The 56,686-nt window shown below is 34.5% G+C and overlaps 2 protein-coding genes and 1 pseudogene across 2 annotated transcripts; all 3 read left to right on the top strand.

Annotated features, from left to right (window-relative positions):
- Positions 1-1,340: 1,340 nt before the first annotated feature.
- On the top strand, positions 1,341-27,453 carry LOC142644467 (wall-associated receptor kinase-like 3). Its single transcript, XM_075819073.1, has 6 exons — positions 1,341-1,430; positions 1,559-1,633; positions 12,341-12,726; positions 22,209-23,077; positions 25,230-25,370; positions 26,174-27,453. The coding sequence occupies exons 1-6, from the start codon at positions 1,341-1,343 to the stop codon at positions 27,376-27,378; spliced, it is 2,766 nt and encodes a 921-aa protein (XP_075675188.1). The 3' UTR covers positions 27,379-27,453.
- A 5,914-nt stretch (positions 27,454-33,367) lies between these two features.
- On the top strand, positions 33,368-34,039 carry LOC142644466 (uncharacterized). Its single transcript, XM_075819072.1, has one exon. The coding sequence runs from the start codon at positions 33,368-33,370 to the stop codon at positions 34,037-34,039; it is 672 nt and encodes a 223-aa protein (XP_075675187.1).
- Positions 34,040-43,669: 9,630 nt separating this feature from the next.
- LOC142642155 (wall-associated receptor kinase-like 10) lies at positions 43,670-55,174 on the top strand (annotated as a pseudogene).
- The last annotated feature ends 1,512 nt before the right edge of the window (positions 55,175-56,686 follow it).

Raw genomic sequence — 56,686 nt, 5'->3', positions numbered from 1 at the left:
TCATAAAAACATCAACAGTCGTAAAAACTAAAAATAAATACGTTAAAAAAATTGTGCCCCTAATATTACTCTTACGGATATGTTGGATATTGACAACTGAGGCATCTGACTTGCGGGACTTGAGAAGTCATATAATTAGACAAAAAAAATGCTTCATAGATAAAACTTTCCAACTTTTTACAACATAATTTTCATAAGAATGGTTTTAGTATATTACATTGCATGGATCCCCACTCCTGGGATTGTCTGTTTGGTAGGAGATGGTATCTCAAGCTTCATAAAATAGGAGTCATAGGCTTAGGTAGTGTATCCCATAGGTTAGCTCCATCGAGTCGGTGTGTCTTCAAGATGTGCAAACTGCAATAAAATCAGGAGGAACCTTAGTGTGCATATAATATGCCACCTAGAACACCAGTAGAGCCAAGAACACCATGTTCAGATATTATACCAAGTGATTTAGATACAAGTTGTATGTGATTTTGAAGCCGATAATCAATCTATCAGTGTAAAGGACTCAATTTGGTACCAGAGCTAGGTTGTTCTCTGTCACTCTGACAAGGCATGATAACATAAGTAAGAAAAAAATCAAGAAAACCAATGAGAAGACTAAAGGGATCTTTATAGATAAAAATCCTCTCAAACCTAACTATAAATTAAGAAATTATTAAGAAAATGTAAAAACAACAACAAAAGATATAGTTGTAAAATGTTGAAATATCTCACCCAGGTTTACCACATTGCAACCTGCCTCAACGCTAGTCCAATCAATTAACTCTGATAACTTCAGCAATATAAAAATCTTATGGAATGACTCCAAACAAAAGATGCTTATAACCTGATGAAGATTAGCTTCATTTATGTTGTAATGCAGATTCTCAATATACAGCCTTCTGGCCCCTCCTGAATAGGTGCCTATAAGCCCACCTGATGCACTAGCGACTGCTGTAGTAGACTGGAATAGGGTTTTTTTATTTTTATTTTCCTGCTTCTGATGGCTTTACCATAACTGGTTGACCAAGAAGGGGAAAGACCAGTGAGTGATATTGCCAAAGGACTGACATTTTAAAAACTAGTTTAGACTCAAAAGGAATCAATAGTATAATCATAAGAAAAATACACATAAATTACATCATAAATTGACCTTGACTTTCATTAGAGCTATTCTACATTCCGTATACAATTACCACAAGAAACCATGAAGCTCATGCAGATGATGGGGGCTAAAAAAAAAAAAAAAAAAATCAATTGCAAATTACACCGGGAAACTATCTTTGGAAATAAATTAACTTTGTGGATTGCTTTGGGTGAGCCGTGAGGAGATTGAGTCTCTTAATAAAAACATGTCGAAGAATCAACTTAGTGATGAATTTGAGATGAAAGATTTGAGTGTTGCTCAGAAGATTTTGGGAATGGAGATTCACAGAGATCTGGCAAGTTATTTTTTTTATCACCAATGAATTATGTTGAGAAGGTACTTGAGGACTTCAGAATGCAGCGGTCTAAACCAGTGAGTACTCCATTAGTGACACATTTTAAAAACTTCCAAAAACTTTGTCAGCATAGTTTGAGGAAGAAAAGGAGCACGTCTCATGTTCCTTGTTCTAGTGTAGTTGGTAGCATGATGTATGCTATGGTTTGCACTCATTCAAATATTTCACGCGCGGTTAGTGTGGTTAATGAATACATGATTAATCTTGGTAAAGAACATTGGCAAGCTGTGAAATGGATTCTTTAATATTTGAGAGGTACTACAGACGTTGGCTTGGTATATGGGAAGGTTTCTACAAATAGTAGTATTGTTGTTAGATTTGTGGATGATCAATCCTGCGGAAATGTTGATCGACCAAGTCGATTCCTTTGCATAAGTTCAAGCATTCCTTAGACTTTATTGGTGTTTGTAGTTTATGATAGCCTTTAGGGGCTCTAGTAGAGGCACTGGAGGAGTTTCATTTGCGGGGTTTGACCAAATTAAAGCCAAGCTGGAGATTTGTTGAGCTGGTGGCTTTTAATTTGGTCACTTTAGTAGTCAGTATCTTATCAATACTAATCGCAGACATACGCAATGCGCGGAAATAAATAATTTCTATATTATAATATAATAGATAATTTTTTTCTCTAAATTTTTTTGTAAATAATTTGTTTTTCCTAAAAATTAAATAGTTTCTATCGGTCCAATTAGGTCTACTTTGGTGCAATTTGGTCCACTCGTTCAATTTCAATTTCCTTTAGTCCATTTTAAACTGATTGCGCCTTAAGTTGTTTCTTTTTGTAGATTTCCTTTGTTTAGCTCAAAAATTCATTTTTTTTCTTCTTAATTTTTGGGTTGAAAAGTATGAAATTTTATTATATTTGGGATAACCTCTTTAGTTTTGACTTAAAAAACATAAAGAAAATAGACATTAGAAATTAGAAATATGAGCCCTAAAAATGTAATAAAAATGATAAATATTCAAAGGTCTTATTCAGTCCACATTGGTTCCATCCGGTCTATTCGGTCCTATTTAGTCCATTCTATCCACTAAAGTTTTATTTGGTCCACGTTCGTCCATTCGGTCTTATTCAGTCCACTTCAGTCCTATTTGGTTCATTTGGTCCACATTGGTCCTATTCTGTCCACTTCGATTCTATTCGGTCAATATCGGTCCTATTCTGTCCATTCTGTCCACTTTGGATCTAATTTGGTCCTATTCGGTCCACTTTGGTCCTATTCGGACAATTTTGTCTACTCTGGTCTTATTTAGTCCATTTTGTCCACTTTAGTTTTATTCTGTCAATTCAGTCCACTTCGGTCCTATTCAGGTCATTTAGTCCATTTCCATCCTATTCAGTCCACTTTGGTCATATTCAGTCCATTTTGTCCACTTCGGTTCTATTAGGTCCTTTCTGTCCACTTTGGTTCTATTGGGTCCATTCTATCCATCTCGGTCCTATTTAGTCAATATTGGTCCTATTCGGTCCACTCTTCCCACTTCGATCCTATTTGGTCCAATTTGGTCTGTTTGATCTATTCTATCCACTTTGGTCCTAAGTTGTCCATTCATTCTTATTTGGTCCACTTTGCTCCAATTTGTTCCCATCCGGTCCACTTCGACAATATTTGGTCCATTCGATCCTATTGAATCCATTTGGTCCACTGTGTTCCATTTGCTATATATGTAAATTATTACTCATTAACAATTAATTTTGCTTCCGTTTATTACCAATGGGACTCCTGTAAATTGAATTGTAACGTGTTCTAAATCCATGACCTTTATATGTAAAACAAATTACTCAAACTTTAGGACCCTTTGCTAAATGTAAATATTCTTATGAATATGACATATTTAAAAAATTCCAACTGTATCAATCACAACCAAACGCATATTTCATATCCAAAATATTTTCAAATCTCACTAAAGCCATCAAATACAAGAATAATGAGATTCACAACAACTGAAAATTAATCTTCCTTTTTTAGTTGTTATTTAATTTGGTTCAAATGTTAGAAATTCTATTTAGTAATAGAATTCAACCATTTGATAATATCTATTATACATGCTAGGATGAGTCTAAATTTGGTAAGGATGGGTGTAAAACCCATGTTTTACACCATCCAACACCATCTAATAAGAGATTGTCATATCAATATTTTACTTAAAATTCAATACATCCTACCACACCTGATAATATCTTAATAAATTCCAAATTTGGTTGGATTTATATATGGGCATTAAAATTGATTAGGCTTGGTTGTGCTTATTGTGAGAGACCGCAAAAGTGCCTCTAAAAGAAAAAAGAGATTTTTGTAGTGCTTTTTAGGGCACCTTTCTTTTTCGGTAAGTGGTGTGGAGTCGCCACTTTTTTTTTAAAACAAAAAATAAGAAAAACTAAATATAAAGAGAATACATGACTGAATTGTTTCCTTTCATTGATTGAATAAAAAAATACATATTTGAAAAATTGAAAATTACATGGCTTTGGGTCCTAGTTACAAACTACCAAATAATTACATAACTTTTTGTCCTAGTTACAATCTACCCAAAATAAAACAAAGATAAGACTAGGTCTACCAATCCCAAAGAACTAAATTTGGAGGCTAGGTTACGGAATGGGAAGGTGTTAGACACCCATTTCGCTCAGATAGAGTATAGTCTTCTAGACTCTTGTGACCAATGTACCCCTTTTATGTATGCTATGAATGATATGTTATACATGTGAAATAAACTGAATCACACAAATTTATTTATGGATGCATCCTCTTCTTTGTTAAAAAAATTCAGATCTGTTGCTGTGAATAAAAAAAAATCATTTTGGTTTATAAAAAAAATCAGATCTGTTTTTATTGTGTAAAAAAAGGTGGTTTTCGGAGAGAAAATTTAGATCTGGGTTTATTAAATAAAACAAAGTCTTTTGGTTTTAAATAATATCAAATCTGTTTTTGTGAACTTAAAAAATGGTTTTGGTTTATAAAAGATCATATCTATTTTTTTAAGAACTAAAAAAATTATTTTTTTTTTATGACAAAAAAGTTCAAATATGTTTTTATATGCAAAAAAAATATGAAAAAGATTGCTTGAGAAGAGGATTCTATTCATGAAATAAATTTATGCTACATAAATTACATAAAACAAACACAACAAACACAACCATTGATGCGACCAGATCTGTATCTAAGGAAGATACAAATCAGTTTTTGTTTTAAGAAAAATTTAGATTTGCATTTAAGGAAGATGCAAATCCATTTCTTTTATTTGAGAAAAATTCAGATCTACATCTAATAAAAATACAGATCTGTTTTTATTTTGAGAAAAATTCAGATCTACATCTAAGGAAGATGCAAATCCATTTTATTTTAAAAAAAATTCAGATCTACATCTAAGGAAGATGCAGATCCATTTTTATTTCGAGAAAAAGAATTGATTACATGCAGATCTTTGAAATTAAGGAAGAGATCACAACAATTATAAAAGAATCAAGAACATGCTTTAACTAAAACAATAATTCATGTTATGGATACTTGAAACAACTAAACTAAAAAAAAAAAAAAAACATGCATCATCATCATAACAAGAGAAGCATAAAGAAAAGAAAAGGGTAATCGGAAACAACCTCTTGCATGGAGCACTTCTTCTTCTTGAGAGGATGTTTTAGGGTTCAAAGAAATTTATGCAATTATCTTTGAAACCTAAAAACCCTAGTTTAAGAGAGAATACCAAAAAGAGGGTGAGAAATTTGAGTGTGAAAAGGTGTCTCTTCTAGAGCGTAAAAGAATGTGCCTCTCAGAGCGTAAAAAATGTCCTGAATTTCGAGATCCAGTCTCTATTTATAGAGGCTAGAATGCTTAAAAAATAGCCAACAAAGGGTAGAATGCGAATTGGGACGCGTCTTTCTGCGAAAAAGTCAAAAAGGATGTGCCTTATCGGCACCCGAAGTGAGTTGGGCCAAAAACCAAAGAGTGCAATTCGGCACTTTGAAAGTGCCAAATGGTACTTTGGGTGCTGATTGCACTTTCGTGTTTGGGTGTGTTTTGAACTCATTTTTTAGGTTTTCTTGAGTTGAGTCTTGAACTTGGACATGTTTTCAATCCGTATTCTAAGATTTTTATCTCTTTTCTAGATAATTTAGGTCTTTTCAGGAACAATTATCTTGTAGATAAATACTCTAAAATATATCTTGATAAAGTTCAGATTATCCACAATTTTATTTGTTGGGAAATTTAGAACCCGGTTGATAGAATTAACAAGTTTTAAACTCAAGTTGTTAATTAGATTTATTATGCATAAAACTTGTTAAAACAAACAAACATCAATATCATGTCAAAACTAAGTGCAGCAAAAAAATAAATAAGACAAGATATGATGACCCAGGAAAACCAATGAAACCAACCAGTTTCACAGTAAAAAATTTGGGGGGAAACCTTCCCGTAAAGCAATCCACTATAGTAAAGAGAAGTTTCAGATCTAGTATAAAACATTTGTCCCTAGACTCTACAATCCTCGTAAATGAACTCACAGCAGAAACCTTCTACCGCTTCAGAACCTCTGAACTCTTCAATATATGAACGCCACCCTTTAATGCACGGATCCTAGTACGTGACTCACTCCTTTGCACGAATCCCAGTACGTGACTCACTCACCAACTTGAGGAAGAAGAATGTTGGCTGCAAAGTTCTTCACTTCATCAACAATGAAGATCAAGAAGCACTTGGTTACAAAACCCTAAGGCGCAATGATGCAGTAGCTTCTTTTTGAGAGAATAAGGCTTAGGTTACCTTTTTCATATGTCCTCCTTGTATTCTCTTATGTGGCAGCCTCTAAAATAAGCCTTATATATGCCTAGGGTTGTGAGAAAAGAAACCCTACACAAATACAAAAGCTTGGCCCAAAAATCAGATCTGAAAATTTTGATTTCCGTAACCTTGATAGATAGCCTCGATAGATAGGATCTGTCGAGACTCATTAAACCTCAATAGATAGCATCTCACCAGGTATCCAGCAGCTATCCGCAAGTGTCTAGCTTTAGTAAACACATTTTCTTCACCTGTTTCTTGGTCCAATCTTCATGGCTTTAATACTAGACTTGAAAAACATGTTCTTTGAAGTATTAAACACATCCTAGATCAACCCAAATACAAGTAAAGTGCGTTTTGACAAAGGATTAGCCAATTACATAAATAATGGATGACATATGTTCTTAACAAGTAAAACACATATGTCCTAGCAATCTCCCCCTTTGGCAATCCGTGACAAAACCACAACCAACAAATGAACATATGAGAGAAGTCATAAATCACTCAACTCATATACACTTGTTAAATACAATAGGATCTACCCTAACACAAACTCTTGAAAATTTTTGCAAGAAGAGAGTTCATGGCATGGAAGACTTTGACAACCTGTATTTTTGAAACACTTTAAACAAAACTCATCAAGGCATCTTAGTGTGAGACAGAAATAATAGATTGCATACAAATAAAGAAACATGTGTATAAAAAAAGAAAAGAAACAACACATGTAGAGGTAGGTGAAGAAAACATACAGCATCACATATACCACTTGATAAGCATCATGTATGTAAGAATGGTCAGAAGACCTAAGGTACAAGAAGAAGAAGCTAAAAGTAGCTCCTACAGCAACAAGGAGGTAAGCACTCCCCCTAACAAAATGAAACACATCTCCCCCTTACAAGGTCATGTATTTCTCCCCCTAACTTGTAGAATCTTAAAGAAAGAAACCACAAATTCTCCAATTTCTCCTCCTTTTTGTCACGATTGACAGAGGGTACAGGAAGTTATAAAGCTTTACCTGAGAAACATAAAGATGATTAAGGATGATCAAGGGGATACAAAGAATCCATAAAAATGCATGAATGGAATGAAACAATATGCTATGGATGACAAGATAAAATAAACATGCAAAACATGAAAAAAAAAATGCATGTAGAGGATCTTGATAGATCGAGAGGTATCGAGGAGCTATCGAGTAGCTATCGAGCATACCTTGATGGATCGAACAGCTATCGAGAAGCTATCGAGGAGACAGAAACTTTCTCGATCGATCCACCTAGCTATCGAGAGGTGTCAAGATTACGATAAGATGCAACTGAAGAGCTCGACAGATAAGCCAGGTATCGAAAGGTGTCGAGAAGGTGTCAAGATGGCTTAAAAATAGTTTTTCAAAGAGGAGAAAAACATAGATATGAATGCAATCAAACATGCAACTCAATAAAAAAAAAGTTAAACATTTAGCTCCCAAAAACTCACACCTACACTAAACAAGTCTAACCAATTTTATATTTTAAAAACAAGTTAAGACAGTTTAGTGAGCATATATTAGCACATGTAAACCTTGTGATGACCAAATCATATTGTATCTGCACATATATCAAGTATAGCAAAGAATATTGCATGTTGTGTGTGAAAACATCGCAAGATTGCACAAGTGTCTCAAAGTTATGACGATTCGAGGTATGAGAAAATCACTTTAACTCACACACAATCATAACTGTTTGATGGGGACTATCACCTTTGAGGTACATCCTATAACTCCCATATCTCCTAGAAAACACGCTTGCAATCATATTTAAAGCATTTTTTGATATTTTTGCTTTTATTTTCTTTGCATATTTTCTTTTTATTAAGCAAACCATGCATGGGTATACAAAGGAGAGAAAAGAAATACCCAGTTATGTTAAGCTTTTGACATTGCACTTTTGCTATGTTAAGACATACAGATGTCATTGATATTGCACTTTTGCTATGCCGAAGCATATGGATGTCATATCATGATTGGTGAGTAACAGTGGTGAGATGGTTATTTATGCCTTTCTCTTAGAATTTTCTAGTCCTACCCGTCAAAAAGAGTGATACGAGTGTTAAGTATAAGAGATCACTTAACCTTACTCATCACAAACAAAGAGCCACAAAGCTCACTTGCTTAGTTGTGCATAAGAATGCTCATCTAAGCTACAAGTGATACAAAGTTTAGAAAAATCTGTTTCAATGAGCATTTTAAGGTTCACAAGAACCGATGTACACATATACACACTGTTTTTCTATTTTTCTAATTTTTCTCAATTTTTGTTTTGAAAACAAACAAAATAAAAACTAAACAACCAAACAAAAGACAGACAAACAATCATGAAAGCATGAAAGAAAGATGCATATGCATGAAGGCAAGATAGAAAAAAAATACAAATGCATGAAAGCATGATTCCAAAAGTAGAAAAGAAATCAAGCAAAGAGAGTCCTACTTTAGATAGAAAGAATTAAAGCAGAAGACAAACAGAAAAGACAATCAAGTCTTAGGCTCCTTTCTCACCCACATAACACGAGTCTTTGGCCATGAAGATGAAAATACACGTGTCCTAGTATGACTACTAAAGGACATAGAAGAATTAAGATTCTCCTGAAATTGAGTTAAAAAACTCAAGACTTTTAATAACTTCTCCAAACAAAGGTATAGGTCTTTGAAAGGAAACCTGTGACCGTTTAGACACTTACTTTTGAGGATACAACTTAAAGCAATTAGGACGAATGTGTCCAGAAACACCACAATGGTGACAAACATGAGATCTAACAAGGATTTAGAATTAGACAAAAAAGTTGTGGATTTCATACCTTTATTACCTTTCTCAGATTGAGGCACAATGACAGTCCTTGATCTAGAAGCTGTGGAAGAGGAGGGGCCGGAGGAGATAACATATCCTAAGCCAGTCTTATCAGATCTAGGCTTTTGAGCAATTAAGACCTCTTCAAGCTTTGCACTAAACATCCTCTCTATTTGAGTTCTAGCTTGACTAAACTCAACCTCGAGATTCTTGACATTCTCTTTTAATGAGGTGTTCTCCACAATGAGAGTCCCAACTAACTTTGTAGTCTCATCTAGTTTGACTAACAATTCAGCTTTTTCAATTTTTACCTCATTAAACTCTTTTCTACAAAGATGAGAAGTCTTTTCAGATTTTATGAATTCAGTGCATAGCTTATCATAGGCTTCTGGAAGGGTCATCTTCTTGGACACTTCATCATTAGAAGAATCATCATTGTCACTAGCACTCTTCACAACCACCTTATCAGTTGAGGCAGCAAAGGCCATAACGTGCCTACATTTATCCACATACTCATCAGAAGAGTCATTCTCGATGTCACTCCAAGTAGCAACCAACCCTTTGTCTTCTGACTTATTGGCCTTTTCCCTCATAAGGTAGTTTGGGCACTTTATCCTCATATGACCAAAACCCTTGCACTCATGGCATTGGATGAGGGGTTTCTCATTCTTACCCTTCCTAGAGGATTTGCCCTTATCCTTTTTCCTAAATTGAAGAAGCTTGATAATCTCATCAGTTATGAAGGTTAGATCCTCATCCTCATCATCATCTTCATCTTTATCTTCAAAGTCCTCAATCTCTTCCTCTATACCCTTAAAAGACAAGTTTTTACTCTTTCCACCTTTTCCCATTGAGCCTAATCCCATCTCATAGGTTTGGAGGTTCCCTACAAGCTTAGTCAAAGGAATTTGATCAATGTCCTTTACTTCTTCAATGGTAGTGATCTTGGCATGGAATCTTTCAAGTAAGGACCTAAGGATTTTCCTAACAATTTTGGATTCTGCTATAGACTCTCCAAGGTTGAAAGTAGAATTCACAATATCCTTGAGTTTAGCATAAAACTCATCAAAGGTCTCATCCTCCTCCATCCTTATTTCTTCAAAACTACTAGTGAGTCTTTGAAACTTCACAGTCTTTACAGCCATGGTACCTTCATAGGCGGTCTCAAGAATGGTCCATGCTTCCTTAGCAACTTCCGTGGATGATATTTTCTTGAATTCCTCATTGGTCACCCCACAAAACAAAGCATTCAAAGCCTTACTATTGAAATTTTCCTTTATGATTGTTGCTTCATCCCAATCCACTGGCGCTTTCTTTGGCTTAATCCAACTAACTTCAACAGCTTGACATACCTGTTCACCTAGAGCCTGCAAAAACACTTTCATACGAACTTTTCAGTACGCATAGTTAGTGCCATCAAATAAAGGAGAAATCAAAAGAGATTGTCCATGATCCATGACAACAGGGGTCAAGGATCACACTTAGGAAATTAAACCAATCAGAGTGTACTCGCTTTGATACCACTTGTTGAGAAATTTAGACCCCGGTTGATAGAATTAACAAGTTTTAAATTCAAGTTGATAATTAGATTTATTATGCATAAAACTTGTTAAAACAAACAAACATCAATATCATGTCAAAACTAAGTGCAGCGGAAAAATAAATAAGACAAGATATGATGACCCAGGAAAACCAATGAAACCAACCAGTTTCAAAGTAAAAAATCTGGGGGGAAACCTTCCCGTAAAGAAATCTACTATAGTAAAGAGAAGTTTCAGATCTAGTACAAAACTTTTATCCCTAGACTCTACAATTCCTGTAGATGAACTCACAGTAGAAACCTTCTACCGCTTCAGAACCTCTGAACTCTTCAATTTATGAAAACCACCCTTTAATGCACGGATCCTAGTACATGACTCACTCCTTTGCACGAATCCCAGTACGTGACTCACTCACCAACTTAAGGAAGAAGAATGTTAGCTGCAAAGTTCTTTACTTCATTAACAATGATGATCAAGAAGTACTTGGTTACAAAACCCTAAGGTGCAAAGACGCAGTAGCTTCTTTTTGAGAGAATAAGGCTTAGGTTACCTTTTTCATATGTTCTCCTTGTATTCTCTTATGTGACGGCCTCCAAAATAAGTCTTATATATGCCTAGGGTTGTGAGAAAAGAAACCCTACACAAATACAAAAGCCTGGCCCAAAAATCAGATCTGAAAATTCTGATTTCCGTAACCTCGATAGATAGCCTCGATAGATAGCATCTGTCGAGACTCATTAAACCTCGATAGATAGTATTTGTCGAGTAGCTGTCAACTAGGTATCTAGCAGCTATCCGCAGGTGTCCAGCAGGTGTCCAGCTTTAGTAAACACCTTTTCTTCACTTGTTTCTTGGTCCAATCTTCATGGCTTTAATACTAGACTTGAACAACATATTCTTTGAAGTATTAAACACATCCTAGATTAACCCAAATACAAGTAAAGTGTGTTTTGACTAAGGATTAGTCAATTACATAAATGATGAATGACATATGTTCTAAACAAGTGAAACACATATGTCCTAACATTATTATTATCCAATTATTTCCTTTATTCTTATGCAAGCAATCCTATTTTAAACACTAATTATCAACCAATCACAAAATTATTTAATTAATTTTAATTTTTTAACCAATCAGAATTAATTTAAATTAATCGTGCGTGGTCGACTATACCTAGACACAATGTATGCTGACCGTGCAAACTTGATCATGCGATATCTTTCGATCCGACAGTCCGATTTGAAAACCGAACGTACCGTCGCAATCGTTAGAATCTCAAGATTATTTTTATGATATGCAATGAATGAATTAATGCATGTAATGCAATCATGATTTTTGGGGTACATGGATAGTCATTCCAGTCAATCTCCTTGATTAAATCATGGGTGCAAAATCGAGTGTCTATAGAATGCCCCTCATTGACAGAGCTTGGAAAGTGAATGTCAATGTAAAACAAAGACTAATTTTAGCAACCACGATTTAATTGTGGTTGAATTTTCAAAGATTACCTAGCCCTCGAACCTAAAACCTTGGAACATGGAGCTAGTGCCTTACCTTTTGATAAAAATGAAAATGCTTGACCTAACTAATAACTGATGAACTTTGGAAGTGATTCTTGACAATTGATGCGACCAAGAGGTTTTTCAATCCTGATCTTGAGAATGGAGTTGTCTACGACCAAGGGGCTTTTCAACCTTGATCTTGACGATAGGTAATTGTCTGCGACCTCGATCTTGACAAAGGAAATGTCTGCGACCTCGATTTGGACAAAGGAAATGTTTGCGACCTCGATCTGGATGAAGGAAATGTTTGCGACCTCGATCTGGATGAAGGAAATGTTTGCGACCTCGATCTGGATGAAGGAAATGTTTGCGACCTCAATCTGGACAAAGAAACTATCTGCAACCTCGATCTTGACAAAGGAAATGCCTGCGACCTCGATTTGGACAAAGGAAATGTCTACGACCTCGATCTGGACGAAGGCAATGTTTGCGACCTCAATGTGGATAAAGGAGATGTCTACAACCAAAGGATCTTGATCTGGACTAAGGGTAATCAAGGGCTTCTCATCCTTGAAAATGAGTTGCTGCCTGCAAAGTCAAAATTTGAAATTAGTCTTTAATTGATGAGTGTTTTGTTATTCCTTTGTTTTTTGAGATGTGTGATTTTCATTTTTTTTCATTTGCAACTTGAAATCTAGAAATTTTGAATTCAAGAATTGGGCATCTAAAATGTGGAATTTTAAACTTGGGAATGAAAATTTTGAATTGAAAATTCGGAATTTGGGACTTGATAAAAAACTGGAAATTTGAGCTTGAAATTTTATCCTTAATCGGTTCCAAAAGATTTTTCTTCCCCCCTTTTTTTTAGAAATTTTGATTTTTGATTTTTCTCTTTTCATGATGTGATTGATTGATTTAAAAAAAAAAAAGAGTGCAAAAGAAAAGGAAATAAAAAGAAAAGGAAAAAAAACTTTTTTGTTATTATTTTTCTAGGAGTTGACTGAGTCAACTCAGACTGAGTTGACTCAGCCTCTTCCATGCAATTTCCATAGAAATATGGAGATTTGTTTTTTTGGCTTATCATAAGAAGTCAGGTCTTGGCCTTGCTACTCATTGGCTGCTAGATTTTTGCTTGCTTTTCAGTTTTCGTCACTCTATATCTCATCTTAAATTCAAGTGTTTAAAAAAAAAAAATTATTAACTAAAATGAACCCCTAAATCCAGCCTACAGACACCCTTAACCACATCATGCATGGTAGAGAAAGTCCAAACTAAAAGCTATTGACAGTTGTAGGTCATGGGATCAATTTCCAAATTAAAACCCACACTCGTCTCTATTGGCTTCTAGATTTTTCCTAACTTCCATGTTAACTTTGGTCTTCTATGCAATTTCCATAGAAATATCCAGATTTTTTTTTTGGCTTATCATAAGAAGTCAGGGCTTGGCCTTGCTGTTTTACACAGAGATTCATCATCATTCTCATAGAGAGAGAGAGAGAGAGGGATGGGTAAGAGGAAGAGAGATATGGGAATGACGGTGGGAATGTTGTTTTTAAGATTTATTTTTTAAAATTTTATAAAAAGTAAATATTAAAGGAAAAAAAAAGGCGTTAAAACTTCACGCTTAAGGTAAATACCATCTGAAAAGTTAACTTTTACCATTTTTCTATACAAGTGAGGCCCACCAGCTAGCTTGTTAACATGTGCTGCCTGGCTCTTGTTATGAATTTAATAAAATAAAATTATTGTACATTGTAAAATAACTGTATATAATCTTTCATTGAACATTCTAACTTATCTTCCTCCCTTTTTTTTCTTTGAGGTGGGTTTGATAATGGTAAAGTGAAAGAAAATGAGTTTAATATTATTGGTAAAGTAAAAGGAGATGAAGAGTAAAATATTGATAAAATCAAACTAAACAGAAAATAAAAAGTAAAATAAAGAAAAATGTGTTAAAATGACATTTTTGTCATATAATTATAACAAAACCAAACTTTACGGCTTCCTAACAAAACCAAACTTGGGAATAAAAATTTTGAATTGAAAATTCAGAATTTGGGACTTGAAAAAAAACTGGAAATTTGAGCTTGAAATTTTGTCCTTAATCAGTTCCAAAAGATTTTTCTTCCCCCTTTTTTTTTGAAATTTTGATTTTTGATTTTTCTCTTTTCATGATGTGATTGATTGATTTTTTTTTAAAAAAAAGAGCGGAAAAGAAAAGGAAATAAAAAGAAAAGAAAAAAAATATTTTTATTTTTTTTTTCTTGGAGTTGACTGAGTCAACTCAGATTGAGTTGACTCAGCCTCTTCCATGCAATTTCCATAGAAATATGGAGATTATTTTTTTTGGCTTATCATAAGAAGTAAGGTCTTGGCCTTGCTACTCATTGGCTGCTAGATTTTTGCTTACTTTTCATTTTTCGTTACTCTATATCTCATATCAAATTCAAGTGTTTAAAAAAAAAAAAAAATATATATATATATATATATATATATATATATATTAACTAAAACGAACCTGCCAAATCTAGCCTACAGACACCCTTAACCAAAACATGCATGGTAGAGAAAGTCCAAACTAAAAGCTATCGACAGTTGTAGATCATGGGATCAATTAACAAATCAAAAGCCACATTCGTCTCTATCGGCTGCTAGATTTTTTCTAACTTCCAGGTTAACTTTGGTCTTCTATGCAATTTCCATAAAAATATCCAGATTTTTTTTTAGGCTTATCATAAGAAGTCAGGGCTTGGCCTTGCTGTTTTACACAGAGAATCATCATCATTGTCAGAGAGAGAGAGAGAGAGAGCGAGAGAGAGAGAGCGAGAGAGAGGAAGAGAGATATGGGAATGACGGTGGGAATGTTGTTTTCAAGATTTATTTTTTAAAATTTTATGAAAAGTAAATATTAAAGGAAAATAAAGGCATTAAAACTTCACGCTTAAAGTAAATACCATCTAAAAAGTTAACTTTTACCATTTTTCTATACAAGTGAGGCCCACCAACTAGCTTGTTAACATGTGCTGCCGAGCTCTTGTTACGAATTTAATAAAATAAAATTATTATACATTGTAAAATAACTGTATATAATCTTTCATTGAACATTCCAACTTATCTTCCTCCCTTTTTTTTCTTTGAGGTGGGTTTGATAATGGTAAAGTGAAAGAAAATGAGTTTAATATTATTGGTAAAGTAAAAGGAGATGAAGAGTAAGATATTGATAAAATCAAACTAAACAGAAAATAAAAAGTGAAATAAAGAAAAATATGTTAAAATGACATTTTTGTCATATAATTATAACAAAACCAAACTTTACGGCTTCCTAACAAAACCAAACTTGGCAATGAAAATTTTGAATTGAAAATTCAGAATTTGGGACCTGAAAAAAAAACTTGAAATTTGAGCTTGAAATTTTGTCCTTAATCGGTTCCAAAAGATTTTTCTTCCCCCTTTTTTTTTGAAAATTTGATTTTTGATTTTTCTCTTTTCATGATGTGATTGATTGATTTTTTTTTAAAAAAAAAAGAGGGGAAAAGAAAAGGAAATAAAAAGAACAGAAAAAAAAAATCTTTTTTGTTATTTTTTTTTCTTGGAGTTGACTGAGTCAACTCAGACTGAGTTGACTCAACCTCTTCCATGCAATTTCCCTAGAATATATGGAGATTTTTTTTTTGGCTTATCATAAGAAGTAAGGTCTTGGCCTTGCTACTCATTGGCTGCTAGCTTTTTGCTTACTTTTCATTTTTCGTTACTCTATATCTCATATCAAATTCAAGTGTTTAAAAAAAAAAAATTATTAACTAAAAGGAACCCGCCAAATCTAGCCTACAGACACCCTTAACCAAAACATGCATGGTAGAGAAAGTCCAAAATAAAAGCTATCGACAGTTGTAGGTCATGGGATCAATTTCCAAATTAAAAGCCGCATTTGTCTCTATCGGCTGCTAGATTTTTGTTGACTTCCAGGTTAACTTTGGTCTTCTATGCAATTTCCATAAAAATATCTAGATTTTTTTTTAGGCTTATCATAAGAAGTCAGGGCTTGGTCTTGCTGTTTTACACAGAGAATCATCATCATCGTCATAGAGAGAGAGAGAGAGAGAGAGAGAGAGAGAGAGATGGGTAAGAGGAATAGAGATATGGGAATGATGGTGGGAATGTTGTTTTCAAGATTTATTTTTTAAAATTATATGAAAAGTAAATATTAAAGGATAAAAAAGGCATTAAAACTTCACGCTTAAACCAAATACCATCTAAAAAGTTAACTTTTACCATTTTTCTATACAAGTGAGGCCCACCAGCTAGCTTGTTAACATGTGCTGCCTAGCTCTTGTTATGAATTTAATAAAATAAAATTATTATACATTGCAAACTAATTGTATATAATCTTTCATTGAACATTCTAACTTATCTTCCTTCCTTTTTTTTCTTTGAGGTGGGTCTGATGAGGGTAAAGTGAAAGGAAATGAGTTTAATATTATTGGTAAAGTAAAAGGAGATGAAGAGTAAAATATTGATAAAATTAAACTAAACAGAAAATAAAAAGTAACATAAAGAAAAATGTGTTAGAATGACATTTTTGTCATATAATTATAACAAAACCAAACTTTACGGCTTCCTAACAAAACCAAACTTGGGAATGAAAATTTTTAATTGAAAATTCGGAATTTGGGACTTGAAAAAAAACTGGAAATTTGAGCTTGAAATTTTGTCCTTAATCGGCTCCAAAAGATTTTTCTTCCCCCTTTTTTTTTTGAAAATTTGATTTTTTATTTTTCTGTTTTCATGATGTGATTGATTGATTTTTTTTTTATAACAAGAGTGGAAAAGAAAAGGAAATAAAAAGAAAAGAAAAAAAAAACTTTTTTGTTATATTTTTTCTTGGAGTTGATTGAGTCAACTCAGATTGAGTTGACGCAGCCTCTTCCACGCAATTTCCATAGAAATATGGAGATTTCTTTTTTTGGCTTATCATAAGAAGTAAGGTCTTGGCCTTGCTACTCATTGGCTGCTAGATTTTTGCTTACTTTTCATTTTTCGTTACTCTATATCTCATATCAAATTCAAGTGTTTAGAAAAAAAATTATTAACTAAAGCGAACCCGCCAAATCCAGCCTACAGACACCCTTAACCACAGCATGCATGGTAGAGAAAGTCCAAACTAAAAGCTATCGACAGTTGTAGGTCATGGGATCAATTTCCAAATTAAAAGCCACACTTGTCTCTATTGGCTGCTAGATTTTTGTTGAGTTCCATATTAACTTTGGTCTTCTATGCAATTTCCATAGAAATATCCAGATTTTTTTTTTGGCTTATCATAAGAAGTTAGGGCTTGGCCTTGCTGTTTTACACAGAGAATCATCATCATCGTCATAGAGAGAGAGAGAGAGAGAGAGAGAGATGGGTAAGAGGAAGAGAGATATGGGAATGACGGTGGGAATGTTGTTTTTAAGATTTATTTTTTTAAAATTTTAAGAAAAGTAAATATTAAAGGAAAAAAAAGGCATTAAAACTTCACGGTTAAAGTAAATACCATCTGAAAAGTTAACTTTTACCATTTTTCTAGACAAGTGAGGCTGACCAGCTAGCTTGTTAACATGTGCTGCCTGGCTCTTGTTATGAATTTAATAAAATAAAATTATTGTACATTGTAAAATAACTGTATATAATCTTTCATTGAACATTCTAACTTATCTTCCTCCCCTTTTTTTCTTTGAGGTGGGTTTGATAATGGTAAAGTGAAAGAAAATGAGTTTAATATTATTGGTAAAGTAAAAGGAGATGAAGAGTAAAATATTCATAAAATCAAACTAAACATAAAATAAAAAGTAAAATAAAGAAAAATGTGTTAAAATGACATTTTTGTCATATAATTATAACAAAACCAAACTTTACAGCTTCCTAACAAAACCAAACTTGGGAATGAAAATTTTGAATTGAAAATTCGGAATTTGGGACTTGAAAAAAAATTGGAAATTTGAGCTTGAAATTTTATCCTTAATCGGTTCCAAAAGATTTTTCTTCCCCCTTTTTTTTTGAAAATTTGATTTTTGATTTTTCTCTTTTCGTGATGTGATTGATTGATTTTTTTATTAAAAAAAGAGTGGAAAAGAAAAGGAAATAAAAAGAAAAGAAAAAAAAAACTTTTTTGTTATTTTTTTTCTTGGAGTTGACTGAGTCAACTCAGACTGAGTGGACTCAGCCTCTTCCATGCAATTTCCATAGAAATATGGAGATTATTTTTTTTGGCTTATCATAAGAAGTAAGGTCTTGGCCTTGCTACTCATTGGCTGCTAGATTTTTGCTTACTTTTCATTTTTCGTTACTCTATATCTCATATCAAATTCAAGTGTTTAAAAAAAAAAATTATTAACTAAAACGAACCCGCCAAATCCAGCCTACAGACACCCTTAACCACAACATGCATGGTAGAGCAAGTCCAAACTAAAAGCTATCGACAGTTGTAGGTCCTGGGATCAATTTCCAAATCAAAAGCCACATTCGTCTCTATCGGCTGGTAGATTTTTGTTGACTTCCATGTTAACTTTGGTCTTCTATGCAATTTCCATTGAAATATCCAGATTTTTATTTTTTGGCTTATCATAAGAAGTCAGGGCTTGGCCTTGCTGTTTTACACAGAGAATCATCATCATCATCATAGAGAGAGAGAGAGAGAGAGAGAGAGAGAGAGAGAGAGAGAGAGAGAGAGAGAGAGAGAGGGAGATGGGTAAGAGGAAGAGAGATATGGGAATGATGGTGGGAATGTTGTTTTTAAGATTCATTTTTTAAAATTTTATGAAAAGTAAATATTAAAGGAAAAAAAAGGCATTAAAACTTCACGCTTAAAGTAAATACCATCTAAAAAGTTAACTTTTACCATTTTTCTATACAAGTGAGGCCCACCAGCTAGCTTGTTAACATGTGCTGCCTAGCTCTTGTTATGAATTTAATAAAATAAAATTATTATACATTGTAAAATAACTGTATATAATCTTTCATTGAACATTCCAACTTATCTTCCTCCCCTTTTTTTCTTTGAGGTGGGTTTGATAATGGTAAAGTGAAAGAAAATGAGTTTAATATTATTGGCAAAGTAAAAGGAGATGAAGAGTAAAATATTGATAAAATCAAACTAAACAGAAAATAAAAAGTAACATAAAGAAAAATGTGTTAAAATGACATTTTTGTCATATAATTATAACAAAACCAAACTTTACAACTTCCTAACAAAACTAAACTTGGGAATGAAAATTTTGAATTGAAAATTCGGAATTTGGGACTTGAAAAAAAACTGGAAATTTGAGCTTGAAATTTTGTCCTTAATCGGTTCCAAAAGATTTTTCTTCCCCCTTTTTTTTCTGAAAATTTGATTTTTCTATTTTCATGATGTGATTGATTGATTTTTTTATAAAAAGAGTGGAAAAGAAAAGGAAATAAAAAGAAAAAAAAAACTTTTTATTTTTATTTTTTTTTCTTGGAGTTGATTGAGTCAACTCAGACTGAGTTGACTCAGCCTCGTTCATACAATTTCCATAGAAATGTGGAGATATTTTTTTTTGGCTTATCATAAGAAGTTAGGTCTTGGCCTTGCTACTCATTGGCTGCTAGATTTTTGCTTAGTTTTCATTTTTCGTTACTCTATATCTCATATCAAATTCAAGTGTTTAAAAAAAAAAATAACTAAAACGAACCCGCCAAATCTAGCCTACAGACACCCTTAACCACAACATGCATGGTAGAGAAAGTCCAAACTAAAAGCTATCGACAGTTGTAGGTCATGGGATCAATTTCCAAATTAAAAGCCACACTCATCTCTATCTGCTGCTAGATTTTTGTTGACTTCCATGTTAACTTTGGTCTTCTATGCAATTTCCATAGAAATATCCAGATTTTTTTTTTGGGCTTATCATAAGAAGTCAGGGCTTGGCCTTGCTGCTTTACACAAAGATTCAAAGATTCATCATCATCGTTAGAGAGAGAGAGAGAGAGAGAGAGAGAGAGAGAGAGAGAGAGAGAGATGGGTAAGAGGAAGAGAGATATGGGAATGACGGTGGGAATGTTGTTTTTAAGATTCATTTTTTAAAATTTTATGAAAAGTAAATATTAAAGGGAAAAAAAGGCATTAAAACTTCACGCTTAAAGTAAATACCATCTAAAAAGTTAGCTTTTACCATTTTTCTATACAAGTGAGGCCCACCAGCTAGCTTGTTAACATGTGCTGCCTAGCTCTTGTTATGAATTTAATAAAATAAAATTATTATACATTGTAAAATAACTGTATATAATCTTTCATTGAACATTGTAACTTATCTTCCTCCCTTTTTTTCTTTGAGGTGGGTTTGATAATGGTAAAGTGAAAGAAAATGAGTTTAATATTATTGGCAAAGTAAAAGGAGATGAAGAGTAAAATATTGATAAAATCAAACTAAACAGAAAATAAAAAGTAAAATAAAGAAAAATGTGTTAAAATGACATTTTTGTCATATAATTATAACAAAACCAAACTTTACGGCTTCCTAACAAAACCAAACTTGGGAATGAAAATTTTGAATTGAAAATTCGGAATTTGGGACTTGGAAAAAAACTGGAAATTTGAGCTTGAAATTTTATCTTTAATCGGATCCAAAAGATTTTTCTTCCCCCTTTTTTTTTTGAAAGTTTGATTTTTGATTTTTCTCTTTTTATGATGTGATTGATTGATTTTTAAAAAAAAGAAAGAGTGGAAAAGAAAAGGAAATAAGAAGAAATGAAAAAAAAAAATTTGTTATTTTTTTTCTTGGAGTTGATTGAGTCAACTCAGACTAAGTTGACACAACCTCTTCCATGCAATTTCCATAGAAATATGGAGATTTTTTTTTTTGGCTTATCATAAGAAGTCAGGTCTTGGCCTTGCTACTCATTGGCTGCTAGATTTTTGCTGACTTTTCATTTTTCGTTACTCTATATCTCATATCAAATTCAAGTGTTTAAAAAAAAAAAGAATTATTAACTAAAGCGAACCCGCCAAATCCAGCCTACAGACACCCTTAACCACAACATGCATGGTAGAGAAAGTCCAAACTAAAAGCTATCGACAGTTGTAGGTCATGGGATCAATTTCCAAATTAAAAGCCACACTCGTCTCTATCGGCTGCTAGATTTTTGTTGATTTCCATGTTAACTTTGGTCTTCTATGCAATTTCCATAGAAATATCCAAAATTTTTTTTTTTGGGCTTATCATAAGAAGTCAGGGCTTGGCCTTGCTGTTTTACACAGAGATTCATCATCATCGTCATAGAGAGAGATGGGTAAGAGGAAGAGAGATATGGAAATGATGGTGGGAATGTTGTTTTTAAGATTTATTTTTTAAAATTTTATAAAAAGTAAATATTAAAGGAAAAAAAAAAGGTATTAAAACTTCACGCTTAAAGTAAATACCATCTGAAAAGTTAACTTTTACCATTTTTCTAGACAAGCGAGGCCCACAGCTTGTTAACATGTGCTGCCTAGCTCTTTTTATGAATTTAATAAAATAAAATTATTGTACATTGTAAAATAACCGTATATAATCTTTCATTGAACATTCTAACTTATCTTCCTCCCTTTTTTTTTTTCTTTGAGGTGGGTTTGATAATGGTAAAGTGAAAGAAAATGAATTTAATATTATTGGTAAAGTAAAAGGAGAGGAAGAGTAAAATATTGATAAAATCAAACTAAACAGAACATAAAAAGTAAAGTAAAGAAAAATGTGTTAAAATAACATTTTTGTCGTATAATTATAACAAAACCAAACTTTACGGCTTCTATACAAGGGGGCCAGCAATTGGCTCGTCAACACGTACTGCCCAGCACTTGTTATAAATTTAATACTAAAGTGACCAAATTAAAAGCCACGCGTCAATATGGCCTGCTAGATTTTTGCTGACTTTGATGTTGACTCAGGTCTTCTATGCAATTTCCACTGAAACATCTAGTTTGTTTTGTTTGTTTGTTTGTTTGTTTTTTTTTTTTTTTTTTTTTTTTGTGGGCTTATTATAACAAGTTAGAGCTTGGCCTTGCTGTTTAATTCACACTGAGACTCATTATCATCATCACAGAGATATAGGTATGGCGGTGGGAATGGTGTTTCTATTGTGGTCAATGAATGTATTTACAAAAGCAGTGGGTTTAGGAAACAGTTCATGTAGTGGAGCAGCAGCAGTTTGTGGGAACGTTTCAATTCCATTCCCTTTTGGAATTGAACCTGGTTGCTACATTAACGATTCGTTTGCGATAGATTGCAAAACCACTCTTGGCTCTCCCAAGCCTTTCTTGAGAAGATTAGATCTGGAGGTGCTGGACATTTCATTAGAAGGCACACTTCGCGTTAACTATCCTATGTCATGGTGGTGTCCTAAGTCTGGGACTAAGAATGTGAATTGGAGCGCAGCAAATGTGAGCTTAGCATCAAGTCCCTTTTTTTTCTCAAAATCGAGAAACATATTCATTGCCATGGGTTGTGGCAACTGGGCTTTTCTTCAATCCGGAGATAGCACAGTTGGTGGGTGCGTGTCCGTTTGTGCGAAAGACACAAAAAAGACGTACGGCAGCAGCTGCAACGGCATCGACTGTTGCAAAAGCACAATCGCTTCAGATCTGGATGTGTTTACCGCAGTTATATCGGGAAAGTTGCTCGGTTTTTCAAATGCCAGTGATTGCAATTATGGCTCCTTAGTAGATCAGATGTGGTTCGAGGAAAACTTAACAAACCACTTTGAAGTAAAAAAAAAGTCTCCAGTTCCTGTGGTATTAAATTGGGAAATAAATGAATCCTTATCTTCTCTTGTAATGGAAAGTAATTCATCTCACTCAACCTGTCAGTTCGCAAATAGTTCTTCTTCGTTATTGGGTAATATGAGTATGACTTTTACATGTACTTGCGACTCCGGCTTTGAAGGAAATCCCTATCTTCTTGATGGATGTCAAGGTAAACTTCTCGCACTCTATTGATTCTATTTGTTAATAAAATAATTAAATGTGTTTCATTTTCATAGACCAATAAAAATGATTAAATTAATTAATTTTGATGTTGTCACAAAATTTCATTTTAGGCATAACAAGGTCTGTATATATATTTGTGTCACAATTATGACATGTGTGACAAATATTGTGTTCCAAAAAAAATTTATTTTGGTACATTATTTGTCAAAAATTATGTTTGATAATCTTAGGGGAAAAAAAAAAAGGAGTTTGACAAAGTTTATTTATTTCTTATACTTCTCTTCCTTTTTTAAGCTTATCAGGCATCTTCAATAATAATAATAATAATAATATGGAAAGTGGAATACTGACATAAGTAAAAGAACATGCTTTATATCCTCTCAAGTCTTAGCCCTTTTTTCCCTCTTAATTTTCTCTTGAACTTTCTACTTAAGGAAGCCTTCTCGTGAGCAACCTTATTACCTTCTTTCTTAACATGAAAGTACTATCATTGATCAGGACTACTATTAAAGTTTGCAGTACTATTTTTCATAGGAAGTCAAATATTCATGAAATATAGGATGGATTAATTTGAGGCTTAGGGGCTATTTGGATTTAGTGTTTTCCATCACTCATCACTCTATTTTCATCACCCATAACTCAAAACTGGTGGGTTCCACGGCTGTTTGGTTTGTTTGGATTTGTTTTCAGTTTTTGTTTCCATCACTCAATTCTTTGATTTTTGAGTAATGAGTTATGGAAACTGAAAACAACTTTTAGGTGTTTTTGAGTTATGGAAACATAGTTATGATGACATTTTGGTAAATACGCACATATTTAAAGGGACCCACAGTCAGAGAGTAGTCAAACCTGGTCTGGTCTTCTTCTTCTTTTTTTTTTTTTTTTCATTCCTATTCACTGGGTTCGGTGAGTTTGGGTATTGGGGGTTGAAGGAAAAAAAGAAAGAAAAAAGAAATAAGAAGTAAAAGCTGAACCAAGTCAATCCATGGGTCCCACAAAAATTAAAATTTTTTGAGTTATCAACATTTAAACAAGTGCCAAATATGCCACCTTAGGAAGTTGTGGTATTTTTAGTGATAAGTGATGAGTTATAGAATGATGAGTGATGAGTGATGAAAATTGAGTGAAGAGTGATGAGTGATGATTTTTTAAGACCCAAATAGCCCCTTAGCATCCCAAATTGAGCATGATAAGAAGTATCTGGCTATATATAGATGGTACATTAGCATGTGGAAGTCCTTAATGACCCTCCATTTTGTTTGGCAAACATTACTAGATTCAAGGCATTAAGGTTTTTGAAACCTATGCCTCTCTCTTTCTTATCCTAACATAGTCTATATAGCTTTAGCAAGTGTATACTATGATCCTTGCCATAGTATAATTAATTTCATCACATGTTGCTTTAAAAAATTTAAAATAGTTCATAATATGGGTGGGTATGAATTTTGCTACTTTCTTTATTAAGATTTCTCATCCAGCTTTCAAAAACAACAGTTCTTTCCTACCTTGTACTTTCCTTACTATCCTGTCCTTAAGGCCTCGAAGGTTTCTACCTTTGAAATCCCCTCATTGTTGGTAATAGGGGTGGAGGGAGGGGTGGGGGGGCTAGTTTGACTCTTCAAAAATCCTCCCACCCTCTTGTATTTTTGGTTAAAAAAAAAAAATTGCACATAAATTTAAATAATGCTCCTCCTAGATTTTTACTAAAAACATGTAATACATTTATATAGTTGATTTTTTTTTTCTTATACTTTTGTGTCATACATAGCTCATTAAATTAAAGTGTAAATCCCCTATAAAGTCTCCTATATTTAAACTCCCTATTAGAACTTGTCATATCATATTTTTTTTTTAAAATGGTAGAATAAATAATTGTATATATTAATACAATCATATATAATAAATTTTTAATAATAATCAATAAATTTCATATTTATAAAAATAATAACATAAAAAGAAAAAGAAAAAAAACATATTTTGTTGAATATTTTTTGGACGTTAGACTGTACTGACTAGTTGTGTTATACAGAGAAATGACTTTTCTGATGAATGTCAATGTTGTATTCTCTTGTTTTATTGTTGATAATTTTGAACATCTATTCTGATGTTGTGTTTGTTATTACATGCCACTATTTCAGATATTGACGAATGCTTAGATCCCAGATCATGTAGCTTTTCATATCTTCGATATGGATATCACGTTCCTGGGAAATACTACTGTGTTTCAGTTTCAGCTTTTGTTTCTGATCGCAAGTCTCGCAACAAAATTATCGTAATAGGTATGTCCTTTTACCCTCTGAGATCTACAATAATTGAAAAAAGATTTACCTGAAACATGAATTAAGGTGATTTTGGAACTCCAAATTGTAAAGGCATAGGGATAACATTGAATGAAGAATAATAACCCAATTGTTGCTTACTATTTCCTTTTGCCTCTTAATCTTTTTAAATCTTTAATACTTCTTTAGGGTGACTCCCTTGAATCAAGTCAATTTTTAAACATTTCCTATTCATTTCATCCGCGAACCAGTTGGTTAGTCGCAAATGGTATCATTATGAAGATGTCCACAAGTTGTTTTTATTTACTCCCAAAAAGAAAAAGAAAAAAGAAGATGACCCAAAAGCAAACTCGAAAGAATTTATGCGAATTTTCCAAGAATTTTAGAGTATCATTCTCTTTGATTACTACTTATCATGTAAGTAAACATACCTTTGTCAAAGAATAGTTTGTCTAGCCTTTTGGCGTTCAAAGAAGTTGTCTCTATTTTATTCAAAACTATTATAAGCTTTCGATTGGTCTTGGCTCTTGAGATATGTTGGACTCTTTAGAACTTAATGCTTGTTCTTTTCTATTATCATTTTTTTTTGCTAAACTTCTTTTTTGTTTTCTTTTATCCTCCATCTACGACCCACTTTTAGTGTATCATTCTCTTTGATTACTACTTGTCAATGTAAGTAAACATACTTTGTTACGGGATAGTTTGTCTAGCCTTTTGGCGCTCGAAGAAGTTGTCTCTATTTTATTCAAAACTATTATAAGCTTTATTGGGAGTATTCTTTCTCATTTTATTATATTAAGCAGGTATTAGCACAGGCATCACTGGGCTATTATTTCTGTTCATTGGTGGATGGTGGTCATACAAAGTGATAAAAAAAAGGAAGAATATTAAGCGCAAGGAGAAGTTCTTCAAACGAAATGGTGGTTTATTATTACAGCAACAATTGTCTTCAAATCAAGTGACTGTTGAGAAAACCACCAAATTGTTTAATTCAAAGGATTTGGAAAAGGCCACAGACAATTTTAATGTGAATAGAATTCTTGGTCAAGGAGGACAAGGCACTGTTTATAAAGGTATGTTGACAGATGGGAAAATTGTTGCAATAAAAAAGTCCAAGGTAATTGATGAAGGAAAACTCGAAGAATTTGTTAATGAAATTGTCATTCTTTCACAAATTAACCATAGGAATGTGGTTAAACTACTTGGTTGTTGTTTGGAGATAGAAGTTCCTTTGCTAGTTTATGAATTCATTCCTAATGGAACTTTATACCAATATCTTTATGACCAAAATGAGGAGTTTCCAGCAACATGGGATATGCGCTTACGAATTGCTATAGAAGTTGCAGGAGCTCTTTTCTACTTACACTCAGTAGCTTCTACACCCATTTACCACCGAGACATTAAGACTACAAACATTCTCTTAGATGATAAGTACAGAGCAAAAATAGCAGATTTTGGGACTTCAAGATCCATTACTGTTGATCAAACACATCTAACCACAGTAGTACAGGGCACTTTTGGATATCTGGACCCTGAGTATTTCCAATCAAGTCAGTTTACAGAAAAGAGTGATGGTTATAGTTTTGGTGTTGTTCTTATTGAGCTCTTAACTGGAGAAAAAGCTATTTCTTCTACAAGGACAAAAGAATGCAGAAGTTTAGCCACATATTTCATTCATTCAATGGAGGAGAAAAATTTGTTTAATATTATTGATGCTCGAGTTATGAAGGACGCTAAACAAGAAGAAATCATAGCAGTTGCAAACCTTGCAAAAATGTGCTTGAATATGAAAGGGAAGAAACGACCGACAATGAAAGAAGTTGCAATGCAATTGGAGGCAGTCCAAACATTGCAAAAAACTCCTAATGTTCAACAAAATCACGAAGAGATTGAATATGCCAAAACTGAAATGTACGAGCAATGGGATGCAGTTTCTACATCAACAATGTCAGGTGCGAACAGTGGTGTAGCATCATCTTCAAGCTCCTGCCCGCTGTTATCTTTTTAATTAGGCTGAAGTAAAAGCTTTTGTTACAATATTTATTTGTTTAGTTTTGTACTGCTATATCTCTAGTTTTTTTTTTTTTTTGGGTATTATAAAACTCATTTCATGAAATTAGTTCTTAGGGTGGATTAACCTTATGCTCTTGTGTTTGTACAATATAGCAAAAGTCTGCATTTTGGTATTATAAGAATCCATTTGTATTATATGGATCAAATGATTTGCCATTCAAATTATTGGTGTTGTTAGGTTCTAAGACTTTAGGATCTAAATGTATTAGAACTTTAATGTGTAATGTTGGCAAACCATGATAAAAAATTAGAGTCTGTATTTAGGTTGCCCAAAGTGTGTTTATTTGTAAAGTTGGAATCGAGTGTACTATAGGATTTATTGGACTAAATCTGCTAGGCTTGATCGATCGAAAATTAGACTCGATCGATCGAAGCTCGTGCAGATTGTGTTTCTGCAGAATTTTCCAACTCAGCCTAAGCCCGTTTGATGAGTAAGGTTTTATGCTTTATGTCTCATATAAAAAGAAAAACCCTAGCCACGTTTTTATGTTGGTTGATATGCTGTATGTGCGAATCTCTTGTGAGATCTAGAAGTATTTACCTTCATACATACTTAGAGTTATCAAGATCAAGATTGATGTCGAGAACTTAGTGATCTCTTCAGTTGCTGTTTCAAGAGCTTAAAGAAAAACACAAGTAGGTGAACTTGTGGTTGCTATGGATTAGAAAAAGAAGTAGTTCGTGGACTCGGAGCTGTCATGTGGTTGTGGTAGTAAGTTTTCTACTTGAGGTAGCATTAGGATGTTAGTGGTCTAAGTCCTTTTGTAAAACTTCAATTCTTTCATAGTGGATTTGTTTTACCTTGAGGATAACTAGGTTAAATCCTCCCTAAGTTTCCTACCGATTTGGTTTTCCTGGGTTATCATATTGTTTATTCTTTATATTTCCGCACTGCTTTACATGATAAGATTTTTTTGTATTAATCTAGATATGATTAATTTATCTAAGTAATCACTTGGCTAAATAACTAGGTTAAACAACTTGTGTTTTAAGGGGTCTAAAAACGTACAGGTGTCAATAGTGTCCTATGTGCCTATGAGAGTTACAATAATCATAATATGGTCGATCCCATATATTATACATGTCCATGGCCTCTTCTTGTAGTTCTAGCACCCACCGCATGATTGCATTTTCTTGAAATTGGAAGTTTCCATTGTTGCACTTTCCATTGACTGATCGGTCTTAAATTGCCTTTTTTTTGTTCTTGTTCTTCTTGTGAAACAAAATGCTGAAAGAAAACGAACCATTCTAGCACACTTGGAATTGAAAGTTTCTTGCCTTAGTTGTGGGATTTTCGTCTTTTTTTTTTCTTTTTTTTTTTTTATGATTGAAATAAGTCAATAACTTATAAAAGACTAAAAGTCATGTTTTTTTTTTGGCTGAATACATTAGATGTGTCATTTGATAGATCGTGTTGTTTGATTAGTATTATTTTTTAAAAAAATTATAAATGATAATTAAATGGCTTCATTTGCTAATAGATTTGGACGAAAGAACTGTATTGACTCATTTTAACAAAGTGGCATACTAAATTGTGAAAAATTAAACTCCAAGAACTAATTTCACAATTGAGGATTTTAGCCTTAAATGAATGTATATTTTACGGCACACATCTTAAGTGTGTGTATGTGTACATATGTGTGTGTGTGTGTGTGTGTGTGTATAGAAAAAATTTAGTTAAAAAATTGGTTGTAGCTTAAGGCTACAAGCTTACTCAATATCTTTTTATTGGAGGTGAATTTTGACAAATCCACCATTGGATTACATTTTCAGCTTATATCTTCCATGCTTGCAAAATTCTAGAAAATTAAAGATCAATAGCTATCTCATCAATAAATTGTTTAAATTGCAAGTTTTTTTTTTAATAGTTTCAAATTATACATAAAATATAAAATTGTAGATTATATAGTAAATAATATTCAATTGATACAAAATTTGACATGTGTATTTAGACATGGCAAAACAGGCGGGTCGGGTCGGGTTTGGGTTGGGTCAATCGCGTTTGCGGGTCAATCGGGTCGCGGGTCAAAACAGGTCATTTTTAAACGGGTTAATTGGGTTGCGGGTTGAGTTGACCAGTATTTTTCAAACAAGTTTTTTTTTTTTTTTTTGAAATAGATGCAATCTGTCAATTATTTATGAGTTCCTTAACTGTGATTAGATTCTCACTAGTGATACTATTACCACTTACCAATTATCACTAAACACTGGATACCCAAATTTGGTGCAACTCTTGTTCTAGCTTTCTAGAAGCTAATTTTGGTATAATCTTCAATCTGTTTAAAGTAGGAAGAGAAAATAAAGGTGGCAAGTAAAGAATGATAAACTATAATGGAGTACATAACATATTAAGTAAAGAATAATAAGTAAATATTTTATAAGAATTACATCTCAATCTCAATCTACTCAACGTTGGTAGATGTGGAAAAAGTGCGGGGCGGGTCAGGTTTGGGTCAGGTCAATCGGTTGTGGGTCAAAACGGGTCATTTTTAAACGGATCAATCGGGTTGCAGGTCAATTGTGTCGGGTCAGAAATTTTGACCCGTTTTTCCATGTTTATGTGTATTAAGAACACAAAGAACATACAATTTAACGGTTAAATTATCAAAAAATATGTAATAATATTTATTTTATTAGGTAAGGTTGTAGTCTTAAGTTACAACCAATTTTGTAGCTAAAATTTGTCCTATATATAGTTAGAAATGATCATATTCTATCGTCCAACCTCCTAAACTTGAACCCCCCTTCAACCCATAGGTATTTGTAAAGTTGTGATTTACAACTATGTTTTATGTTGGTTTTATTCCATGACAAAAAGTGTTGTATTTGCTTTAATTTGTTCCTTGTATTTTATGTGATTTTATTGTATTGGGTTTAGTATTAAGTTGGTGAAGAATCGAGTATAAAATGAAGAATCAGTGGATTTCGCGACTATCTCACTAGAAGCCAACCTGCAAAAGAGCCACGTGAGAAGCACATGCTGGAAGCTGAAGAGTCGTACTAGCTTGGAGGATTTTGCGAGTGTCTCGCGAGTAAGGCCTTCCGGCGAGATACTCGCAAAACTTTCTGATTGGAGGATTTTTAAGTTTGACTTTCTTACCCTTCACCCATTCTATATATACCCTTATTACCCACAAAAGTATGAGAGGTCATTCAAAAAGAAAAACCATAGATAGATATTTAACTACACACACCCCCATCTTTTAGAGAGAGAGCTACTCATCCTTAGTGAGAAATCATTGTAGCATTTTCTCCTTCCCTCTCCCATTGTCATACCTTGAGAGGAGATTTGTACCCAAACACAACCCACACCTATTCAGAGTGAAGAGATTGTTTTGGAGTTTAAGAAGCTTTGGGAATTTGTCAAAAGAAGCCAATGAGACTTGGTGGATGCAATCGGGCGTATTGCGGGATTTGGAAAGCTAGACAAGCCACGGTTCCGAGAAGCCTTGTTGGAGTAGAAGCTTGGAGGGCTTAGGTACATTGGGTAGATTAGGATTGGAGGGTCTCTTGCTATTCGTGTATCTTAACTTATTGTCTAGTGGATCAATTTACCACTTGGAGGGCGGCGGAGAGGTTTTTTGCCGAGTTCTTCGGTTTCCTCTTCTATAACATATCGCCGTGTTATCTTGTGTTTGCATCTCTCTTTCCTTACCTTTGTGCTTTACTTTTATTGTTTGTTGTTCATGTTTATGCACTAGAGTAGTATCGGTTGATTGTGCTTCATTTACTACTGTTTCCGCACTTAGATAAGTTAGAGTAAAATCAACCGAGCCGTAATTTATTAATTTGGAGTCTAAACAACTCTTGTATTTTTAACACAAATCTGAGCTTTCAATTTGTATTAGAGTGGGTACACTTGTTTTGGTTTCATTACCTAAGTGTGATCCTTGACCCCTTTGTGTGTTTTGCCAAGGATAGTGTTTTGTATGCTTCTATGGATGTTGTTGATTGTAACATACCATGTGTTTGTGAAAATGCCTCTATGAGTGTTAATCCTCAAACTTGTGATGACATGTTACATGAATCTTTTGGTGTTGTTGTTGATATTCCAAATGTCAAACTCTTGACGAAAAAGTTTAGAAAGTTTCGTGAGAATTTGAGCAAGTTCACTAGTGAAAAGGATGATTTGATTGCTAAGCTCAATGAATCCAATAAATTTGTTGAAAAATATAAGAAGCTTCTCTTGAAAAGCTGAAAGAGTTTGAATGTTTGAGTATAGACTTGGATGCTAAACTTGTTTTGTCTAATAAACTTGTTGACAAGCTAAAATGTGAAAATGAATCTCTTAAGATGCATGCCATGTGTTTGATTGCTGAACCTATTGCTAAAAAGGATGAAAATATTTGTTGCAATCATTTTGTGGTACCCGATTTTGTGCCTATTGTGTGTTCTACTTTAAAGGACAAATCGGTATACATTCCTCCACACAAAAGAAATCAAAAGGTGGATAAAAAGGCTCTTAAGCCAAAGCCTTTGTTTAGGTCTCAACCTAAGGTGGATGGATCTAAGTTTGTTCCAACTTGCCACCATTGTAGTGTGATCAGTCATATAAGACCTCAATGTCCTAAGTTGAAGAGAGAACAAAACCTTGTTGTTAGTTCCCTCCCTAAAAAGCCTAGTAGACCTAAACCCATTGTTAGTCACCATTGTGGTGCCTTTGGTCATCTTAGACCTCTTTGCTCTAAGTTTCAAGCTCTTAAAAGAATCAAAAGAAAAGAAAAACTTGAGCATTTTGGAAGTTGTGCTTTGCAAGCAAAACCGGATTTGGGGAAAAATGGTAAGTTGTTGAAGAAAGTTTTTAATGTTCTTACTTCCTTGTCTATGTGCATCTCCGGTTCTCATTTCTCTAACCCTCATCTCACTTCTCTTGAGACACTCATTCCCAACAATCATTCTGTTTGGATGAGGAACGGTTCCTATGGTTGAGCCTTTGCTTTTTTTTTTTTTTTTGGTCCTTAATCTAATTCTTTCGATCTTTGTAGGACCTTTCATGCATTAGATGATTCATTGTCATGCATTTATGCATCATGTATCTCTTTATATGCATTGTTTTGTTTTTTATCTTACTTTTATGTTTTTGTTTTATGTGAGTAAAAATCCAAAAAGCAGACAAAAACTGAAAATTTCAAAAAGTTTGATCGTATATGTTTGAGCACATATCACATGTGAGTTTGGCCTAGTACCTTCGTACTAATGGCGTATTGCATTTACGAGCTTAGCTTGTTTTGTATGCACATCTATCTTTGTGGGAAAATTCTTGAAATCTATGTGTGATTGTTGTAAATCGATCTCCAAGCTTGTCATGAATGATTAGTCAATAGTCTTGTTGGTCTTGATACATGCATAGAATTGTGTCTATATCTTTTCCCACGTATGAGATGAAAGGGAAAATGAAGAGAGACAAAGGAACAAACAACAATTGGGATAAAAAGAAGGGGACACGAAATGGTGGACAGACCATAGGGAAAAAGAAGGAGCTTCTAGATAGGAAACTCAAGTTCACCAACTTCATTCTTCTAATAATGCCAATTAAGCAGGTCGTTATGCAGATAAGAGACGATCCTTTCCTGTAATTGTTGAAGCCAATTAGCACTCTGGTAAAAAGAAAAGACAAGAGCAAGTATTGTAAATTGCACTAGGACCACGAGTATCGTATTGATGAGTGTAGGCACTTGGAAGGCCAGGTGGAAACTTTAATTCGGTAAGGGAAGTTGCAGAAATTCGTCAGAAAGACAGAGCCATACACGTACCAATGGAAGGATGACTAGGATAGAACTCCAAAGATAGGGGATACCAAATCCCCTACAGGAGAAATAAAGACGATCTCGGGAGGAATAACAACAGGCAGAATGTTGAAATCCCTAAAAAAGGTATAGGGAAGGGAGATAAATAGCGTCCATTCACGACTCCCTCCAATGAAGATGCCAAGGAATGACGAACTCAATATTGTCTTCTCAGAGAGAGACGGTTGTGGCATTAGGCAACCCCATGACGATCCACTTGTAATCATGCTCAGAGTAGAAGAGTTCAACATCCATTGGGTGCTCATTAACAACGAAAGCTCAACAGATATCATCTACTTGCCCACATTTCAGCAAATAAAGCTGGATAGGAAGAAGATTAGGCATTTCACCTCACCTCTGGTAAGCTTCACGGGGGATAGGATCGTCCCTATAGGCATCGTCACTCTAACTGTAATTGCAAGACCTTATCCGACACAGGTCACCAAGGAAATTTATTTCCTTCTAGTTAATTGTCCTTCAACATACAACATCATCTTGGGAAGACCTGCACTCAACAGACTAAGAGCAACAACGTCAACATATTACTTGAAAGTAAGGTTTCCAACAACCTATGGGGTAGGAGAAATCAAAGGAGACCAACTTCTGGCAAGAGAGTTCTATCAAGTTGCCTTAGCATCTGGAGAGAATCACACATGGGTGATCAATGAACTAGAGCCCATTCCTGAACTGTCGAAAACACCACAAGAAGTGGAGATCATCTCAGGAGACTCGACGAAGATATTGAAGATCAAAATGACACTTCCAACCCCTGAGAAAGAGAAAATGATCTCCTTTTTAAGAGCAAAGTAAGATGTTTTCGCTCGGAAACACGAAGATATGCCTGGGAATGATAGGAAGATCATACAGCATTGTTTTAACATCAACCCGGAATACAAACCTATACAACAGAAGTGGAAAGTGTTTGCACCATAAACAACAAATATGTAACTAAAGAAGTAGAGAAACTACTAGAAGCTGATTTCATCAGGGAAGTCTTCTATCCAGATTGGCTTGCAAATGTGGTTATGGTAAAGAAGAGCAATGGCAAGTGGAGGATGTGCGTCGACTTCACAGACTTGAATAAGGCCTGCCTAAAGGATAGCTTCCTCTTGCCAAGGATTGATTAACTGGTAGACTCGATTGTTGGACACAAGCTCTTAAGTTTCATGGAAACATTTTCTAGATACAACCAAATTCTCATGGATAAAGATGATCAAGAAAAGACCTCATTCATTACCAGCCAAGGGTTGTACTACTACAAAGTTATGCCATTTGGACTGAAGAACGCAGGAGCCACCTACCAAAGGTTGGTGAACCGCATGTTCTCTCATTAGATTGGAAGGAATGTAGAGGTGTATGTAGACGATATGCTGGTAAAAAGCAAGGACGAAGCCAACCACTTGGACGATCTCAAAGAAACCTTCAGCACACTAAGTAAGTACAATATGGAATTAAACCCTACAAAGCGTGTTTTTGCTGTTGCTTCAAGAAAATTCTTGGGATTCATGGTCTCCCAACGAGGTACAGAGGCAAATCTAGACAAAGTAAGAGCAATAATCGAGGTCAAATCACCAAAGACAGTGAAAGAGGTGCATTCCATTCTTCAAGGTATTGAAAAAAACTTTTCGATGGACTGACGAGTACGAGGAAGCCCTCGCCAAGTTAAAGGAGTAACTAATGAAGCCACCTCTGCTAAGCCCCTTGGTGATAGGAGAGAAGTTGTACCTATACTTAGCAGTATCCAACACTATAGTAAGTTCGGCATTGATCAGAGAAGAAGGAAATGTGTAAAAGCTCGTCTATTAAACTACCCAGGAATTTCAAGGTGCAGAGGCAAGTTACCCAAGGATGGAAAAGATAGCTTTCGCATTGTTGGTCGCCTCCAGAAAGCTCCGTCCTTATTTCCAAGCACACCCCATCGTGGTCATGATAGATCAACCCATAAAAAAGGCAATGAATAAGATGGATGTAGCAAGACGACTCATTCAATGGGCAATTGAGTTAGGTTAATTCGACTTTGAATATCAGCCCCGAGCAACAATCAGAGCCCAGGTGCTAGCAGACTTCATTGCAGAGTTCACTTACCCGTATAAGGAAGCGGAACCTCCTATGGAAACATGGACGGTCCAAATGGATGGGTCTGCAATGAGAAAAGTAGGAGGAGCAGGAGTAGTGCTTATATCTCCTGAAAAAGAAACATTGATGTATGCTGTCAGATTACAGTTCCTAGCAACGAATAACGAGGCAGAATACGAAGTATTGCTAATAGGGCTAAGCCTAGCAAAAGCTCTAGGAGCAAAGAATCTTATTGTCCAAGCTGATTCACAGCTAATAATTGGACAAGTGAAGGGAGATTACGAAGCCAAAGAAGAAATGATGTAGAAATACTTGAAGATCGTCCAATGACTCTTACAACACTTTGACAACCTAGACTTTGTGCAAATCCCAGGAACTAAAAATGCAGAAGCTGATTTCCTAGCAAGATTGGCCTCGTCAGACGACTACAATGCAACCTCTAAACTATGTGTAGAGATAAGGGGGCGGCCAAGCACAGAAGGTGGGCAAGTTCTGAAGATAAAATAACAAGACAAGTGGATGACTCCTATCATCCGTTATTTGAAAGAAGGATGGCTCCCTGAAGATAAGATGGAAGCAAGGAAGATACAAATCAGAGTAGCTCGCTTTGTCATTATTGATGACGTGCTCTACAGACAAGGATATTCACTCCCATATTTAAGATGCGCCAGCTCTGAAGAAGCAGATTATGTGCTTTGCAAGATACACAGGGGAATCTATGGAAATCACGCTGGGGCAAGATCCTTAGCAGGAAAGACGCTCAAAGCAGGATATTACTAGCCAACCCTACAGAAAGACGCATACAACATCATCAGAGCATGTGACAAGTGTCAATGTTTCACAAATGTTCAGACGAGACCAGGAGAGATGATGACACCCATATCCTCACCATGGCCCTTCGCCCAATGGGGAATTGATATCATGGGTCCTTTCCCTCTAGGGAAGAAGCAACTTAGGCTTCTGATCATCATAATTGACTATTTCACAAAATGGGTAGAAGCAGAGCTAGTGACGATGATAACACAGGCTAAAGTCACAAGCTTTGTATGGAAAAACATCATCTACAGGTTTGGAGTCCCACACGTCATAATATCAGACAATGGAAAGCAGTTTGACAACCCCAAGTTTTGAAAATTTTGCCAAGACTTAGGAATCAAGAATCGCTACTCTTCTCCAAGACACCCTCAGGCCAACAGCCAAACAAAAGTGATGAGTAGAAACTTGCTCAAAAATTATCAAAACTAGGCTTGAAGGGGCAAATGGGGCATGGCTTGAAGAACTACAAAACATCATTTGGGCATATAGGACGACCACAAGAGTCTCAACAGGAGAAACACCATTCAGACTGACATTTGGTACTGAGACCATCATTCCAGTGGAAGTAGGACTGGTGAGCTTCCGAGTCGAAACATATGAAGACCAGAAGAATCGCATGGGCTTAACAGCAATCTAGACCTAATCGATCAAGTCAGAGAAAAAGCTATGAAGTGAATGGCCAAACATAAAGAAGTAATGGCCAAGTACTAAAACAAAAAGGTCAAGGTAAGAAGGTTCAACACAGGAGACCTCGTCCTTAGGAAGGTATCATAAGCAACAAAGGACCCATCCCAAGGGAAACTGGGACTAGCTTGGGAAGGCCCCTACGAAGCAATCTATCATTCCAAAGAAGGCTCCTACTACCTGAGGTCTCTAGACGGCCAAGAATTGTCTCGACCATGGAACATAGAATACTCGAAGAAATACTACCAGTAAGGAATGCTTTACATTTTCAAGTGGCTTAATCTTCATATCAATATGTATGACAACCATTACTTTCATCATTCATAAGCTCAATAATTCATGAAAGCACTATCCATACGTATTTATCAATAATTATCCATGACTTGTCAAAACATGTGCAATATGTATTTAAAAATGATTATCCATGATCTATCACTATCAAAATGTGTGCAATGCTTAGGAGTTGTCCTTAGGAGATGTCTCAAGGATCTCCGTCATTAAAATTTCAAATTAAAAGTTATTCGCACACAACCAATATGATATCATAGCCATTAAAGTTGTTCATACACAACTACCAAAGTCGACTAAATCAGAGTTGTTTAAACATAACCAACATAATCGTCATTCAAGACAAAACAAAAATGGTTAACCTAAAAGACGCTCCAATACCACGACCTTAAGTTACGGGTAGAGCGCAACACCGTCATTCAAACATGACTCAATAAAAAGCTGTTCAAACACAACTATATTAGAACATATGTGATTTGATGTTAGGAATATATATCAATATTTTATGTACTTGGCTAATCCTTTGACAAAACACACTTTACTTGTAATTGGGTAGATCTAGGATGAGTTTAATACTTCAAGGAATAAGGTTTCAAGTTCAAGTGTTAAAGCCATGCAAGTCTGTCCAAGAAACAAGTGAAGAAGTGCTGAATTTTAAAGCTCGACAACTAGCTCGATAGCTAGTATCTATCGAGGTTTAAAGTGATGCTAAAGCTCGTAGCTTGATAGCTAGCTTAATAGATACACTATCTATCGAGATTTATGAAAATCAAATTTTCAGTTCTGATTTCATTCCAATCCGTGAATATGTGTTTAGGCCTTCTTTTCTCACAACCTTAAACATATATAAAGATTGTTTTAAGGGCCGTCAAATGTTGCACACAAGTTGCGCAAGTGCGAAGCAAAGTTTGTTCATGAAAATTATGACTAGAGACAAAATTTTCCCCAGTTCATCTTTCTTCTGAAGAAGCTGCTATGTTTGTACACCATAGGGTTTTGTTACTAAACCTAGTCATCATTCCTGAAAGGAAAAAGAAAAGGTAAAAAAAAAAATAGAGAGATAAGAAGAAGACAAAAGGAAAAGAAACACTTACTCTTTTTCACAACTTCCAAATCTTTTTGAACCTTAGTAGACGGTTCTAGGCCCAAGAAATGAAGAAATAAAGATTGAGGAGAGACGAGCTCGTCAAAATCCTTGACGGTCTCCAAATATTCCCTTACTCTTTCAACATGAAGCTGGTACCTCTTCTTCAGATAAGGACACTGAGCAATTGCAAAACAAGAATATGAGTAAGTCACCTATCACCGTCACTCCTAGAAAAAAGGAAAAACAACTAAAAAGAAGAGGAAGACGCACCAGACATGGGAACTCCACAACTATGGAAAAATTTGGGGGCTTCGTCCAAGTCCTCACTAGGGACGTACTCCCAACCACTTCTAGAGATAAAAAAGAAATTTGGCTTCCAGTTTCAGAGAGACGAGGGGTAATCAAGGATTAACCTAAAAGCCCTATCCCACGGCTTAAACTCATAATAGCCGGGGTCTTCAGACTTCCTCAGACGATAAAAATGGAGGAATTCATCCCTCCTAATGACATCACCCTCATTGGCAGACATCCATACCACCATCCAAGAAACAAGGATCCGCCAAAAGTTAGGCACCAACTATACCAGAGCAAGATGCAAATAGGAAAAAAGTTCCCTACCAAAGGGATGAACAGGGAAACGAAGGCCGTTGGTAAAATCGGCCTCATAGAAACAAACCTCATCAGCATACGAGTGACAAACTCTTTCTTCGTCACTCGGGATCCTAATTTTTACAGAGCTAGGGAACTGAAATCTATCCCTGATCTGCTTTTCATCTTTTTCGAAGAGAGAACACGAGATGTTCCAGGCCTTATAGAGTGTAGAAACAAAAGTGGCCTCCGAGACCACATGATCATCAAATGAGGATAACCTCGTCTCTAGGTCACTAGACCTTACCTTAGACATCCTTAACAACCTAGCTACCTTAGCAAAATGGGAAACTAAAGGAAACAAGAAAGAAAGGACAGAAGAATACGAACAATCCTTTCCTACGAAGGAACTAATCCTCTCAAGATGCTTCTTCTTCACAGACTCAAGTAAACTACCTAAATGAGCAAAAAAGAAAGTTATGGAAGGGCAATCTGCTCTAACAGCAGAATAATCTACCATGGAAGAATCAGAAAAGAAGAAACATGACGGACTTACCAGGAAACGTAAAACAAAGAAAGGAAGCTCAGAGGAGAAACAAACCCTAGAATAGAGAACTGAATAAGGAAAAATACAGAAGAAAGGAAAGAGGAGGGAAAAATGCAAAACAAGTGGCCAAAACTCACGCAGGAAAACTGAGACATGTTCAGACGTCGAACACATCCTAGCCGTACACGTGGCGCACAACCGCCCAGACATCAAATCGTCATAAATGCGCAGCACACGGAATATGAAGCCTCATTCGGATTTGTTCTTATCTCATCTAAAAGATGAGATAACGAACAAGGGGGCAACTGATGAACCAAAAATTTATGGCCGTCATTGTACGAAGATCGTCATTATGCATTTATTACGATCATTGATGACAAAACGTAATTGACGGACCAACAGTCACAGAATGAGTTATGGCCTCTAGACAAAGATTCTGTAACGCACTAGCCATTCAACATAAATGCAGTGCACCATTGCCCATTAATAAGGCATACAACTATAAAAGAGAAAATAACAGAAGCTAAAGGTACACACAAATACTCTACAAAATCACTCTTACTCGTTTTCTCTCTAGAATCTTTCTCCCTTACTAACTTAAGCATCAGAGGCAATTTGGCTGACGCCATACCAGTGTGTTACTCTTCCATCCATTTCATTTTGCACGTTTTTCATCCACAGAAGACGACCCCATTCACAACATTGTCCATCCGCTACGACGAGGAGCTCAACTGTTGATTTTTTGCATCATCACCAAGTGTGCCTCTAAACTCTTGTCCCGAGCTAGACTCATTAATAGCAAGACTGTTGACACTCCAGTTAAGCTTAATGCGCATCTGACTCCCTCAAGGGGGGAAACCATTGTCTAATTCCTCTCTTTACATACACTTGGTTGGCAGGCTAGTTTATCTCACTGTCACTCATTTAGACATTTCCTATGTTGTTCACTAGATGAGCCAGTATCTATCTGCTCCATGATCGACTCACAATGCTGTTGTTTTGCGCATTCTTCGATACCTAAAGGGCACTCTTTTCCATGGTCTTTTCTACTCTACTTAGTCTCCTCTTATTCTCCATGCATTTTCTGATGCTGATTGGGTAGGAGATCCCACTGATCGCAGGTCCACCACTGGTTATTGTTTTCTTCTTGGTTCTTCTCTGATTTCTTAGTGAAGCAAGTGATGAGAATGCAAAATGTCATATTTTTCTCCATTAATGTTTATTCTTTTATACTTATTTGGTGCCTAAATGTACTCATTATTCTTATATTTTGATTTAGAATGCAAATGGAGGCGTTAAGTGCAAAACGTAGCTAATTGGGCGATTCTGAACAACTTTGACATCACTTTGTAATCTAGGCATAACTATCTCATTTGAGCTTTGATTGAGATGATTCAAGATGCTATGGAACACCAAGACAAAGCTCTACAACTTTCATGTTTTAAGTTTTGAGAGATACTAGATGCATCAAGGTCGAAATCGGGCTTGAAGTTGCTGCGCCTACATTGTTGACGTTCTGGAATGTTTCTTCACCTGGAATTCTAATACCTGATGCGGTTTATTTTCAAAAGCTTCCAGATCTAGTGCACAAAAATTCCAGCTGAAAAAATACCACTTTCCTAGTTATATTAGGACTCTGTTTTTTTTTTTAATATTTTTCTTAATTAGTCAAATTTGGATATTATTATTTAGAAAATTCTTAGGAGATTTTGTAGGCTTGGGAAAAGGGGAATTAACGTATAAAAGAGGGGAGGAGAAATCAGATTGGACACACGCCTCTTTCTCCTCTCTTCTCTAACCTTTCCATTGAGTTTTCATCATGGCCCTGCTTGGCTAAACTTTTATACTTGGTCGAAGGAAACTGAAGCCTCGGAATCAATAAAACTGTGAGATCTTATTTGTTTTTATTGTTCAATTTATGCTTTGAATATCAGATGTTCTCATTTAATGATTGTCCATTTTCATGATTGTCTCATTTAATTACTAGGAGGCATACTAGTTTATTATTCATTGCAATCTATTGCTAGGTTAGATATCAAATCCGTAATTGTTTGATCTCTCTAATTTGTGAAGCAACCAAGATTTAATGATTTTCTACGTCAGAAATTATTAGATCTTAGGAAGAACGCTCGACTAAATTAAATACAACTGCTTGTGCTTGTGTTGATTAGTTTCATCAATCTCTCTAATTCTTAAGACTGCTACTAGATTAAACCTTTAGTGCTTGTCTTAGGTTGTTTAGTAGTCAGGGTTTATTAGATCGCTTGTTTTCTAATTAACTGCGACTACGGAGAGATAGAAAAATAGTTCCAGCGATGAATATTCAAAGTGTGAATTAATATATACTTGCATCAATGATTAGTTGTAAAATTCTGATGGTAGATGTTGACTTAGACCAAGGTTTGTTCTCTTGATTGATTTTGATACTTTGATTTAAATTGTTCCTTAGTTGTTTTTCTTAAAATTGTTTTCATTTTACTCAAACCCCCCCTCCTTGTTCACGTAGCATAAAACTAGGCTAGATACTCTTCGTGGGAACGATCCTTACTCGCACTACTACATATATTTTTAGGAGTATAGGTTTTATTTTTCGTTGCCTGCGACAGCACGCTAGCAAGAAACAAACTCATGTGGCCCGCTCCAGTACTGAAGCAGAATATCGTGCCCTTATTGATACCAAATCTGAGCTCCTTTGGCTACGATGGATTCTCAAAGATTTAGGTGTGTCCACATCCTCTGCTACTTCTCTTTATTGTGACAACTAGAGTGCCATTCATATTGTTCACAATGATGTCTTCTATGAACAGACTATACACATCGAGACCGATTGTCATTTTTTCCATTATCATCTTGTTCATGGTGCTCACAAGCTGATCTCAGTCTCCTCTAAAGATCAACTTACAGATGTCTTCACAAGTCACATCCTAAAGGACGCCTTCGTACTTTGGTTGACAACCTCAAGTTGGTCTCACATCCACCTTGAGTTTGAGGGGGGCCGTTAACCTATATTAAGGTATGTGGGCTTTAGGCCCATCTTGTTTACTTGTATAGCACACTTACTTGTATTGCACACTTTGCCTCATATATAAAAGCACTCATGTATAATCTATTTACTTGAGAAATACAATACACTTATTCAGTATTTCTATCAGAGAGCATGTAAAAATATCTTGCCCACAAAAGAAAACCTCGTGAGAAGGAGGATTATATTGGAGAGTCGCTGTGAGGAGTGCTAGGCAGAAGTGAAGTCATCTGGTCACTTGTTTTGGGACTATCCAAAGGCTCGAGAGATCTGGTCTTTGTCAAATGTAGTTCCTGTGAAGAAGGAATTTCATTTTACATCTTTTATGGACTTACTTTGGCATGTGGTCATGGTGGATAAATGGGATCAAGAGGTAGTAGAAAAGATAGTTCTGATTTCATGGAAGTTCTGGACAAATAGAAATGAGGTTAGGAAGGGAGGAGTGAAGAAGAGTGGGCAGGCGCTAATCAATGGGGCTCTAGACTATCTAGGTGAATATCAGTCTAGTGTGGCAATCATGGTTATGCAGAAAGATAAGTGCTCTATTGCTTGGACCCCTCTCCCCCCCCCCCCTAATCATACAAAATAAATGTGGATGGTGCCGTTTTCGCAGCTCACAAGTCAGCTGGGGTGGGTGTTCTCATAAGGGATGATGGTAGCAGATTGGTTGGGGCCTGCAGTAAGAAGTTATTAACTCCCCTTGGTGTTGTTGAGGCCGAAGCCAAGGCCATAGAGTTGGGACTACAATTTTCAAAAGAAATGCTAATCCAGATTTTGTTCTTGAATCCGATTCACTAACATTGGTTAATGCTCTAAAGGAAGTATCGCCTCCTCCTACTGCTATTGCTGTGTTGGTGTATAGCTCCCTTGCTGCATCACATGAGTTTCGCCGTGTTGAGGTATCTCATGTAGGTAGGCAGGGCAATAGGCCTACACAGTTATTAGCAAAACATGCTCTTGGCATTGAAGATTTCTCTGTATGGATTGAAGAGATGCCTTGTTTCATAAAACAAACTCTTCTCCATGATATAGCTCTTGTGCCTAGTTAGTAATAAAGTTTGCATTTTCCCATAAAAAAGAAAGAAAGAAAGAAAAAAAAAAGTCCTAACATTAATAGGACGTGCACTACTAAAGTGACCAAATTAAAAGCCACGCGTCAATATGAGCTGCTAGTTTTTTGCCGACTTCAATGTTGACTTTGGTCTTCTATGCAATTTCCATAGAAATATTTAGATTTTTTTTTTTGGTGGCTTATCATAAGAAGTCAGGGCTTGGCCTTGCTGTCTCACACTGAGACTCATCATCATCATCATCACACACACAGACACAGAGATATGGGTATGACGGTGGGAATGGTTTTATTCTTGTGGTCAATGAATGTATTTATAAAAGCAGTGGGTTTGGGAAACAGTTCATGTAGTGGAGCAACAGCAATTTGTGGGAACGTTACAATTCCATACCCTTTTGGAATTGAACCTGGTTGCTACATTGACAATCGGTTTACGATAAATTGCAACTACACTCGTGGCTCTCCCAAGCCATTCTTGAGAAGCTTTGACCTGGAGGTGCTGGACATTTCATTAGAAGGCACACTTCGAATCAATTATCCTATGTCATGGACGTGTCCTAATGATCTTCGCAGTGCAAGACATAATGTGAGCTTAGCATCAAGTCCCTTTGTCTTCTCAAAATTGAGAAACATATTCATTGCCATGGGTTGTGACAACTTGGCTTATCTTCTATCCGATGATAGCTCAAATAGTTCATTAAGTATTATTGCTGGGTGGATGTCCGTTTGTGAGAAAAACACCTTACAGACACATGGCAATGGCATCAGCTGTTGCAAAACCACAATCCCTTCAGATCTCGATGTGTTTACCAAATGGATAGCATTCATGTACAAACCATCTGTTAAAAGTACCAAAGATTGCAGCTATGCCTCCTTAGTAGATCACAAGTGGTTCGAGGAATATTTAACAAACATCTTTGAAGTCTGAAACATGCCTCACGTTCCTGTGTTATTAAATTGGGAAATAAATGTAAACTTATCTTCTCTTGTAATGGGAAGTAATTCATCTAACTCAACATGTCAGTTTGCAAATCGTTCTTTGTCTTCGGGTAATGAGTTCAACCATTGCATGCTCTTGCGACTCCGGCTTTGAAGGAAATCCCTATCTTGTTGATGGATGTCAAGGTAAACTTCTTGCACTCTATTAATTGTATTTATTAATAAAAAATTTAATGTGTGTTTCATTTTCATAGACCGATAAAAATTATTAGATTAATTAATTTTGGAGCTAGGTTTGCAAAAGAAATGCGTCTCAAACATACCAGTGCTTGTGCCAAATAGAGACCACAGTGTGACTCGTTAGGAACTTGGGGAAAAACATAATTTGATAAATTTGATGTTTTCACAAAATTTTATTTATATTTTCATAAACAAATTAACTATTAAACACATACACACTTAATTACACTCTCTTACCAAATTCTAACACATTACTTAACTCAGAGTACAACTACAAAAGGCCTTTATTTATATTTTGGGTGAACCATAAAATTTCACTTTTGGTACGACAAAGTCTATATATATATTTTTGTGTCACAGCTAGGACATGGGTGAATATAAATGCTGGGAAAAAAGAAAAAGATATGAGTCTATTCGAAAGTGATGGTTTATTAATAACAATTACAAATATTATTAAGTTGTAATAAAAATCATGGCAGATATATAGTGTGTTCCAAAAAATTTATTTTGGTACATCATTTAAAAAAAAATTATGTCTGATAATTTTAGGGAAAATAAAGAGTTTGACAAAGTATATTTATTTTTCTACTTTGTTCATGTTTTTTCTCTTCCTTTTTTAAGCTTGTCAAGCATTTTTAATAATAATAATAATAATAATAATAATAATAATAATAATAATATATTATTATTATTATTATTATTATTATTATTATTATTATTATTATTATTATTATAGAAAGTGGATTAATGGAATAAGTAAACCAACATGTCTTATATCCTCTAGAGTCGTAGCCCTTTTCCCCCTCAATTTCCTTTTTCGACTTCAGTAAACCCTATAGTGAATGAGAATAGTGTGCATTTGACTATTACAAGTAAATTAAATCTTAAAGTAGGCTAAATTGCAAACTACACTCTAAAAGTTCGGGAGTGTTTGGATTTTACATAATAACGTTTCAAATTTTGGTTTTCATCTCATAAGGTTTAGGAATGTTTATGTTTTACCCCCCAAAATTTGGAGATGTTTGGATTTTACACCCTAAAGTTTCAGAATTTGAATTTTACCTCATGAAGTTTTATTCCATTTGCATCAACAGTTCCTCCGTCTGTATTTTCCATTAAATGCCACATAAATTTATTTTCCATAGTCCAACCCCTAAAGGAGATCCGTGCAGTTAGACAATTATTTTAATTTTTACAAGATTTCTGATATTATTTAAGTGACGTGGCATAACTAATTGACATAGCAATATTTAATTGGATTAACTAATACAAGTGGAAAATTAAGGTGTCACTTAACAGACACATCATCACGAGTTTTAACAAAGGGGGTGCTAATCAAAGTGATACTTTAAGAGGCAAAATTAAAAGACCCAAAAATTAAGGGGTGTATTTTACACTTTAGCCTGATTCTTTCAATATGTTTTGCTTTGGTCCTTATTGGTTATTTTCTTAATGACAAATGTTGCTAATATGGCTAACTAAATGCTTGCTTGCCACAACAACAGGCTATATCCTCCTAATTTTTTTCTTTAGACACATCATTCAAAATAGCATTTAAAACTCTACTATTAAAATTTGCAACACTATTTTTCTCAGGTGTTCGATTTGTAGGTTCCTCCTCACGATTTTGCCATCTGACCTTTATTAAGATGCATACTTATTCATCAAGAGACTTTAATAAAGCCCTTTTGCGCACCTTCTTGTATGACAACATGGGTCGTGATCACACAACCACTACAACAAAATGTATTTTTAGTAACAATTTTTAGTGAGGAAAATTTTTTCGTCACATAAAGGTACCATATAGTGACAAAATATAAGTTTCGTCACTATTTATAAAAAAATTAATGACATTTAGCGATGAAAATTAGATTTCGTCACTATATGTTGTGTTGAACCAAAGGCGCCAAACAAAAATGTAGGCGCCAAACTAAATTCATCTACAGTGAGGAAATATTTCGTCGCTAAAAGCTTAAGGTTTTAGTGACGAAAACTTTCGTCGCTAAAGGTGTTGCCAGGAACACAATTAGTGACGAAACCCATTTCGTCTCTGAATGTGACAAATAGTGACGAAAATAAGTCGTCACTAAAAGTAGGAACATAAAATTAGATGGGAGTATCAGCGACGAATTAGAAATGTCGTCACTAAAGGTAGCCTATAGTGATGACACACAAGTCGTCACTAAAAGTTAGCTACTAATAACACTTCAGCCCCCTTTTCTTTTTCACTTTTCCCCCTTTATTTTCCCTCCCTCACTCAATTCTCTCTTGAGCTCGCGGTGCTTGAGTATTTTTGTTTAATGATTCTAGTTCCTTTGGGTATTTTTTTTGTTTGATACAATAATGGGTATATGCATTTTTGTTTAGTTTAGGTATTTGATATTTACTGTGTAATGGTTGTGAAGAAAGTTTCTTATATATGTACTTATCAGTTGTTGTAATTCTTTCAGATTTCTATGGTTGTTATTGTTTGGATGATTCTAGTTTTGGATCCTTACTCTCTTGGTTTCGTTTCTACATCGATACTAGTGTTAGATATATGTAGTGTACAAGTGAAGGTGTAAACTTTGTTGCAGAATTTTAATCAAAATGGGAACCATAAGAATTTAACACTAGTATTGATGAGGATCATGGTGGAACTGGTTAGTTTAAACAGAAGCACTTTAATATTACTTTAAATACTGTCAATGCACTTTAAGGTAGAAGTTTAAGGATTTGGGTATATATGTACTTAACATAAATGTTTAAAATTGATGCATAATAGGTGTAAATATCTTTCTTCATTGGTGGTTCTAATTATTTTCTTATCTGATTGTTTAACTTTTCTTTAACTTTTGTACCTATAAATTTAACATTTCTTTTGTAGAATAAACACACATTGTTTGCAGTAACTTTGGATTTTTTCTGAAAGTTGTAAAATTAGCTTGAGCAAAGTAAGTAAATTCTAGTTAAAAACTTATAAAACTGTATACTTGTAATGTTGGAAATTGGATTTGTGGTAGTATGTTGTGTTGGAGCAAGCGGGTGGCTTGCATGGTGTTATAAGGTGGTTTAAATACATATTGGGAGTGTTTTTCGTTTATTGTAAATGTGAATGAGTATTGTTGATTAGATGTGAAAAATAGTATTTTCTTTGATTTAAATACTTGTAAAAATCTATACTTGTGATGTTGGAAATTGGATTTATGGTGGTATGTTGTGTTGGAGCAAGCGGGTGGCTTGCATGGTGTTATAAGGTGGTTTAAATACATTGAGAATTTTTTTCATTTCTTGCAAATGTGAATAAGTATTGTTGATTAGATGTGAAAAATAGTACTTTCTTTGATTTAAATACTTGTAAAAATCTATATTTGTGATGTTGGAAATTATATTTGTGGTGGTATGTTGTGTTGTAGTAAGCGGATGGCTTGCATGGTGTTATAAGGTGATTTAAATACATATTGGGAGTGTTTTTCATTTCTTGCAAATGTGAATGAGTATTGTTGATTAGATGTGAAAAATAGTATTTTCTTTGATTTAAATATTTGTTAAACTCTATACTTGTGATGTTGGAAATTGGATTTGTGGTGGTATGTTGTGTTGGAGCAAGCGGGTGACTTGCATGGTATTATAAGGTGGTTTAAATACATATTAGGAGTATTTTTTGTTTATTGCAAATGTGAATGAGTATTGTTGATTAGATGTGAAAAATAGTATTTTCTTTGATTTCAATACTTGTAAAACTCTATTCTTGTAATGTTGAAAATTGGTTTTATGGTGGTATGTTGTGTTGGAGCAAGCGGGTGGCTTGCATGGTGTTATATGTTGGGTTAAAATAATATTGAGAGTGTTTTTCATTTCTTGCAAATGTTAATGAGTATTGTTGATTATATGTGATGAATAAAATTATATTTGATTTAAATACTTGTAAATCTCTATACTTGTGATGTTGGAAATTGGTTTTGTGGTGGTATGTTGTATTGGAGCAAACGGGTGGCTTGCATGGTGTTATAAGGTGGTTTAAGCTAATATTGAGAGTATTTTTCATTTCTTGCAAATGTTAATGAGTATTGTTGATTAGATGTGATGAATAGTATTTTATTTCATTTCAATACTTGTAAAACTCTATACTCGTGATGTTGGAAATTGGTTTTGTGGTGGTATGTTGTGTTGAAGCAAGCGGGTGGCTTGCATGGTGTTATAAGGCGGGTTAAACTAATATTGGGAGTTTTTTTCATTTCTTGCAAATGTCTTTATTTTACTAAACTAGCATTCACCTTACAATTGTAGTCAAACATGGATAAAAGTTGGATGACAATGGGGAAGACACCTGATGGCAGATTAAGTCATATATATATTGAAGGAGGCAAGAGCTAGGGACCAAGAGGAATGAGCTAAGCAAGAAGAGGTCTAAAAGAATATTCTTAACTTTTTTAGGAGTAAGGGTTCTGATGATACTCTTACTTATGGGGGTGGTTCAATTTCAAGTTTAAACACTTTTTGGTTAGTACTTTATTTTAGCAATTGACCCACACTACATGGTGTGACTACTTTTTTTGATGCATTATTTGAAACTAATTGAATTATGTTACACTTGAAAATCTATATTTGCTTTCTACAACTTATACATTAGGAGTTGTGATTTTAATTCATTAGTGTGGCTATTTTTAATACATTGTTAGAAATATTTTTATAAAATAGTTAATGTTTTTACTTTAATGTAGTATTGTTTTTATATTTGTGCAAATTTCTTATTGGTGGCTTTTAGGGGATTTACTTTTGGCATTACTTGAAGACATATGAGGACATCTTCCGTTAGTTCTAATTATATTATGCCACACTTTTTGTATTGTTATAAAATATCTCAACTTATTGTATATGTTGCAAACAATTATTGTATGGAAGGAGTTTGAATTGGATACTTGTTTTATTTTTTACTTGTGGAATGTATGGATCTTTTTTTATAAATGCGTTATTGAAATAAATGTGTTATTCAAATGTGAGGTTTTAATAATGTAATGACAAGTTACAGGTTAATATCAAAGCCGTGAAAAAAAATAAAAACAAAAAATAAGTTTTAGTAACGAATTTTTTCGTCACAAATATAGCAACAAAAAATTTTTTAGTGACGAAATATTTCGTTGCTAAACGTAGCAAAATTTTGTAAGAAATGGTTTTAGTGACAAAAATTTTTGTCGCTATATGTGCCTGGATTTTCTTGAAAATAGTTTTAGTGACGAACTTTTTCGTCACTATATGTACCCGAACATAGTTTTAGTGACGAAATTATTCGTCATTAAATATGATTTAATAAACTAAGGTGTTTTTAGTGACGAAATATTTTCTCACTAAATAGTGTTTTTAGTGAGGAAAACATTTAGCGACGAAACGTTTTCGTCGCTAAAAGTTGTTGTTTCGTCGCTAAAAGTTGTTTTTTTTTTTAACAAATCAGACTTTTAGTGACGAATTTTTTCGTCGCCAGGACTTTTAGTGACAGGGTTTCAGCGATGAAATTAGTTTCGTTACTAAAAGTCCGATTTCATCGCTAAAGGTTCTTAGTGACGAAAAACTGGACTTTTAGTGACGAATTTTTTCGTCACTAAAAATACATTTTGTTGTAGTAAACAATGATTAAAACTTAATCAAAGTGTGTTTTCTCTGGTATGATTATAAATTAACCCCAGTTAAATTAATCAATTGTCCAAGTTAATTAATTAGGCCGACTATCTCAAGGTCCAGTTAATTAAGTGATAGACACAACCACTTCACCAATTCTAAATTTCATGCAAGGAAAAAGTAAGTTTTAACATAAGTGATATAGTTACACTAGGAAAAACAATAATAAGGAGTGGTGATTTGAAGTTAGCCGTGCAATAACTTGAAGAATTCACTATAAACATTGAGGTTACAAGTACAAGGAATATACTCAATCCTAAAGTATCAACCTATAATAGAACCTACAAAGTCATTCAAGAGTAGCTCCAACCTGATTAAACTACTCTTCCTAGTGAGTTTCTTCAATGTTCACGGATCTCCAATTCGTGACAGGCTTCACACAATCAACCTTCTTGATTGTTGAAAATGTGGGTGCAGATGTCTTCCCAACAATAATGTACTAAACAGTGAACCAAAAGTCACTCGGTACAAAATGCTTGGTGCACAAACTCACAGAAACTTCTCAATATGTATGGTTTTCTCTGTATATGATGATGAATTTAAAAATTAAGCTTTTATACCTTTTGAACCCTAGTGCACGAATTCCCAGTCCAACTATTCATCATGGATTGAAACAGATGACCAAAATTAACAAAATCAAAGCTTGATCGATTGTGAGGAGTCAAGTTGGAGTTAAGCTTTAATAAAGCTTGATAAATCACGTGGGGGGCTAGTATTAAGGCAAAAATATTTGAGTGATCTTGAGAAGTTTCTCGAATTTTTTTTCTTGTATCTTTATAGTAGTCTTTCCACACAACTCTAGATACTAAAAACTAAGAACTGAATTACATGGAAAATGCATTTGCACTTGGATTTTCCTAAACCTGCAATATTTGATCGTAACACCTTCTATCATGTCATTTGATTAATATGGACCCTTGAGCTTTCCCCTTTACCTTTCACAGTCACCATTCTCATCGCCAATAAATACGCACTGAACTATGAACACTCTTGACTTTGATTTGCATCAAATGACTCAATTTAGGGCTATAAGATCGCCTAATGAGTTGATTAGAATGCTCACCTTATCCCTAGACTTGAAGATCATCCACACTATTGTATCATCCCACCGTTTTTATCCTCATGTATAAGATCCTATATGACTCTTATGTCACCTTCAGTAGCCATCCTCATTGCTTAACTAGATCTCACAGGAAGATCTAATATTCACCAAACATAGGATGGATTTGAGGCTAGCTAGCTTCCCAAATTGAGCTAGATAAGAAACATATAGTTGGTACATTAGTATGTGGATGTCCTTAATGACCCTTCATCCTTGTTTGGCAAACATTGCTATATTAAAGGTATTACAGTTTTTTGAAACCGATGCCTTCCTCGCTCTTATCCTAACATAGTCTATGTAGCTTTAGCAAGTGTATACTATGATCCTTGCCATAGTAGAATTAATTTCACCGCACATTGCCAAAAGTAATTTAAAATAGCTCATAATATAGGTGGGTATGGCAACCTTTTTTTTTATCAAGATTTCTCATCCGGCTTTCAAAAACAACAGTTCTTTCCAACCTTGTACTTTCCTTACTATCCTGTCCTTTAGGCCTTGAAGGTTTCTACCTTTGAAACCTTCATTATTAGCAACAGGGGCAGAAGGGAAGGGGGGGGGGGGGGGGGAGCGAGTGCTCCTTTGACTTTTGAAAAATTCTCTAACCCTCTTTTATGTTTGGCAAAAAAATAGTAATTTTGGACAAATTTTAATAATCCCCCCTTAATTTTTACTAAAAAAACATGTTGTATGGGGCATAAAAAATGGACCAAGCCCACTTAGAATAGTGGTACTCAATATTTCTGGCCCAACACAATTAATTTGTAAGAGAGTGGGCTTTCTAAGTCAGCTGTAATGCTCAGTATGGTCCAAGCATGAAATCAGTGAAATCGTTGCACTTAGTATGATGAAATGAAGCACAATTTACATATAAACTCTTCCTCAAGCTTATCTGAGGATATAATGTTCATATATTACTTGTACCAATCTTCATATAGTTTGATACTCTCTTCTCTCTTTTCAAGTCTCTACCTTCCATCCCCTTTCCTAGAGGGGTTCCTTTCCTTTATATAGTCACCCCTAATGCATCCGAGCCTTCTACTTGTACTTCTCAGGGTAGTAACTAGGATACTTGTCCCAATAGGGCCCTTCTGGAGGTGGTAAAGAGTGTTATGAGCAGTGGAACTACTATTTAAGTTTTTTTTCCTCATAAATACGGTCAGCTCAGTTGGTGCAGTGCATTGAATGTGAAGGTGATGGCTACTTCCCTAGATATTTCATCTCTTATTTATTTGCATATCTCTGATGTCTTCCATGGTGTCCTACTTTTTTGGTGCAGATGGCTAGTTGGGGCATTCTCGAGGTGCGTTTGTTCCTTGGCCTCCTCGGATGATGGGTTTGTCCATTTCGCATCCACGGACCTCTGTTCGCACGTTTAGCCTAAATTAGCGTGGTCATTATGTCTTCCCCCCTCAGACTTGGTCCATGTGTCAAGTCTAGATTGGTGCATGGATGGGCCTTTGCCCATCCTCGGACAGGACCTATGGGCTTCATGTTGTGTTCGAATCCCTCCCTCCCACACATGTAACGCATTTATATAGTTGACTAATGTTTTTTTTCCCTCTAATTACTCTTAATTAATATAGTTCTCATAAAATTAAAGTGTAAATTCCTAATAAAATCTCCCATATATATACTTTCTATTAGAACTTGTCACATCATAGATATATTTTTTAAAATAGTAGAATAAATAATTGTGAATAATGCTAGAGATACATATTGTACATATAAACACAGTCATAATAAAAATTTATTAATAATTAATAAATTTCATATTTATAAAAATAAAAACATAAAAAGAAAAAGAAAAATACCATATTTTGTTGAATATTTTTTGCATGTCAGACTGTTTAGTGACTACTGACTAGTTGTACTATACAGCAGAAATGACCCTATGGATGAACGTCAGTGTTTCATTGTCATGTTTTATTGTTGATAATTTTGAACATCTATACTAATGTTGTGTTTGTTATTACATGCCACTATGTCAAATATTGATGAATGCGCAGTTCCTGAATCATGTAATTTTATCAATCTTCAATATCAGTATCACTGTGTAAATGTTCCTGGGGCACAGTACTGTGTTTCAATTTCTGATCACGTGTCTCGCATCAAAGTTATCATAATAGGTATGTCCTTCTACCCTTTGAATCTACAAGCAAACTTGAAAAAATTAATGGTAATGTTTAACAAATTTTCCAAGAATTTTAGAGTATCATTCTCTTTGATTACTACTTGTCAATGTAAGCAAACATACTTTTGTCACAGAAGAGTTTGTCTAGCATTTTGGTATTTAAAGAAGTTGTCTCTATTTTATTCAAAACTTTTATAAGCTTTTAACTAGTCTTGGCTTTTGAGGTATGTTGGTCCATTTAGAACTTAATGCTTGTTCTATTCTATTATCTTTTTCTTTTCTTTTCTTTTTGCTAAACTTCTTTTCTGTTATCTTTTATCCTCCATCTACCACCCACTTTTAGTGTATCATTCTCTTTGATTGCTACTTGTCAATGTAAGTTAACATTTATTTATCACAGGATTGTTTTTCTAGCCTTTTGGCATTCGAAGAAGTTGTCTCTATTTTATTCAAAACTATTCTATGCTTTACTAGGAGTAATCTTTCTCATTTCATTGTGTTAACCAGGTATTAGCACAGGCATTGGGCTATTATTTCTGTTCATTTGTGGATGGTGGTCATACAAAGTGGTAAAAAAAGGGAAGAGTATTAAGTGCAAGGAGAAATTCTTCAAATGAAATGGTGGTTTATTATTAGAACAATAATTGTCTTCAAGTGAAGTAACTGTTGAGAAAACCATCAAATTGTTTAATTCAAAGGTTTTGGAAAAGGCCACTACTAATTTTAATGTGAATAGAATTCTTGGTCAAGGAGGACAAGGCATTATTTATAAGGGTATGTTGATAGATGGGAAAATTTTTGCAATAAAAAAGTCCAAGGTAATTGATGAAGGAAAACTCGAAGAATTCATTAGTGAAGTTGTCATTCTTTCACAAATGGAATGTGGTTAAACTACTTAGTTGTTGTTTGGAGACAGAAGTTCCTCTGCTAGTTTATGAATTCATTCCTAATGGAACTCTATCCTAGTATCTTAATGACCAAAATGAGGAGTTCCCAACAACATGGGATATGCGCTAACGAATTGCTACAGAAGTTGCAAGAGCTCTTTTCTACTTACACTCAGCAGCTTCTACACCCATTTACCATCGAGATATTAAAACTATAAACATTCTCTTAGATGATAAGTACAGAGCAAAAGTAGTAGATTTTGGGACTTCAAGATCCATTGCTATTGATTAGACTCACCTAACCACAGTAGTACAAAGCACGTTTGGATATTTAGACCCTGAGTATTTCCAATCAAGTTAGCTTACAGAAAAGAGTGATATTTATAGTTTTGGTGTTGTCCTTGTTGAGCTCCTAGCCGAAGAAAAAGTGATTTCTTCTACAAGGACAAAAGAATGCAAAAGTTTAGCCACATATCTCATTCATTCAATGGAGGAGAACAATTTGTTTGATATTATTGATGCTAGAGTTATGAAGGACGCTAAACAAGAAGAAATCATAGCAGTTGCAAACCTTGCGAAAATGTGCTTGAACTTGAATGGGAAGAAACGGCCGACAATGAAAGAAGTTACAATGCAGTTGGAGGCAATCCAATCATTGCAAAAAACTCCTAATGTTCAACAAAACTACAAAGAGGTTGAATATGTCAGAACTGAAATGCATGAGCAATGGGATGATGTTTCTACATCAACAATATCAGGTGTAGACAGTGGTGTAGCTTCATCTTTAGGCTTCCGCCCACTGTAATCTTTTTAATTAGGTTGAAGTAAAAGCTTTCGTTGCAGTATTTATTTGTTTCATCTTGTGATGCTATATCTTTAGCTTTTTTTTGTATTATAAAACTCATTTCATGGAATTAGTGCTTAAGATGGATTAAAGTTACGCTCTTGTGGTTGTACAATATAGCAAAAATCTGCATTTTGGTATTATAAGAATCCATAAGTATTTTGTGGATGAAAAGATTTGTCTTTCAAATTATTGGTGTCAATATTGCCATTTCATTTTTGTGTTCCTCTTGTTAAACAAAATTCCAAGAGAAAAAAAAAAAAAATCATTCAACCACACTAGGAATTGAAAATTTCTTGCATTCATTGAGGGATTTTTTTTTTTTTTTTTTTTTTTTTTTCACAAGTAGGTGGCAATGGAACACATACAAATATTAGCCTCCTCTCTACTGTCCTTAAGAGCATGCGTTTGGTTTCCTTGATGTGATGAATATTACACCCTTGCAGGAAATGTGATAGATCAATTCGTTATTTGCGTGACACATGGAAATTTAAGATTACCAAAGAAATCCCTTTGCACAATTCATGATAACTAGTCACAAAACCTTGCAATGCGTGCATTGAAAATTATCAAATAACTTTTTTTTTTAAGTAAATATAGAAATATTTACTTGTAGTTGGATGTATGACACGTGGAATTCATTTGATTTTTAAATGCCACATGTGTTACAACTAAATAATAAGATTTTTATGTTGTAATTCTACATACACTAAAATTTGTAGATTATTATGTTTAGCTAAAAATAAAAATAAAAAATACTTTTTGTACTGCATTAGTCAATTCAATTGGCCATTGCAAGTGTTTTTGGAGTGCATTGCCCAATGAATTACATTGTTAAGATTAATTGTCTTTGAAAACGATAGCACCATCTCTACAACATTGGTCAACTAAACTGTGTAATTCAATTCAATTGAGGAACCCAACGTAAAATTCCTAAAAATCTATATGTAAGTTTTTCCCTATTAAGTAATGCTATAGGCACAACATCTTTTAGAATTGCTATATTGGTAAGGGACAAGGTTTTGCTCCAACTAGTTGCCATCTCTATATCTAGCTTACTTATAAGTTTACTAGGTACTCCTTACGTATGGCTTTTGGGCAACCCTCTCAACAATTAAGAGATCTATTCGAGGTACATGAAGACTAGTTCAAGAAACAAGCCTCCCAATATAATCTCCTTCAACTTATTATGTGGAAATTTAATAGACTATGCACGCATATTATTTAAATAAGTCATACGACTAAAAAAATATACATGAATAATTTTTGGGTAATTACACTTCTCTCCCTTGAGGATTGAGGGAATGAGCCTTAACCCCAAACCTGAATGGAAAAAACACTCTCCTCCCTTGAGATTTGAAAAAAAAAAATTAATACTCCTCTCCTTTTGTTTATATTACTAATGAAATATTCTAAATTTCTATAAGAATCTTTTTTTACAAAATTTAACCATGGTTATTAAAAAAAAAACTGATGAATTTA

The sequence above is a fragment of the Castanea sativa genome, chromosome 7 (assembly GCF_040712315.1).
Source record: "Castanea sativa cultivar Marrone di Chiusa Pesio chromosome 7, ASM4071231v1".
NCBI lineage: Eukaryota > Viridiplantae > Streptophyta > Magnoliopsida > Fagales > Fagaceae > Castanea > Castanea sativa.
The sequence above is the reverse complement of the archived record's forward strand: the minus strand, read 5'-3'. Positions and strand labels throughout refer to the sequence as shown.

Coding starts and splice junctions, on each gene's coding strand:
- LOC142644467 (XM_075819073.1), top strand. CDS start 1,341: ATGTCGAAGAATCAACTTAGTGATGAATTTGAGATGAAAGATTTGAGT. Junction 12,727..22,208: donor AATGAGTTGCTGCCTGCAAA/GTCAAAATTTGA, acceptor TCATCATCACAG/AGATATAGGTATGGCGGTGG. Junction 23,078..25,229: donor TCTTCTTGATGGATGTCAAG/GTAAACTTCTCG, acceptor CCACTATTTCAG/ATATTGACGAATGCTTAGAT.
- LOC142644466 (XM_075819072.1), top strand. CDS start 33,368: ATGCCAAGGAATGACGAACTCAATATTGTCTTCTCAGAGAGAGACGGT.